This window comes from Cyclopterus lumpus, chromosome 14 (genome assembly GCF_009769545.1).
Source record: "Cyclopterus lumpus isolate fCycLum1 chromosome 14, fCycLum1.pri, whole genome shotgun sequence".
In the NCBI taxonomy this organism is placed as follows: Eukaryota; Metazoa; Chordata; class Actinopteri; order Perciformes; family Cyclopteridae; genus Cyclopterus; species Cyclopterus lumpus.
In genome coordinates, this window is record NC_046979.1 from 16101530 (window position 1) to 16173618 (window position 72089).

The window sequence follows — 72089 nt, forward strand, 5'->3', positions numbered from 1 at the left end:
TTCATCAGCAGGTGTCAGTGTTGCTGGAGAGATGGAGTCCTGCAGGAGGAAGGCCGGTTCCTCCAGTCAACAGACAGGTGGAGCTGTGGCTCAGGCACCAGCAGAGCCCTTCTTCCTCCACCACAGTAACAATGAGAGCCCGTTGTTCCAATGCAGATGAAGTCATGCATGTTCACCAGTCCCCTGCAATCCCTGCCAACTCTAAATGTGCTGATATGTTGCTGACCTCTTCACCTTGAGCTCAATGGAGAGTTTTGTATTGCCGTTTGTTTTCCGTGGGTTTTCTTATCGTTTCTTTCCATCTAGTTCATCGCACGTTTTTGTTATTTGGAAACTGAACGTGTTCGCTCCTGCCAATAAACACAGATGTTTAGGACTAGGCTGAGTTGGAGTGGTTAGGGGTTTGTTTGAGGAGCAGTGTCAGTGTGATTGTGTCTTTTTTATTTTCAAAACTCTCAACAGTCCAAGTACAAAATGTTTCTGTGTTTATGGCCAGAGATTTCCAGGGAACAATATATCGTTTGTTGAGAAAGATTCAAAACGCTGAACGGTCCCTGTCGGAGGACTAACGTGTTATAGTCCCACAACCCTCTAAACATATTTAATGGATCTTACTAACAATGTGGTGAGAATAAATGTTCCATTCTGTCATCCACACATGTTTCATTAACAGTAGCAGTCAGGTTCTTCCTAAATAATGCCGTGATAATACTGTTTTCCAAGTTCTTACGTTCATTTATTGCAGTTAATTGTTCCAAGTGAAACATCTGGAATTATAGAAAGCTGAAAACAAAGCTCTACTAACACCACTGTTGGTTGAAATCAAGTCCAAACTCATCTGAGATATTAAGATATTTAAGAAAACTTTATTTGTGACTTATTAACAAAACACATTACCAGATTGATGAAATCATAATAATCACTATTGTCACCTTTACAATGATAAGCAGGTGTACAAAAAAGGTTATTAACAGATCTGCACTGTCACAGTCGACTGGTGTGTGCGCCACTCGCCGCCACATCGACTGAGGAACATTCACTATACACAAGCAGAGAATACATCAACTTCATTTTTTTATACCTTTTTATCTATTTAGATTTTTTTTTTTTTTTCTTCTTCTTCACGGGATAGATATGGAGGGTGAGTAAATGATTTGATTTCACAATAGTGTTTGTTTGATCATCATTTCATGGATTAACACAATTTTATGGATTTTTTTCCATATCTATGAAAATAATAAGGGTAAAACAAAACAAAAAAAAGAAGCATTTCATCGCATAACACAATAGCATTATGTATATCTAGAAGATTACATTTTTTTAACGGGATAAAAAATGTAATTCTTTTTCGGTTTTTCCACAAATCACTGTTTCGCAATAGCGTATATGTATGCGTGTCTGTATGAGTGTGGAACTTTCAATGTGTGCGTATTGTCTTGGATAGCGTGTATCAGATGTATATGTAATCCGATACGCATTTCTCAGTGGAAAAACATATCCGTGTATATATAATATCTATATAGTATCTGTTTCCTTTGCTCATAACATGCAAACAGCCACTTGAAGTACACCTGAAGGACGGGGCAGGGGGAAAGACACGTGTGCGTGGGATGGATGGAGCCCGATAGCAGCACCGACATAACCCTACTGGGGCTGGTGAGACGATGTTCTGACACAAAGAAGGAACACCGAGGTGACAGTTCATGACACTTTGCATCATGATGATGCCGTTCCAATATCTACTGCTCGAGATGCTCTTTCTCTACCCCGCTTCGCCTGGGCTTCACAACGCCAAAGACAGCTGATCATTCCACACAGCTCACACTTGGGTCACTGCAACATTTCTCCAGGATTATTTCTACAGTTTCTGTGCAGCAATTAAGCCAAAAATAGTCTAAGTTTAAAGGTATTGCAAGCTGTGATTATTGACTTGTGTTGATCCCCTTAATTAATCCCTAAGTGGACCCCCTCCTCCAATCAAAGCCAACCCCAAGTCAACCTGCTTTCTCTGCTGCTTAACGGGCCTGCACTTATTTTGTAATAATGGTTTTAGCCGACCCAAGTTGATCAGTCGCCACTAATGGCTGACACGGGAATAGCTGCAATGCCTGCGCTCAGGCAAAAGACTAATGACCCGCCCGGCTCTGCTGTTCTTCCTCTTCTTGCGTTGGTAGCTGCACAATACACCACAACGACTCCTCTTTGGCCTCTCCGTCTCGTCTCATTTTCTCCACTCCAGCACAAACTCAGATTTTTGCTAACTTGTCAGAGGTCCTTACGACGCGACACGCGAGAGACGGGCCGAGCTGTCGACAATGAGCAATCGGAGGAGACACTCTGGCTGAAGCGCCTCAGCTCAGCTGAAGTTGAGCCCGAACAAAAGATGCGTGCGGTGTGTGTGTATGTGTGTGCGGTGTATGCGTGTTTGTGTCTGTGTGTCTTCTCTGTGTAAATATTCAAAGACAGGAAATGTCACCGCGTTACGACGGCACAGTTCATTGCAGGAGAGTGACTTGAAAGATGTTGTCCGACCGTGTTGATCTGAAGAAACAGGGAGTAGTGGGAGGAAAAACAGGCAGCGGGCAAGCACATCCTACAAGCACTGAAGCAGTCGAGGCAGTGGTGGAAGAACAACTACTTAACATTCAAAGACAGAAGCAGAGGGATCGGGCTTGATACAGAAATGAAGCAACAAGCAACGTTCCTGTGTCCCAGCCATATAATACACTCCCATATTCAGGACAGCACTGGCCTACAGTTTCCAAAAAGTATTTGTTCAGTTTATCTTTGTGTGTTTTATGTTCTATTCGTCTGTGTGTATGTGTGTGTGTGTGTGTGTGTGTGTGTGTGTGTGTGTGTGTGAATAAGAGGCAGAGAGAGAGTCAGTGTTTGTGTACAATAATGCGTGTGTCAGACTGGGTGTGCTGATACACACTGGGATTAAGACCCCGTTGACCTGTGTTGACCTCTCCAAGGGAAGAGGCAAGGTCAGGGGCCGGTTGCATCAGCTGCACGTAGGTTCCCCGGTTATATCCCAGGCCGCCACTAACCCCCGATTCACGCATTGCTAAAACACAAGCGGTAGCACCACACAAATCTGTTACAACGCAACCTTAAGTAACAACTAAATACTTAAGCAAGCAATAAAGCAGGTGCAAATGATACAAAGTCACACAGTTGCACTCACTAACAGTAAAGCAGGATTTCTTTTTTTTCTTTTTTTTTTTTGTAAACACAGCGTGTTGTTCTTCTTGAGTAATTCCATGCCATTTTGCAACTTAAAGGACTATATCGCTTATTTGGGATGTTTCTGCCCATTTTCTACAAATCACACATCACCATTTTCCAATTTTGTCTCCTTTCAAGCGGAATTCGGTTCAATTACACACAACATACAACGTACAAAATCAACATTTTGAGATTTGGTTGACCTACATAATTCATCACGCCTGTGTTAAACTCAAACACAGTTACGCAATTGTGATATTGCAGTGCAGTTTTCAAGGAAACCTACACTTCAGCTTTAATACCATGTGATAAAAGTGTAACTTTAACAACAATAAGACTGATGGATTTCTTAATGTGAAAACGTCTCGGCAAATTTATTTTTTGAGCTCTCAAGACACGAGGATCTGCTTTGGAAAATATCAGCAGTGACCTAAAGTATCCTTTGTATATTTGTAGAGAATGAACTTAAACATGCATAAACTAGAATTGTCCTTTAATAGTCAAATATGGATTCTATTTACCAATTAAAATTCTTAAGCCAATCTGATCAACTACAAATCCATGTGGGAGACAATGCTTTCACTAACTGGCTAATGTTATCACTAGTTACAGCCGTAGAACTCCCCCCTTGCCACTTATGGTACAGTAACATTTAGTCATTTGCTAATTGCAAATGAACTAGCAGTTATGAAGCCACTTCTTTTTACACTAACCTGGGAACAAACTTGCGCATAGTTGGTGCAACCCAGTCCAGGTCCTCCGCCTCAGCGATGTGCTATGGTACAGTGAAACAGAGCTCTTTATTTGAGTGTGGTCCTTTCTCAGCCACCCCTTTCTCTTAAAAGGTGCTAATGTCATGGTACATATACTGTAGGCTGTTACCTTTTTCATAAATGTTTTTTTTTTTACAAAAGACCACATTTTTCTGAATTTCTACAAGGCCTCCATAATACTGAAGACAAAAGCCTCTGTTTCATTTTATTGAGTTTGGCTTCCACTTAAAGCCAAAAAGGACGGGTGGGCTGCATAAAGACAGAGATGCCAACGCAGGCAGCCTCAGCTGACAATGGTCAGATACAAATAGTACACCTTCTCAGGTGTTTTTGTTTTTCATTATACAAACTGGGGGGAAGGGGGGTCATCAAATTGCAGAAAGGCAAATTGTGTCCAATAAAACCCTCTCTGTTTTAATTTGGTCCAACGTTTAGATGAAGTCTGTCAACTAGGAGCATTTGTTTACCTTTTATAGGCTGGGAAGTTATGGGCCAAATGAGCCAAGAAAGAGAAACATTTGTATTGCAAGTTTGCATGGTGCGGGGGAGCCGGGCCTCGTCTAATGAGGGTTGGGCCACTGTACAATGTCAATGGAAGTATGGTGCAAGGAGGCTCCCTCGGTTCTACAATATGCAATATGCATTTGGCTTTTTGTTTTTTCTGGCTCTGTAATTGAGATGGTAGTTTGTTGGTAGCTCTGTTTTCAAGACACCCATTCTCCTCTAATCATCCCCACCGTCATCCTTTCCTTTATCCTTCTTGTCCTTCTTGTCCTTCTTCTTCTTCTTCTTCTTCTTGGCCTCCTCCTTCTTGCCGAAGCTTATGAAGTCACCCTTGTCGTCCACAGGGCCGGCGTCATGGCGAATAGAAATGATGGCTGGGGATCCGGGGATGATGAAGGCTTCGGGGGGGATCTCTCCGGGCTTCATGGGCTGAGGAGGGCAGTAGCCCTGTCCCGAGGCGCCGTATCTGAAGTGCCAGCTGTTGCTGTCGACTCCAGCGCCCACCGGGGGTGAAAGTTCCCCTCCATCTCCATCTACACAGGTATGACGGAGAGAAATCATGTCAAATACATTCATTCGTTAACGGAACAGTTCGATGTCGAGGGAAGTAGGCAGATTCACTTTCTTGGGGAATTGATCAATGCTTTTTGTACAAATTAAACAAATTATATATAACATGTTAGTTGTCCCGCTAGTTTTTTAAGCTAATCAGATGCTGGCTCCAGATCCATATTTATCATCCACATACAAGGGTGGTATTGATCTTCTCATCAAACTTTCCACAAGAAAGCAAATAAGACTATTTCCTAAAATAATGAACAATCCCTATAAGTATCGATTTCATATTTAACCCAATTTATATTTTGATTGATGGCAGGTGGTAGAAGCAGGACAGTCCTTTCTGACATGGATTGGGATTTTCCAAAGGGTTATCTCCCCAACCCCCCCCCCCCCCCCCCCTCCCCCCCCCCCTTTGCTATTTCCTTACTCGTCATGAATCCTTTGCATAAACAGAACAAGAAGCTTTAGTGGCCAAGTAAATGTGTACACATCCTAATTGTTTCGACAGTGTTTTCTCCTGCCAATAAACACAGATGTTTATGTGTGAAGTGTTTTGGGGATTGATTGAGCAGCATTGTCAGTGTGAGAATGTTTCAGTTTATTGCCAGAGATAGTAACACATTTAGAAATGGAATATCATCTGATAGGAAAGCTTCAAAAAAGGTTTAGAAGTCCCCGTAGTTTTATGTCCTGGGATAAACTCCCACTGCATTCAGAAATACGTGACGGTATTTGACCTCTGTACTTCGTTGCTGGGACAACAAATCTGAACAATACATTTTACTCCAAGAAACATTTGCCTTTTTTTTCAATAACTGTCATGCACGTCATGCTTTGTTCCCTATCCAGACTTTATTATTTGCTCTTTGAGATGTTCATAAAATCTGACATGGAAGGAATAATCAAAATCATGCAAAAGCGTGCAGAGCAATGGAGCGATAGCCACAGGGAGAGGATATTTTCTGGACGGCAACTCAGCCGAGACCGCAGAAGGGAACACTGAAGGGGATGTCTAACTTGGCAGTGTGATTTGTATTTGTATGTGTATGATGGCAGCAGTTTAATCTTTCGCTCATAGGAGGCCAGAGACAGGGATTCAACCTCTAGTGCTCGAGCATGGATGTGCCAGGAAAAAGATAGAGAGAGCAAGTCGGACAAAATATACTGTAAAAGAAATGTCTATTTATAGAAAAATGATTATGTAAAGTACAAATAAGACTTAGCTATTGAGGTCAAAAGGTCAAAGATGCCAGGAAGGGAAGGAAAGAGGATGAGATAAGGGGAGAGAGAGAGAGAGCGAGAGAGAGAGAGGCAGTAAGAAATATGGTGGGCGGGTCTTGCAGACATGGTGCTCTCAGGCCCACACCAGTTCCCTCTGCACTGACCTACTTTCCGTCTGGATTTCATTTAGCTCAAACACAGGCCATTGCAAAGAAATTCTGTTTGATTTTTCTTTGTGGGCTATTTATGACTTTGCTGGAGCGCCAAAATGGTTTCAAACCACCGTCCCATTGGGAAGTACGCTATTTTAAAAATGCACGCTGTCCATGCACACAGTGTACCACTGGGTCCCGGCAAATGAGCTCATCGAGCATGAGAATAAATTACGAGTGGAGACTATAATAAGAGCAGATGTAATGGACACTATTAGCTCGGCTGTTGAACGAAGAGAAAGGGCACCGGACACCTTTTTACAGAGCGCTACTATGTGTTATTCATCTGTGACTCACTTGACAATTGATAATATATTAATTCTGTAAATCATTCAGGTTTGGAATAGAGCAGCCGAGGTCAGATATTGTGTCTCTTCGTCACAAAGCAGCAGCGTACCATTGTGACAGCAACACAGACACACATGAATTATTTGTTTATTATACTTGCAAAAATAGAAGTATTCATTTTTAAATGACATTAAATAATTAGCACGTGAAGGATCTGGATAGTGTGGAGGACATTTTTCACGGGGACTTTTACTTGCGTGTTGTCTTCAATAACAAGACCATCTATAGACAGACAGTTCTGCTCTTTGTAAGCATCACACACTCAATACACTGCTCTTCCTCCCACAGGCTGCATTGCACTCTGTGTCATGATTGAATCTTAATAAACACTCCAAAGACAAATCTTCTTTTCACAATGTTCTTTCTTTCAGCACATTAGGACTCACTCTGTACTATTAAATAGTTTTGCCACCACAATAACACATAAACTATTTCAACTCACGATCGCTGAGGAAAATCCAGATTTAGTTTAGCTTTGTTTTTGTTTTGTTTTGACAATTTTGTCTTATGTTACACCGTTTTTAAACACAAACAAGCCAATTGCTGCTAATTGGCGGACGCAATTTAGATTATTTAATGATTAATCAGTGTCAGATCAGTTTATCTTACCATTAGTTAGTGCTGTAATGCAGTAATGCTGGTCTGTTTCTGAGGATTATGACATTTGATGGTCTGTCGCTCTGTATTTAATCTGGTTATTAAACCCAGGAAGAGGATCTAGCATTTTAAATAATTCCAATTAAATTGCTCTCAATGGTTAGGCAAGGAAGGTGGCTTCTAGTGCGGAGGAGGACAAACATGCTTGAAATAATCTGAAGAGACAGACGGTGAGTTAAAGGAAATGTGTGAAACACTGTGAGGCAGAATGTGGATGATCTTATTGAGCCAGTAATGCAGTGCAAAGCATTGCTGTACACAACGCACCATTTCCTGTTGCCTGATGCTACTATTTACAGGAAGTTGAGTTTGAGAATATTTAATTTAAACAGTCTTGTGGTGATGGATGACCTAACAAGTCATGGACAAAGGTTGTTTTTTTTCTTACATATTTTACATTTCATTAATACAGTTTATTGGGCTGCACGGTGGTGTAGTGGCTAGCACTGTCGCCTCACAGCAAGAGGGCCGCGGGTTCGATTCCTGGTCGGAGCGGTCCTTCTGTGTGGAGTTTGCATGTTCTCCCCGTGGCAGCGTGGGTTCTCTCCGGGCTCTCCGGCTTCCTCCCACAGTCCAAAGACATGCTGCAGGTTAATTGATCTCTAAATTGCCCATAGGTGTGAATGTGAGAGTGAATGGTTGTATGTCCCTACATGTGCCCTTGATGGACTGGCGGCCTGTCCAGGGTGTCCCCTGCCTTCGCCCTATGTCAGCTGGGATAGGCTCCAGCGCCCCCGCGACCCTAATGAGGATAAGCGGTATTGAAAATGGATGGATGGATGGATAATACAGTTTATTGTATGTAATCCTATATTTTAAAACCATAACATGATGTTTAGATGAATCATTTCATACCATTGAAAGTAGCAACCATTGAATAGCGTAGAGATCTGAGTCCGGTGGCAGCCAAAATGTTCCTTTATAATAAAAAGGTTTTTTTGCCTTTGGGAGCATTAATATTTTCAGCAAATTCCATGCCACTATGTATCCGTTAGATTTTGAAGTCTGTGTGCCGAGGTCAGCGAGTGCACACGATGGAAGGAGCTCATCCTTTGGGAAGTATGAATGTGCTCAGTAAATTTCAACTGACAAAGCCAGATGGAGGTGCCAGAGAGAAAAGGTGAGGAGTTCACTGACACATTATGATTAATCCTCTGCGGTAAATTAAAGTCAATTTAAGATTCAATAGAAAATGGTCCTGTTATTTTTGTGTGTGGTTATTGGGTGATCTAACGGTGTTGGCCAGACCCTTACAGGTTACGGCCTACTTATTGCATTGGACAATTCATCAGGGTAGAATGTATTTTTTAAAAGTCAGATATAATTAAACCTACTAGACTGGGAGTACACTATAATTGCACAGCATTACAGTGCTTATGTACACCTGATGGGGCTGAAGCGTTGCATGTCCCCGCACATGACCATCTGAGATAAAATGTCAAGTGGCAGTGTCGCGTCTAATCAAGTGAATATTGTCCCTGCGTCTTGGGACATCCCAGAGCTCTCTGCACTGGCTGTGACAAATCCGAAACCCCGACATTGTTAATTAGAATTTAATCTGATATATTCCTGTGTGTGTGCAGGTCGCGTTGCAGCTCGGAGGAGTCGGTGCAACTACGAAGAGCTTCGCTTCCCCTGTGCTGCCGTTCCTCTAACATGGAGGAATATTTGTAACTTTGCCATTGCTTCATATTAGCCTATATTTCACAGCAAACGGATGATGGTGTAACTGCTGGTAAGCAGGTCAGGACAGCTCCTTATGAGGAGGTTGCCATGACACCTGGTGGAGATATGTGAGCGTTTGAAGCCTCATTTCATCGAAACTGATGTCCTACATTTAAAATAGACTGTGTTACTTCCTGTCTAGTTCCATCTACAATGAATCCCTAAAGCGGTTTGTGGCCCGTGCACAACATCTGACGGTCGTGTAATTATATGCGGTGCATTTTGTGTCTTCTGCACAAGACACCAAAACCAAAACCACTGTTTCCTCCATTATTTCCTCTAAATTACTGCGTGCCCTCTTTTTCTTCCTAATACCTGCCCTTGCAGAGTCCCCCCCCCTCCCCCCCGTCTCTAAATCTTCCATTCAGAGATATGACCGGTTGCCATGGAAACTGCCCTCGCCCACTCCATGCTGATGGAGGGTGCGGCTGCTGCAGCAATCTCTCAGTTAGACAGTGTTGCCAGGCAACAGGTCACATGGCGTTCCCTAGCAACAACAGTACTGCAGGAACCTGCCAATCCTCTTAACCTTTCTCATTCTCCATCCCCCCACACACCTCGCTTTTTTTCGCCATCCCCCTGTACGTCTCCTCTCCTCTTCTTCTCCAAAATTGCTTTTAATGTTAGCAAATCTCTCTTTTTTCATGGCACTCTCTTAGTACTGATAATAGCCTCTCGACCCCTCTGGCATGAGACAAATGTCTCCTCATCTGCGCCACGGGTCACTTAGTAAACACCGGTTTGAGGGTGCCGCATTTAGATGCATCACAGCATATCAGACAACTTCATCATGATGACAATAATTGCAGGAATGAGAAATAGGCACGATAGGCTTGATGCATACTAAAGAGGATCAACCTGCAGCACATGAAGCCAACAAATTTCCATTTTGGAACAATGCACCCCTGTAATGTCTGCAGTATGCTGTGCATTCTGCTTAAAGATAATATATGTGAGCCTTTACTTAACCAGAGAGACAGCTTCTCATCTGCTTTAAAAGACACGCACATTTCTCTGCAGCAAACTGGTACAGAGATACTGGGAACCGGTACAGCACTCTTTTCCACAGAGAGATACACTCACAGACAGCAAGACATATAATGTAACTGACTTGCAGCGTGATTGGCAGTGACGCTACCCTTCACCCTCTAGTCACTACCTATGTTCTAATTCCTGCAGCTAGACAGGAAATCAATAACTGGAAGCTTGGCTGAAGGAAGGAAGGAAGGAAGGAAGGAAGGAAGGAAGGAAGGAAGGAAGGAAGGAAGGAAGGAAGGAAGGAAGGAGGGAGGGTACAGCTCACAATGTTCCAGAGACTTTCGAAATCAGAGTTTCAAAAGTTTCCCAATCAGCCGACAAAAGCTGTTAGTCATGAGCTCCGAGCCAGTGTTTCTGTGAAGCACAGTTAATTTCTGAGGTCAGTTCTATTTACACTTGTGTTGCGCTACATGCCACACATTTTCAATGTTGCCACCCACTCAGAACAACTCATTTCTTATTAAAAAACAGTTTTCTTTTTCAGTCTGCAGCTCTCCATGCTACCAGCTGCTTTCCTGGGAGGATACGGTTGTTTATCTGTGGCTCTGCACAAGGGCCCCAGGCTTTTGGCACCTCGGCTATAAGCTCTGCATGAACATCACACTGGAATTCAAGATCATGTCGATATTCAAAGCACAATTCTGTCAAAGCCCCAGTTTTACCATATCTGAACCAAAATAAAAGCAAGAATTAATTCAACTTCATGAATTCAAGGTATTCAATATAATCTAATTCAATAAACACATTTGAATGTGTAATGGGTAGTTGTAATGGGCATTTAGTTGCGCAGATTTAATTTTTGCGCCTATTTACTTTGTTGCAAAGATGTTGAGATGAATGATCCCACTCTCAAGTCTGTGTGGTGAATGTTAAACTAGAGCCAGGATACGGTGAGCTTAGCTTAGCATAAAGACCAAAAGTAGGAACAACCAGATATAGCCGGGCTGTCAAAAGTTTAAAATAATAAAATCCATTGCCTACAAGCACCTTTAAAGCGATTTGAGATCGAGTAGTTAAAGGTGCTTGCAGGCAGATGCTCTTTTTATTAATTCTAATTATCTCTGGACAGAACACGGCTAGCTGTTTCCCCTGTTCCCAGGCTTTATGCCAAGCTATGCTAACTGTCTCCTGTCTGTTGCTTCATATTGGGCGTATGGACATGAGCGCTGAATCCATCTTCTCATCCAACCATCCCCAAGAAAACTAGCGAGCGCATTCCCAAATTGTCCAACTATTCCGTGGTTATCATAACCAGAATGACTGAGAGACCAATCCATAAAAATTATGTTCTGTCCTAAAAGCTCTGAGTTTGAAATTACCCAAATTGTCACGGCCTTGGGTTTTGTTTAGTTTGTTTTCGGCTTCATTTTTCATTTCCCTGCCTCTTGTTTCCTCTGTTCACTTCACTTCCTGATTGTCTGCCACGCCCCTAATTGAATGCACCTGTGTCTAATCACCTGCACCTCTCCAGTGTGTTTAAACCTTGTTTGTCTCCCGTCTCAGTGTATGTTTGTCTGCTTGGCTTCCCTCTATGCATCCCTTGTACCGTTCCTTCTGAATTGCCTTATCCTGTTTTCTTTGGATTTTTTGTGACTCCTTTTTGGACTTCCCAGCTCCGGTAGTGTTGTTTGTTTTGGACATTAAACTCACCCTCGATCATCCCTCTGTTCCCTCGTGTCTCTCTGCTTTTGGGTCCATCCCCGTTGCCCTTTTTTGCCCCCCTATTCCCGTCGTGACACAAATTACTGTGGTTATAATTAGTATTGTCGGGCAGTAGTACAGAGCACACATCATCTAAAAAACATTCATAGTCAACTTATTCACTTTTGCCAAATATGCTTACAAGGTAGTTCTTAATATGCCCTGGGGAAGTGATAGGTTATGCCCATCCATCTAATATAATAATTATATATTTTCTTCAGTATATACAAGTAGCTTTCACATCCTACTGTTTTAATGAACCCCAGGGTTGATTGTCATCACCTGCCAGCGGTTAGCTTCATCGAATGGGAGTAACACGAGTCACAAGTGCAGCGACAAGGACAAAAACACTTGTTTTTGTCACCCACAACCAGGGTAACAGAGGTTCAAATCCCAGGTGACTACTTGAACATGCCTTAAGACAAATAGCCTGGAGTTGAAGCCTGCATGTTGCATAAAGACATTTCACATCTTCTCCTTATTAATACATTTTAAAGCAAGATCAATGAGACCTTGCTCACCGGCCTTCCGATCGAATGTAGATGTCAAATGGTCAAAGTCAGTTACCTTTTACTTATAAATGCTCTCTTGTCTCCATTGCCCACCCCCCCCCCCAACAAAGCTGACGGTGCTCAGTGCTTTTTCACTCTGTCCTGACTGCTCGACTTCTACTCACCTGCGGCGCTGGACACAGTGGGCCAGTTCTGGACCAGCATCCCCTGGGCTCCTTGCATCACAGAGGACTCCTCCATGTGGACCGAACTAAGAGGCAGAACACATTCAGCAGACTCAGTGAGACACGTCCCATCTAATATTAATTCAGCCTTTGAACCAAACATTGACTCATTATTTAGGGACATTACATCTAGCGGTTATCAGTAGTCTAGATATGTTCAAAACCTCAACGGAAAAGGGAATCGAACAGAAGAAAATGCATAAAATGTAAAAAAAATGTTTTAAAAGTACATGCATTTGACTGCAGAGAGGAAGACATTTCAAAAAGTCAACCTCCAGTAAGTTTAGCATCTTCAGTGTGTTTCAGTAATTTAGTAGCTCCTGAGTAACATTGCACTTTCTCTTGTTAAGAGTTTTGTGTCACTGCTTATTATATCATCCCAATTTCCCTTAATTCAAGCGGACTTTGTTGTGCTGTTACGAGTGCTGTTCTGTTCGGCCTCCTGCAGAGCTGCTTCACAGTGGAAGCTTTCTACTAGCAGATTACTGTTTACATATACAATTGGGATACATAACATATATCATGTATTTAAGTATTTCCAGTTGATCTTGTTCCATTTGAATATTTGAATATTTTTGTGTATAAAAAGTAGGACACTCCTACCACACCAAAATTAAAAAATATATAAAAAATGCACACCACATGGACAACATCTCAGGATGGCAACAAAGTGAAGTTTCAGATGTTTTTTTGATTTTATGTTTTTGTGAAAACCCAATGGGTGTACTTTTTGTTGCTCTACTGTTTAATTCGACTTAGCAGGGGGTGCTGCAGCACACTAAGAGATGGCAGCATAGAAACTATTGCTTCTACTTTAACTGTTAAGGTTAACTGACTACGTCTACATGCAAACTGATATTCCACTGTTATTCAGAATATGACAATATGCTGAATAACTTGTAAGCTTTGGAGTCTGTTCTCATGCATAGTCGTGAAAAGAATAGCTTGAAGAACACAGCTTTGCCTCATGGAGATGTTTTAGTTTAATCAGACTAATGCAAAGGGGAATATTCAATATGCAATATTCATTCTCAGTAGCTATGTCAACATTATTGTTAGGAATATTGGACCTCATTTAAGAAAATGTCCGTATTATTCTCTTAACCATCTTTTGCTTTTCTTTTTCTTTAGTGGGCTTGTATGATTGTGCCACATCTGATCCAGCAAATGCTCCTAACTTTAGATGATCTGTGTAAATGAGCACGCATTCATGATAGTTGTAAAATAGCAAAATCAACGCCCCAATAACTCCATATAAGGCTATGCGTCCTGCCCGATAGGACCTAGCTTCATATTTAAAAGACAGATGTAAGAAGGGTATACATCTTCTCATCTGGCTCCCGGCAAGAGAAGGAATTAGCCTATTTTCCTCAATCACTGACTATTCCTTGAAAATAATAATGCTGTAATAATCACACAAAGCCTGCATGAGTGCAGTTTTCCAGCCTGCGAAATATTCCCCCCCCCCCCCCCCCCCCCCCCCCCCCCATACATTTATAATGAAGTTGGAGCTTATACTGTATAGGAGGACTTACCCTGACTGGGGCCTCTGCAATGCAGCACAGCCAGCATCTACCTCAGACTGCAAAACACTGATGTGTTATGTTGAAGAGGGATTTGGCATGAATATCAAATGGCCATGTACACTCTGAGGCGTGTGGGTTTCAATCTTTTCCATAAGCAAAGGTGTCGGTCTAACGACACAGATACTGGAGTTTTCTACACTGATTGAGTGCACTAGGAATGTGGGTCAGTAAAGTTGCTGCTAGACGCTGTGTGCAGTGTGATAGATTACAGCTTGCGCATGTTGGGGTTAGGCGTCGATATGAGCATCTCGGTGTTACGGGCACTGCCTGTTTGGAGATGGCAGCGGCAAATTGCAATGATGATTTATGTTAATCCATGTCATGTTACAGTGACTTGATGACATGATGCACATTATGATACCCTCCACGCCATAGAAATTAACACTAATATCCAATTAAATCAAACGTGCACAGAGCGGAAGAGTGCCCAACTGAGCATTGTTGGCATAAAATTATGAAAATTCAGACATGTGGAGGTAAAACTCATTAGTCCCTGACGTTCCAGCTGTCCCCATGTTAAATGAGCAAAAAACACTTCATTATGTATTTCAATACAACTTTTGTGACAGACGTAGAAGCAAAAAAGCTACCGTTTTATTCCAATTGTCAGATCCTCTAAGTTTCAGTATTCTCTGATGTGCAGGAGGTACCGAATGAGAATGAGATCTGGAAATCATTCTGTAATTAGGATTTGGTCAAGCAATAAGGCGTATGAATCCATATCTGAAAAAAAACCCAGCACGCACGCCACTGAATTAACAAGTAGGACTCGAGTCCAAAATGTCCTCTGCTGTCCGGACTCATTCATAAAAATATAGCGATGTGCGCAGAAAGGCACACATGTGTGGGGCAGTTGCGTATGCAGACACTGATGCATGTGTGCATCTGATAATCTGAGAAAGGTCATAGTCAGCTAATTTGTCCTTCATGCTTCCTGCTTAAAGACTGTAACTGGGGGGAAGCGACGCTCAGAATGTAGATGACCTATATAGTATTACACTGCAGAGGAGGAGTGCTAGGCATCCACTGATGGGAGCTGTGGATTGCCTCTCCCAAAGGAAGAGGATGGAGGTTAAGGTTCAAACTGATGCTGAGGGGCGACTAATCGTCCATTTCTGGTCATGGCACACACTGATCTGCAGCATTCGGTTATTTGTTATCATTTTTTATAGGGCCAGTAATGATATCATTTTGAGGATGCCGGTATCTGTAAGACATCTGATGCGTCATTGCTCAGAGATCTGATGTGAGGTCCTGGGACAGGGATGTCGTATGTGTACAGATTTTAAAGCCCTCTGAGGCAAATGTGTAATTTGTGATTTTGGGCTACACAAAATAAACTGAATTTAATTTAATTAGATCCCATAGATCGCAGCTGTGGTAAAGAGCCTTATGAAGGGGCACTGTAGTGGTAGCAGAGACTGGGTGTAGACAGTGTGAGTCGGATGAAAAGGTGTTTTTTCGAGATGATCACAAGTTGCAAAAGAGTTAAGGAGGGAAAGTGCTTACCTCTGCATCCCTGCCCTCAAAGATGCAGAATATCGCCAGTCAGCATTCGGGGCTTTCGGCTGAACGAGCAAGAGGTAGAGGTAGAGAGAGAGAGGAGACAGAGGAGAGAGAAAGAGAGAGGGAGGAGGGAAGAGAGACAGCGAAGGAGTTTAGTTTGATCATATACAGGGCTGGGCCATGGCCTCATCAATTAATCATACTCATTCCAGATCCGGACGTGATAGGAACACTGCAGTTGTGTCCCCCAATGCAAGAGCACACGCACACACACATACATATTGATATCCACACTGACACAGAAGGGCTTTAAAAAGAGCAGTGACTGAGAGCCATATTGACAAGTTTTAGGCAGTCTCTCACTCCATAGCTCTATGAAGGCGAGAGCTGGGGGAGTTATGCCCTTTCCCTGAGTGCCGGGGTGTTTGAACAGACCGATGTGTACATGTTTGTGTGGAACTGGGAGTATCTGTCTGCTCCTGATGAACCGAGCTGAGTGCTTGCAACTCCCAGCAGACCTCCGGTAAATTATTGCCTTTGAAAACCAATAAGCCAGAGCCATCATCGCCAGGGCAACCGCATCCTATTGGTCCGGTCTGTACTAGCCCAGAGTGATGGGCGGTTGTATACAAATGTGGTATCGCAAATGTGTAGGATTTAGTGCAATGTGTTGAACAAAATTGTCAATATTATTTTACGAATGGTCACTATGTTCTTGTACAAGCTGATTTCATCTTATTCCATCTTCCTTTCTTTAGAGATTTACTTAATCCTGATGAATATTTTGTGGCCTATGTGAATGACGATGGCCTAATTTTGCCTTGAAATTCAAAGAACAATATAAGTCTGGTAAGGGGGCAACACAGGGTTAATGAGCTAATCTTTCATGGCCATATTATGCCTGATTATGCCTACTCCTTACCTTCCTCATTACTAGGTACTGCGCACATTGACTGGATACAATGATTATGAATATTAAATGATGATAAAGTCTTTCAGCCTTGGACCTGAAGAACACTCCATAAGAAAAGCTTTGTTTAAGACATAAAACTGCTCAGGCAGTAGCAGGTGTCCTACTTAAAGATGGAACATTATGTATCCCAGTTCCATTCAGAGAGAAGTGTCTTCTGCTGGGAGGCCAAGCCTCTTTGAGTAAATCTAATTTGCAGGGCTGAGGAACACCGGCTGGTTAATATGATTTACACCGCTACACTTGTCTTGGTAAGAGATTTCCGTATCACTAATGTTCTGGTGGATGTCACTGTGATCATGTAGATGCTGCACCCGGAGATGAACTCATAACCTTTTAACATTTAAATGAGATTAAAATGACATTAATTCAATATTTGAACCACTAATCTCTCTAACCTCAGCGGCATAAAGCAGAACATTTCTATTCAAAATCAAAGGCAAACCTGTGTTACTTAAATATGCAACTAATAGACTTGAACACGTCAACATTTATGGGCTACACGATTGGTGAATGCTGGGAATGCAGGACTTCTTGACTGGGACCGTGTCAATTAAAACAGCAAACAGTCATATTTTTTTAAATGGTACCTCTCTTTAAATAGTATTTTAGTTGTGACTGTATCGCTGTATGTGTAGGTATGGCCTCGCAGGTAGAGAGGCATTCACCGTTTCACTCATAAATAGAGAAAATTGCACCACTGAAGTAATGCAGCCTTTAAGCTCAAGAAATAAAAATAGCAGAAGGTAAATGCATCTCCTCCATAGTCAGAGACGACAACAACAACAACAACTAGTCCTGCAGGGCCTTTGATCGCGTCAATTAACCCCAACAAATCCAGTGTACACACAAACACACACACACACAGTCAAACCCACTTGCACAGAGGATGAGCCAGTAGCGAAGACTATACGTGACCTGTTCTTAGAGTAGATGTGATGACAGCCTCGAACTATAACACAAATCTCTGAATCATCAGAAATAGCACAGGACCCTGAAAAGCATCAGGCCTGACACTAATGCGGTGCGAGTGCTGGTGCGGGCTGAGCGACAGCACAGGACGAGTGGGGACTGAACAAAGAGAAGGAGGCTTGCAAAGATTCGATTCATTGCAGGAGGCGATGAAACTGGGCACGCAGGAATATCGTCACCCTGCAGAAACACAACAACACTGACAAGAACTACGACATGCATGCTATTCCGTCACCGTAATGAAAAGTCATGTTACGTTTGTACTTGTCTTACATCGTTTGGAGCTAAATAAAATGTGATTTTAAGCCTCTAATTTGTAAACATGAGTATTCATCACCTTCCACACAGAAGTAAGCGTAAAAAAAGAAGAAGAATGACACACCTCTGGGCAGAGTTGCATCGAGGCATCGGGCATGCTCAGTCTGCGTACAAATCCACTTCCACTCGTGAAGAAGCGGTCAGCGCCGCTGCCCCAGGTGCCACTGATGGGACGCCCCGTGTTGTAGAACATGAACGTGTCACTGCCAGAGGTGGCTGTCAGGCAGGTCTTGTAGCAGTACGTCTTTGTTAGGGAGCCATTCCCACGCACTTCGATGTAGTGAGGCTCCACTTTAAGGTCCCTCCGGAGCATCACATTGTTATTAGGCTGGGCCCCAGGTGCGCCGCCGCCGCCTCCGCCTCCACCGCCGGCACTCACGCTGCTGCTCCCGCCGTCTGGAGGGGGCTTCTGCGACACGCAGCACGGGGAGCAGGACCCAGGTTGGGTGCAGTAGGCATGGCAACGGACGATGGCCAGCACCACCACGGTGACCAGGAAAACGAAGGTGGTGGCGCTCAAAGCCACGATCAGGTAGAGGGTCACGTTGGAGAAGAGCAGCGTGCTGTGAGGTCGGATGATCCTCTTGGGGTCAGGAGCTACTTTGGGTGGCACCTCCATGACAGCAACGTTGATGGTGGCGGTGGAGGAGAGACTTGGCTGCCCATGGTCCTTCACTAAAACGGTGAGAGCAAAAGAGGTGGAGTTGTCCTCCAGGATCCTCCGAGTGGTCCTGATCTCGCCGGTGTGCTCGTGCACCTTGAACAAGTCCAGGTCAGTGGCCGTCTCCAGCATGTACACCAGCCAGGCATTCGGACCAGCGTCTGCATCGTAAGCCACAACTTTGGTCACCATGGCGCCGGGCTCGGCGTTCTTCTGTACCGTTTCCAAGGAGCGCGTGCCGTTGCCAGGAGGGTTGACTATCAGTGGTGCGTGGTCATTCTGATCCATTATGTAGATGTAGACAGTGGCAACGCGGCTGAGTGGAGGAATGCCCCCATCTTGGGCTTTGACCTGGAAGTGAAACTCTCTCAGTGACTCATAGTCGAAGGCTCGCAGGGCATAAGCCTCCCCGGTGTCGGCCTTCACGGACACATATGAGGTGACAGGGATGCCATGGTTGTTGTCGTTGAGCACTGTGTAGGTGATGCGCGCATTCTCTTTGATATCTGCATCTTGAGCTTTCACAGTACACAAAGAGGCGCCATGGGCATTGTTCTCAGTCACATAAACGGTATACGAAGTCTGTTCAAACCGCGGCGGGTTGTCATTAACATCAGCCACGTCCACCTGTATGGTCTTCTGGGAGGAAAGGGGAGGGTTTCCTCTGTCGGTGGCACTCAGAGTGACGTTGTAGGCATTGGTGGTCTCGCGGTCCAGGAAGGCTGAGGTAACCAGAGTGTAGTAGTTTCTGAATGACTTGATCTTGAAAGGAAGGCCTGCTGGGATCTCCAAGCTCACCTGCTTGTTCGCGCCCGAGTCTCGATCAGTGACGCTAATGAGAGCCACTACTGTGTCTGCGCGGGCATCCTCCCTCACGGGGCTGGACAGGGATGAGAGCACTATCTGAGGGACGTTGTCGTTCACGTCCACCACCTCCACCACTACCTTGCAGTGTGCCGCCACGGCCCCGGGGCCCTTGTCCATCGCCTGAATGTACATCTCATAGGAAGTGGTCTCCTCATAATCGACGTTGCTCCTCACTCTTATTTCTCCTGTGTTGGTGTCCATGCTGAACATCTGCCTCACTCTCTCGGGAGTGTAGCTGCTGAACGAGTAATACACCTCTCCATTTGTGCCCTCATCCAGATCAGTCGCGTTCAGTTTTATCACCAGGGTGTCTTTGGGAGAATTTTCCAACAGCTTCACCTTGTACACTGAGCTGTCGAACACGGGGACATTGTCATTAGAGTCCAGCACCCGGATATTGATTTTGGCCGTGCCCGTTTTCTCCGGTGAGCCACCATCCACAGCACTTAGAATTAATTGGTGGTAAGGCGTCTGTTCACGATCAACGGGCTTTTTGAGCACAAGCTCGATGTGCTTAGTGTTTAGGGAGGGTTTGTTAGATACCAGCGCGAAATGGTCGTTTGTGCTGAGCTGATACATACGAACCGAATTGGACCCGATGTCTGGGTCCTGAGCATTTTCAATTGGGTAACGAGACCCCGGTAAAGCCGATTCCGTGATTTCCACTTGGTACTCTTCACTGGGGAACTGCGGCGCATTGTCATTGGCGTCCACAATCTCCACCTCGACATGGTGCACCTCGCTGGGGTTTTCGACCATCAACTCCAGATTGATGAGGCAGGTGTTGGATAAATCGCACATTGCCTCTCTGTCGATCCTCTCATTGACAAGTAGCTTCCCATTTTTGGGGTTGACAATCACGTAGCGTTTGCCGCTGTTCGAGGTTACCTTAATTTTTCGAGTGGCGAGCTTTCGAATATCCAGCCCCAAGTCATGCGCCAGATCGCCGACCAGTGCCCCGTTTTCTAGTTCTTCCGAAATCGAATATCGCAATTGTCCAAAAGAAAGGCCACAAAATAAGGAAATTATCACAAAATAAAAAGGCACAGTATTCCCTATCCACTTGCATATCCCCGACACAGCCATTGCAAGCTCACAGGATCCGCAGACGGATTAAACGCAGCCTTGCGCCTTTTTAGCTTGCAGTATCTTGCGTCCCAGCACCTCATTAAGGTGGGCTAATTGGTCTCCCGGTAAATGACACGCACGCGGCTCTTCCATAGTGTTACCCGGCTGAGGTGAATCCTCTCCAGCGCACCCATATTCCCTTTGTCCGCGATGCACTTTTTTTTGTCTCCAATGCGCGCTGCTGACTGGTGTGTTTCCCTGCGGCTGGAGCTGTGAGATCCATCAAGACTGTTGAAACGTGCCCAAATAAAACCGGAAAAGATATGTTTCTTTTCAAAATAAGAGCATTTAAACTGGCACTCTTTTCTTTTTTTTCTTCATTTTTCATTTAATTTAATTGTTTTTCTCTCAATCGGCTTTATTAGAGTGAAGATGAGGAAAATCGAGTCCTGGAAGCCCATAACTGGAAAGCCCTTTCGTTGTTTTTAGTTAGGTGGTGTAATAAAGGTATGGGGGGGGGGGCAGCTTGTTTCATCATATCCCATCTCATAGTTTCTTGAAATATTTTTCCATAATGCATTACGACCAAACACTTATACTTTTACTGCATCTAGTTGAGTTTGTGTTGCCATACAGACCATGTGCCACAACTCCATGTGTCTGAAAGATCAGCATAAGTATGCCTGTTCATTTATGTGGGATTTATTCTGAAATCTGAAAACGGAAATTATGTAAGTGAATGTCGCTGACTTGACCCTCGAGGAGCGGCATAGCACCCGAGCGCGCTCTCAGACTCCAGCTCTCCCCCTCTCCACGGTGGCGCAGCCCCCTTCTTCCTTCCACACCCATTTCTCTCCCCTCATGCCTCCATTGCGATGTTGGTGTCGGATCTGGGAGCTGATAGACGACCAGCACATCGAAGCACCTCCAGAATGAAGAATGGCAGCCACACATAACAGTCATATGAATGTATAGGCTGGGTCTTCACCGACACCAGTCATTCATTATATATGAATCGCTGTTCAGCATATGGCTGAATTAAAAAATCTCTGGGGGAAAAAGGAACATTATAACCCGAAAATGTCGCTAAACTATTTAATTTACCGGTGTTAAATTAGTCTGGAATCACTGTTGATCATATAGGCGAAGTCAGTGCTAACCTACAGAATATTCAACAGCACCACCGTCCCCCAAAATGGTAGATATGCAGCGCAGCATCGTGGTCGCACACATGGACTCATGCGTGGGGACTGGCTTATGTTTGTCTTCCTTTGTCTGTCCTGGAGTCGCGAGTGACGGTTAATTTAGCCGGTAGCGATTCTGCAGCCCAGCCTCATACCGCATGGCGAGCATTTGGGCAAGGCGCAGAAGAAAGCCAGCATTGCACTGACAATCACAACCTTCCCTCCACAAGGATCACTGTCAGCAGACCTCAGACTGTCAGATCACATAATCCTATTTGATGCCCGTGGTGGTCCCCATAAAGCAGAGGTCTCATTTCCTATATGGAATATATCCCGAAGAGAAACATAGGGTTATACATATAGTAATCAGCATGATATACAACTATATATATATATATATATATATATACAATTAATCAGCATGATGTAGGACTGCAGGCTGCTAGTTCAGGAACCCCCAGCCTAATTACAAGAGTTATCTGTTTAACACTTCATTTATATTTTCACTCTTCAAGAAATGCAACAAATCCCCGTTTTTTTTCTTCTTCTCAATAATTCCGTTAACTGCATTTCTAGGAATTTACTTTCCAACACATGTTGGTGGTCAAACCTCAAAAGGTCACATGACTAAATACGGGTATACACAAGCAAGTGTCCACATTGATGTTGTTCCAGAGTTAGCATGTTCTCCCAGGTGAACTTAAGATTTTAAATTGCCTTTGGGTGCAAATGTCAGCGTGTAATTGACAATTGCAATTATACTGAGTGCGCAACTGTTCCTTTAGTTTTTTCCTTCCAGTGTAAGAGGCATCTTAGTGTTGTTGAAGTTGTTGCATATGAACATTGGTGTTGCTTAAACATAAATGGGAATCGTTTAGATAGAGCACAAATGCAAAAATCTGCACTGTTGTTCTCCAGGGTGCCATTTTATAAATGTCATGTTTACCCTGTGGAGAGATTGTAGAAACCACTCAATACAAAATAGTTCTGAGGCAATACACAGTATATACACATATATATATATATATATATATATATATATATATATATATATATATATATATATATATATATATATATATATATATATGTATATACTGTGTATTGCCCATCCATCCATCCATTTTCAATACCGCTTATCCTCATTAGGGTCGCGGGGGCGCTGGAGCCTATCCCAGCTGACATAGGGCGAAGGCAGGGGACACCCTGGACAGGCCGCCAGTCCATCAAGGGCAAATATATGTCGTATATATATATATATATATATATATATATATATATACTGCTAAAGTGTTAATGAGAGTTAAGTTCTCAAAGATGGTGTCATCCACAAGGGTCCAAGTGCACACAAACCAGGAATGAGCTGCATCCACCTAAGAACGACTTCAGCACCATGGACAGTTCCTCCGGCTCCGGCTGGCTGAGCTGGCAGAATGAAGGCATGACGTAGCCACATCAAACCACTTTGCATCTGGATGAACCTAAGCACAGTGGTATGATCACTGGCTAAATATACATTTGACCTGGTTTGGATCTTTGAATGTAAAAAAGTAATCCAATTAAACTCATGCTCTAATTAACATGGATCTAGTGAATCTGTAGCATTGGCCTACTCTACAATGAATTAAGATCATTTGTTATTTAATAATACATTTTAATAATACATTTTATTTGTGTAGCGCCTTAAAAGGTACTCAAGGCACTTTACATGGTAAAGATAAACAATAGAAGCAACAGCAAAACAACAAAGATGACGAGAAACAAAATAAAACTAGTATGGCTAAATGCAGATTTATAAATGGGTTTTAATTGCTGTTTTGAAAGTGGCGAGTGGCGGAGAATGTCTGATGTCTTATTTACTTATGTCAAAGCCAGTGGTTATGGCCATTTTCGTCACAGTCCCTTTTTACTTATTAAAATGTAATTTATATCGCTGTTAGATGCTCTCATGTTAATGCAGTTATGCATGCACACAACAAGCATGTGACTGGAGCTCCCACAAAGAGGTGTAAAGGAAATCCATACGCTTACACTGTCTATGACACCTAGAATGCAGTATAATTATAATGGTGAATGGTATAATGAACTTATACTTGTATATCACTTTTCTAGTCTTCCAGTCACTCAAAGCGCTTTTACACTACATGTCTTTCAAATATTAACAGCCATTCATACACTCAGGGCAAGGTGCGACCTGCCCATCAGAACTTACTAACATTCACAGTATTCACTGTATGAATGTGTATGAGTGTTAGTTAGTTCTGAGCCGGGGATCAATCAGCCGATTCTGTGATTGAAGGACGACCCCGGTCCTCCACTGAGCCACAGTAGCTGTTTTATTTTCATTGTATAGTTGTAGTTAAAATCACTCATACATATTCATAATGCTTCATAACAACAATCATAACATATTAAAAAAACATTTTATAAGTCAATTGTCCTAATATTTCATAATTGCTCATCACTCACTGACTTTGTCATTCATTGCTAGAAATATTTGTTTTAAACATCATTCATTCTATGGAAGAACAACACACACCATTGGAAAACATTGTCACATATATTTTCAAATATGACATAAAGCAAACAGTACTGAACAATACATCAAGATGTGTCAATGCATTGGAATGGCCAGCTCTACTTCAGTCTTTACCATTAAATACACCCGGGTTGCTTCATAAGAGTTTTTGGAAAATATCTGTTTGTGCATTATATTTATCTCCAAAGCAGGGAATGTGATGGAAACAGTGAAGGAGTAAGTGAGTCATACAAAATGAGACTAAACAGGGATTGCTAGGTCAGTAACCACGGCTCTCTTGTGTAAAATTGTGGGATAGAGCCTTGAGATAACAATGATCGGGCAGTGACTTAATTAGCTGCTATCGCTTCATATAAAAAAAAGAGAAGGAAACTGGAAGGATACCACTGAATATGGGACTCGTATCCTTTTAGCTCGGTGGCGAGGAACAGCAACCGTAAACTGTGTCTTCGTATGAGCAACAACACTGCAAAAGATTAAGGATCATTACCATTTCACTGTGAGGGGGGAGCTATAGTATTTTGGCTGAAGTGAAGGGAGTCTGGGAAATCCGTCCAAAACAGACGAGCAAAGTCGGTCACAACAGCTGGCAGGGGAAGGCTGTCCTGATCGCCTTGGGCAGAAAATCACTGGGTGAATGAATCTAGTGGAGGGCCACAAATGCTGCTTTAAAAAGTCAGCTGGACCACCATTAGATACCAAAACAATTGGTTTTATTCAATATGTTCACCAAAAACACATCTATTAATCCATGCAAATAAATTTAAAAAAGCAAAGAAGATATCTATAATATCTATGAACAGGATTTGCATTGACACAATAGGCATTCCCATTCAAATATGCAGTGCTGATTGTTCACCTGCCTCGTTATAGAAACCATTTTGGATTTGTTGCATAAGATGAAATTGGGTTTCCATAGCAACAACAATTTGACAAATGTTTCTGTGCCAACTGTGATCAACATTCTAAATTTGATGTACTGTCTCCACACAAAAGGATGCCAATTTCAATACCAACATAATGAGAGGTGCACGTCAGGCATGCCAAAGAAGAAAACACTGACACTCCTTTTCCATTTACATTTTTAATTAAAATATGCAGTTCGATAGAGAGTTAGACGTTGTGATTTCCAGGACAGCTGTGGTGTCTTTGAGCAAGTCTGTGTCGGCCTGTCTGCCGGTCCATCTGTCCATCTCACGTGATGGCGATTGTCTAAAAGCTTCAAGCTCACAAACATGGCTCTATGGATATTATAATGATCCAACTTTTTGGACAGAGATTTTGACAAAATATAGAGTATCTGTTGTGCTGGATTCCAGCTTTCATGCAGTCATCTGAAACAACAAACACAGAATGGCCAACGCAAACTAGTGCAGCAGTGACCCTTTGGCAAGGGCAGCCACACATAAAATAAACCTGCCACAGGCATCACTCAAGATGGAGCCTAAATCTCCCTGCACTTAACTCCATCAGTAGGCTACTCCATCAGCCTGGCCACCGGATCGGCATAGACCGCTTCCCCAGTGACTGTGAAGCCTGTTTCTTATTCATGTATACACTTCCATATAAATATTACAATAATGTAAGACATAAATTCTCTCTAATCTACAGCAGCGTTTGCCTCATCAAAACAAGATCCAACTGGTGGAAGATGAAGGCGACAAGACAAATTTCGTCTGTGGAGATCTCGTGTACAAATTCACACTTTACAGGGATAGATTTGTGTTCCTGTCTTGTCCGCCGTGCGTTTCTAAATCACAACGACAACCTGTTCATATCAATTTCTGCGGCGATGCGATAACTGCTTTTATCTTTTCACGCAACCCCAGTCACAGTAATAATAAAAATCACACGTCAGATGTCCCTCTGACTTCTGCTCAGGTAGCGTAGCACTGGACGCTTGCTTAAGACCCCTTCCTCTTCATCCTTCCAGCTGTGGGGGGAACCGAGGCTCTAGGTGTTAAGACTCATGACCCCATTGGTCATGGGCCCCAGCCAGGGTATCTTCTCTGCTGATCTGACTCACTCATATATGGGTCAAGCATCCCCAGCCTGTCTCGCACTGACTGGTATCGTTGCACTTGTACTGCAACATAGTTTTAACAAACACAACAACACAGCAAAGGGGACGATTAATGGATTTAGTGGGCTTTTATCCAAAACGGATAGAGACAGCTAGAAGAAGAGTGTTCCTCTGCGTTATATTCTGTAACTGCGGTGAGTGTAAAATGACTTTCTCATTTGCAGACAGTTGCACTGATGAACTTGTCCGGTTGGCAAAGTGGCTCTGACACGGCCTAATTATGTCAGAACTTTACAATCTATTCCTAAAAATCTATATAACATTTGCAATATAACACAGCTGGTTTGCACTTTACTATGATAGTCCCCCAAGGCCTAAAAGCATAGACAGAGGGCACTGGAGAACACACACTGCTGCATGCCAACATTGAACTGACTGTTGCCATCTACAGCTTTAAGGAAGAACCTGGCCTCCAAATACTGATATTTAGGACTAAACCAACATTACATTGTTGAATTAATATATAAAGAGTCTAGTTTTAAGTTAAATGTTGTCAAGTGTGTAAATGCAAATACATAAATTGAAGCCGATTTAACTAAATTGAATTTTATATTGAGAAAGGACTGAACATATCCACATTATCTGGTTTAAAATATGTTTAAGCAGCTTTCACCCATCTCTGAAAAACATTTTTAATATTCTAATCCCGTACTCAATAGCGAAACACACTTACTGGATCAATACGCTGCTCTCTGCAAGTCCAGCTGCAAATGAAAGCAGCTCTTATTGAGATAGGCTGCCGTAGACTGCGTTACATTGATTTGTGATGAGATGGAAACCCTCAAAAGCTACATTAGCTGCCGTTGTCGCCCAACAAAACAATACGTGGTGGTCAGTAAACTCCAAATCTAGTCCCCCTCTAAAAAACATATCCAGACAATATTTGAAGGGCTCGACCAATCAGAGATGCGGTGGGTTATTCTCAGCTGCCCTGCATAGTATTCTTACCGAGGATAGAGTATCGAGAAATAGCTGAAATAATCTGTGAGAAAATATATATATATATATATAAAACAAGTAAACAGTAAAACATTTTTGAATTTTTTTTTACCCCAGTGTCCTGGTTTATCGCAGTAAGGTTGCACACCACTTCCCACGGAGAGCATCAGTACTGAAAGTGCAGCCCACTGGGGAAGTGAATTGATGGCGAGTATTCCAGCGATACTCAGCACTCTCGAATGTAGCCACAGGTGCATTGCTTTATTTCCTCCGACCTACTTCCAATTCTTTAAAAGCACAAGTAACCATCAGACCTCAAGGCCTTTAATATGTTGCGAAGTGCTGGTGAGACGAGGGGCATCCATTGGTTATTTTATTGCATTTCTAGCAATAAATGGTAATAATGCCCAAATCTATTTCAAACAAACAGAGATATTACTAAAGTAGGCGGACTTGATTATAATGGGATTTGCCTCAAATCATACAAATTCATGTGGCCCTCACTCAGCAGTCTCTGTGTGGTCAGAGCGAACTCAGTTTGGCTCTAGGCTTTCACTAATCCTGACAAAGCTATTATTTGTCTGCTTCTGCGATTTGAACTGCAGGCACATCGCCTTTATTTAGTTTTCAATTTCCAAGAATTAGTACAGAGCGTTACACAGAGAAACTGGGTCAAAATGTGTGTGTGCGAGGGGAATTTGAGAACGAAAGGGAGAAAGAGAGCGAGTCTGTCACATTCCAGAAGTCACTTTTGATAACTCGTATTTCATATTTCATCAAAGACATAACAGAAGGAGAGATTAAAAAGCTTTATTCAAACTAGCATAATCAGGCAGAACATTTAAGCCAAATAAGCAACATCAAAAGTTTGACAATTAACTAGACTTGAAAATAAAGCAAGACCATTCTCTCCCATACTGTCTTTGATCCACTAAGTGGGATGGAACTGGATTGGGTTTGATGCAATTCCCGAAGCATACTGTACAATCTGACTGGCAAATTAGCGGAGGAAAAAAGAAAATCAGCGGTATACACAAATGAGAAATAACGCACTTTTACTATACCAAGCACAAGGACCTCCTGTGCCTTTTGATCACAGTGAATACAGATAGATATCAAAAAAGTCTACTGTATAAAAAACACAAAGTATAAAGCAGTTCAATTTACAGTAAATGCATTTACCGGTTCTCAGTAGATCATGAAACCAAAAGGCGGAGCCCCTATCCAGCAACGGCCGAGCAATTCAAGGTATTTCATCATTGGGGGGGGGGGATACTGTCATTTTTGTAATTTGTATGACGTGCCTTTTTATTTCATTCATCAACAGTCACGTATATCTTTTACAATGCAGAAGGCACGCAAGGAGCTCATCATATGTGCAATTCATTCATTTTTATAAACACTGTTGGATTCAAACCGGTTCAGGCGTTGATTGCACACATAACATGTACTCCACAGCAAGAGATCCCTCATTAAGTGACATCTTCAGTCTGACAGACAGCTGTGTTTATGTCTGGGAAGCCTAGTGCACCACCAGCACCAGGCAACAGAGAGAGAGAGAGAGAGAGAGAGACAGAGAGAGAGAGAGAAAGAGAGAAAGACAGGTTAGATTTCACTGACTCAGAAATGTGTAGCTGGATACATCCGAGAAATATTCTCTCTCCGCCGCATAAGCAAGTGAGTGCTGCGATCACATTTAGATCTGGTGAATATTTCAAAGCGCTGTCATCTGCTCAATACTTGTGCGTTCGTGTTTTTCTTACTTGCAGAGTCAGCTCTCAAACACTTTGACTATATTTAGCACTTTGCTCCCCTTCTACCAATCCCATCTCCCTCCCTCAGCCAATCAGGCTCAATCACTTAGCACCCCAATACGTGGCCCTACCGAGCTCCTCGTTTCTGAGCAGGGAGAGCAACAGCGCTACCTTTGAGGTCAGGAAAAGTACTCTGGTTTCAATTTGTAACTTATGTACGCTATCAAAACAACACCATATGCACTAAACTACCAATATGCAACACAAAATGGCCTTGAAGAAGCTCACGAAAGCAGCATTAAAAGTTAAATACATAAAATATCTATAAAAACATGAATATTCATAAAACAATACCTTGCCTTGACCTTATACCCCCCTTGTACCATGGCAAATATCAATACATTTCAATATTTTTTATCTTTTCAATAAACAGTATTTATCATTATAAACTTCTTCTTTTTTTCTTTTTTTTATTGAATATGACTTGCAGTTTATATTTGGATTGCCAGGTTCATCGGTGGGAATTAGATTGTGGCTATAATACCTTAAAAGTGTTAAAAGACAAATCTTGTTACAGAAAAAGTGGATTTGACATTTGACCCTGTTTTTAAAAATACTGTTTGAATGTTTGACATGCCGCCCACCCCCAGTGTGAGATGTCATAGAGCCTATGAATGAAAATCTGATGAGGACACACCTCGCACATTCAACCTCACACACTGTAATTCGTGACTCCCCAATACAGAATGATGACGGTGTGTCTAATCAGACATAACAGCACAGATGTCTATAAGGAATGAACTGTACACCTGATGTTAGTGAGGCTGTCAGAAGCCCTTTTGCTTCTCGGACCTCATTATAATTTCAATAGAACTACACTATCTACAATCAAATAAAATGAGCAACAATATGTCTCCTATGTTTGTTTTTTGCCCTTTTTTTTCTTCTTCTTCTTTTCTTTCATTCTTTTTTTGTCATTTTCACACATTCATCATTGTTCAGTAGAACAAACATTGTTTAAAAAAAAAGAAAGAAAAAAGTCAGATTATTTGATCGTCAAGTTAAGAGTTGACAGTGTGACCCTTGCTGAACAGCAAGACTCATAATACGGGTAGAAATGATTATTCAGAAAAAGATCAACACCGAGTGAAAAGCCTGAATCGGTGACGTAACCAGCTACTGTTCAGCATTGATCAGCTTTATGGAAGAATCATATTCGCCCCCGATTCATACGTGTATTTGTGAATAGGCGTGTTTTGAGCTTAGAAAAGGTTGCATGATTGCGACTTACGTATATGTGGAGCGACCGATGGTTTCTAGAACTACAGCACACAGAGTAAACCCTGGAGAGAAGGCAAACATGTCCACTGTGGAGTTTCAAAGCGTTAAGGAGGGAATGATTTACTACATGAGGCAACGTCTCAAAGGCAATGTCCAAATATCCTGCCATCAATTATTTTTTATCCTATGTCCAAATATTTTTGAATGTTGTGGAATCATGCAGATCCATGCTTAAGAGAGAAAAGAAGGTAGGAAGCTGAGGTGGTTCGTGGTCGATGTTTTCTATTCGCTAGAGAGAAAGAACAAGTTGGAGCGGAGGGGACTGGGGGAGGGCAGATGTTTGACATCTTCTTTGTGAGTCACAGGGAGGAATTCCAGGCAGAGACTCTCATGAAGAGATGATTATATCATGGCAGTTCTCTTCGGGGCGCCTGCTGAGAGACAGAAGATAGAATTAGCCCACACAGAAAGTCAACCTGGATAGAAACTTAGAGAAAGTCCTCACTCATGCAACAGTGGATCGTGACTGGTTACTGCCACCATCATTGAATTCAATTTAGAGTTAAATAAACAACTTTTTTTCCTATGGTTTTTCGTGCAAATCAGTGTTGTTGAGGTTTCAAATTGACATACACAGCTAAAATAAAAATATGACAAACGCATTAACTATAATAGGGAAGCACAGGGTGTAATTAAAGCATGCACACGCAGGCATCACAATGTGCTATTTGGTATTTGGTGGGCCAATATTACAACTGTAGAACGGAAATAGGCTCCAAATTATTATTATTATTATTATTATTATTATTATTATTATTATTATTATCATAGGCCATATATTTGAGCTCATGTGCAAGGATGCGGAGATGGTTGACACGGTCGGTGCTCTCAGGTATGTTACATGCTGAGAACCTATTTGGGACAAATGATTCTCTGATCCCTTTTTCTTTCTATTTGTGTCATCCCTTTACCCCGAATCTCCGCCAAGCCAGCCAGATGTGCACAACACAGGTCTGACCAGCAGCCAATTTCATTCTAATCTCAGCTCTCAGCTCTCAGTAAGCTATTTGCTTCTTTTTTTTCGCACTTGAGAGACGGGCCAATTTAAATTGTACTGCCCCACAATGCCTGTTGTTTTTGTGAGGGACAGACAGCGTTTGACCTGGGACAAATGGAAATATTTGATTCTGCTCTATTTAATCAGCACACTGTGTGGACCAAAGGATTGCACCAAATATTTGCACCAGGAACTGTGACAGTTTATCAAACCAGATCGTCGAGCCAAACCAAGAATGGATACCAAGTAGAGGAGGATAGAAAACTCCTACACAATCAGAGTGGCTCTACAGAATGTAGTTAGCAACCAGCATACCTCCAGTTGTAGAATGGACTTCCTGTCATTTTGAGTACTTAAGAACAGAAGAAAGAGACAAGTTCAGTGGTACATGTGAGACTCAGACACTCACACTTACAATACACATTATCTCTCTCTCTCTCTCTCTCTCTCTCTCTCTATCTCTCTACACACATGCGCCTCAGCATTTATGCATATTCATGATGTTTAATCTTTCAGTGGATCACTTGTTTCAGTTTAGTTGGCAGGTCCAGCTGCACGAAAGCAAACAACATCTGGATCGGTTTCAGTGCTTCTTCATTTATTGCTACTGTGTGCGTGCGTGCTGCTGGAGGCCTCATAGACCCCGGAGACCCCAGAGGCCCCAGAGACCCCGGAGGCCCCGGAGACCCCAGAGACCCCAGAGACTTATCCCAGCATGGTGCATCTCGGTGCAGCGGTATCTGGGCGTCTTTGAAGAACTCCCCCTCTTACTCAGCCAATAGTTATGTTCTGATTGTGTGTTGTGCATTTGCGATAAATGACCTACATACTAAATAAGACATTGAACAGTGGCACATTTTTCAGTTGTTTGTTTGGCCTAATTATGCAATGGATGTGCAGATAGTTGGCGCCAGAAATTCAATGATAATAATCTATATTCTTTTAACTCACAGATTTGTTTTCACTGCTGTTGCTTTTGGAAATAGCTGCATTATAGTTCATTATATATAAATGTATATGTATGCGTCTTATCTTACAGTGCAGTGTAGAATGTCTAAGAATAATGTTGGACCTAATACAGTAGTTTTACAGCATCAGCCGTCACCAGCTGCAACATTAAAGTGATGAACATGCATCAATAGTCATAACCCAATTACATATTCTCATTCTGAAATGGGCCATTATGCATGAGTACTTTTACTTTTTAGTAATGTTGGATGCTAATACTTTTGTACTTTTATTTAAGTAAACATTTAAATGCAGGCATTTAATTTTAACAGAATATGTCTTCACTGTGGTTTCACTACTTTTACTTAAAACTACTTAAATACTATTATACTGTATATGAAATTATATATCTAATCTTATTATTGATGCATCAATGTGCAGAACATTTTAATCTTGAAACGAAGCGAGGTGGAGCTAGTTTACCAACTTTATATTATAGAGTGTAGATGAAAAGCTTTATGTCTCTATGTTTAAAATATGTATTAACGTCTGTATGAAATAAAATAACCAGAAACATAAAAGACTGATACCTTACACTGTATGTATATAACTACAAAATGGTGGTACTGTGGAATCATAAAGACACTTCTTTGAACCTGCAAACATTATTATCAGTATTACCAACTTGCATCCACATAACAAACTATCTGTCGACCTTCCAGGGGAGAAAAAAAAGAACCATGACATGTAATTGTATTTTACTACAGAAGGTCCCTGAACACACCAATTAGATGTCTCATTAACACTCTTCCTGCTTTCCTCTGTGTCGTCTGCGGGCACCCAGCTACTAATTAATTTATACATACCTCCAGTGTGGATGCTCTGGAGTCCGTGGTCTCGCTTGGCCCTATGCTCCTGGGTATACTGGACACAAAATACCCAGCTCCTTTGGGAATAATCGGCTGTCTCATGACCACTTTGCCTTTCCTGGTCTCAGCGAGGAACAAGCTGTACCAGTAGGCATCGCTGGAGATCAGGGTGGAGTCTGCGATGGTGGAGCTTCTCTGGCTGATCATGCTGTTCCTGCTGATCACACTGTTTCTGTTGGGGGGAGGGATCTTGAAGGCCTTTGGCTTTGGTTTTTGACACTTCAGCACAATAATAACCAAGATGGTTATCAGTAGCAGAAAAGACACGGCTCCTAAACCGATTACTAAGTACAGGTTTAGGTCTGTGAAGACGTCATACTCTAGCGGCAGCTCTGTGGTCTCCGAAAAGGACAAGACGTGTTCCACCGTCGATATCTTGATGGTGACGGTGGCGGAGAGAGCGGGCTGGCCGTTGTCTTTGGCGACGACCACCAGCCGCTGCTGTCTTGGGTCTCTGTAACTGAACATCCTTGTTGTCCGGATCTCCCCGTTGTACTGATCCAGGCTGAATAGGGACGCGTCGCTGACCTGCAGGAGCTGATATGTGACCCTGGCGTTCTGCTCAGAGTCTGCGTCGAGGGCGATCACTTTGGTGATCAAGTGCCCCTTGTCCGTCGACCTCGGTATCACCTCCTCGACCACGGAGCCCTGCGCCCGCCACGGTGACACGATGAGAGGGGTGTTGTCGTTCTGGTCCAGGATGATGATGTGCACTGTCACATTGCTGCTCAGCGGGGGAACACCAGAGTCTCGAGCCTCGATGTGGAAGAGGAAATCCCTCTCCCTCTCATAGTCAAAGGTCTTCAGGGCATACAGATCACCATTCTCAGGGTTGATGGAGAACAGCATTGACATCGACGTGTTAACAATCTCCTTCTCCATTATGAAATAGACTAAGTACTGGTTCTCATTGAGATCGGGGTCAAATGCACTCAGTGATGTCAATAACGCCCCTGGTAGATTGTTCTCCACAACATGGATGGTGTAGAAGGACTGGGAGAATGCGGGCGCGTTGTCGTTGACATCCAGAATCTCCAAAGTGATGGTTTCGTTCTCGGCTAAGGGCGGCGAGCCTTTGTCTGTCACCCTCAGCGTGATGTCGTATTTACCGATTACCTCTCGGTCCAGGGGCTTTGAAACCAGGAGCTCAAAGTAACCCTCCGAGGATTTGTTCAAGAGGAACGGTAGCGATTCTTGTCGGTTCAAGGTGAGCTCCACTTCCCCGTTGGCTCCAGAGTCCCTGTCGCTGACGCTCACCACCGCTATCAGTGTCCCCACGGAGACGTCCTCCGTCAGAGAACTTTTCACAGACTGTATGGTCACCTCGGGGTAGTTATCATTCAGGTCGGTGATGAACACCATGACTTTACATTGTCCTGCCTTGGGGTTCTCCCCTCTGTCCTGAGCCTGTATGTGCATCTCGAAGCTCTGGGCCTCCTCATAGTCGATCACCCCCATCACCTTGATCTCACCTGTGTTGGGGTCGAGCGAGAAGAGCTCCTGCGTCTTCTCCGAGGTGTACAGCGTGTAGGAATAGACGAGCTGAGAGTTGGTGCCTTCATCCAAGTCGGTTGCGTTTAAGGTCATCACCACCGTCCCTGCAGCCGAGTTCTCCGACACGTTGACTGCGAATAGCGGCTGACTGAACAGGGGGGCGTTGTCGTTGATATCCAGGACGTTGATAACGATGCTGGCTGTGCCGGAGCGGGGGGGCACCCCTCCATCCACAGCGGTTAAAATCAAATTATGAACCGTGTGCTCCTCGCGGTCCAAATGACCGTTCAGCACCAGGTCGACATATTTGGAGCCGTCGCTGCCGGTCTGTATGTCGATGTTGAAGTAATCGCTTTCGCTGAGATAGTAGGTCTTGATCGAGTTCGCCCCCACGTCCGCATCCACGGCGTTTGTCAAGGAGAAGCGCTCTCCGGGAGGGGTTGCCTCCGATATGTCCAAGTGCATCGTCCGTCTGCGGAACACGGGCGCGTTGTCGTTGATGTCCATGATTTCCAACTCGATGTTAAAAATGCGAATGGGGTTTTCCAGTATGACATCCATCTTCAGAAAGCACGAGGTCGCCTTGGTCATGCATATGCTCTCGCGGTCGATCTTCTCGCGGATCACCAGCTCCCCTGTTTCTTTGTTGATGTCAAGGTAATTTTTGCTGTTGATGACATCGAGCTTGGCGCTGCGCTGCACCAAACTGCGAACCTCCAGAGCCAAATCCGTGGCCAGGTTGGCAACAAAGGAGCCCTCTTCCATCTCCTCCGGAATCGAGTACCGGGTGATGGAAAGAGCACATCCCCACAGTGCGGCGAATGAGAAAAGCGCCGCGATCAAACGTGTCCGTACGGGTGCAGTGGCACGCGCCATCGTCGCGGTGCGTTTTTCCTTTTTAATTGTAGGGGAAGAAGACACGGATGCGTCCTCGCGATCAGCTTGTCTGGGTGCAGGGGAGCGCCGGTGTCATTCTCGCCTCCGCCAGTTGTAGCTGTAGCTGCAGCAGGCCATGCACATGCACGGTACAGTACCGCTGGAGGAGCTGGGCTCTCACGGCAATGCTCTGCAGGGGCGGAGGCGGCATCTGTGTGGGCTGCTGGGGCGGCCTCACTGAGACGCCGGGGTGGGCGCATAGGCTACGGGAGGGGGGAAGCCGGAGTGCAGCGTTCATATTAGTTAAGGACATTATATACTATACAAATTCTAGCTGTGGCGCAGTTTGAGATTATAATGTTTTTTGGGGGGAGGAAAAATATCCCTTGATTACAAAATAATAATCCCATAAATTTCTTTGGACAGGTTTAAAGTATCTTGTTTAATAGACTCACACTATGATGGATATACAGATATAGATGTTGTTCAACGGAGAAATGGATTCTATTCATGTGTTGTAATTAAATAAAAAAAATATTTACTTATTTATTCGTATTGAAAAGAGCTTCCTTGAACATTGTGCAGACGTTTTGTGAAGATATGTATGAATAATATTCTCGGAAAGAACAAACCAGGATATGCCCAGAGTCTACAAAGCCTTGAGTCAATATATTACCAACGGTGGATCACGGGGAAACGTTAAAGGAATATTTTGGGTTTTTCAGTGGGTTTGTCATTCATATCTGTCTCTGTCCCTATAGGGTGCTTACTGATAGTATTATAATGCAATATACTGTCAAAGGCTATATTGCATTATATCCCATTTGGTATTTAGAATATGATAATAATAATAATATAATATATCAAAATAATATTACGTGTAAAGTTGTGTTTGTGTCTCTCCTCTGTCTTGTCGACTGCTCCTTACTCAATCTAACCTCATCAAACAAACAGATAATAGTAATACTCATTTTAAAACAAAGTCTTTTGTTTTCGCAGCAAATGGGAACATAGTTCACATGTCCTCAGTGACCTACTGCACAGGAAAGCTTTCATTGGACACACTGACCATTCTGCATGGGTCGTGCCATAGCCCGAATAACTTTCACTTCCCATTATTATTTGTACTTGCTGCTATATTTGTAAAAAGTCTGGGTTCCCAAACTAATGGGACTGACATGATGGGCAGTAAGATGAGGATGGTCCTCAGCATTCTTGTCCTTTAGCTCCCTCCGGTGACAATATAGAGAATTACAGGAGGATCTCCACATGAGCCAATGCTCTCTGCACATGCTGTTATATTATCTGTTACTTTAATGCATTTAAAGAGTTATTCATAGTATCCACTTTGCCTCTGTATGTCTGTATTACAAAGGAAATATATGTGTTGCACAGTTAATTAAATATGTATTAGGATCTTGGACCCTGAAATTGTGTCCCTGATAAAATACTACAAAGCCGACGATGAAATAACTAAATATTAACTTAAAGTTGGTTCATAGAAGTTACCAGATACAGTAGCTTTGTCAGGTAAATGTCAAAAGTAAAGGTTTGTCTTGTTAAATAAAGACCCAGTGATTCTCTTCCCATAGTTAACATAGTATGACAGCAAGGCAAAAGGGGCTTATCTAATATAGACATGTCATATCCACGGCCATTTTTAAATCAACATGTTGTTGCAGTGATTAAAGTGACAAGATATTGAGGAGGAAGGGACATGCAGAAATAACAGAAAGATGTAAGAACCAGAGACAAGGCAGTAACACTGTTGCCCTCATCATATCCCTGATCCCTCCCAGCGAGATCTTACAGGATCTTAATGCTCACATGTAACATGATGAGGGATCAGCAATGAGCAACATGCTGTTATACACAGGTTTTTGTATTGCCACTGTTATCTTTGGAGCATAAATGATCATACTTTTGTTTTGATACAACCATACACAAACAAATCATTGTATTTCTAGTTTGTTTTGGGTATATAATGCTTAATAATAATAATAATAATAATAATAATAATAATAATAATAATAATAGGGAAGCACTGACTGCACTTTGAGGTTGTGTGATTTTTCTAAATATATTGATTGCTTTGTAGTTGTCTGTTTATTTTATCATGCTGTTTTATTGTCTGTCAATCTGCATGTCATGCAGTGCTTTTCTCTGTCAAAGTCATATATTTCCAGGGGGCCATTCTCACCCAGTTGCTAATTGAACGAGGGCCATAGGAGTCATGTTGGGTGTTATATGCTGTTTATAGAAGCAGTGGCACCTGCCCGACACCCAACAGCGTGCGGAGCAGGGGTATGGGGATAATGTGGCCTTTTAATACAGTTTTAACATATATGAATGCATTAATATGCCATCATAATGCACACTTAGTTATCAGATGATTACTCATATACAAGAGTATCATATTTAAGACTGTTATTGAAATAAAATGGTGAAGCCTACCATGCACAAACATACTGGAGGCCTCCCTGTTTTCTCTAAAACACGTATCTGTGAGGGAAAGGAACCCTCTAGTGGAGAAGAAGGGGGGACTCTTCTGCTCAGCCTTAGTGGTGGAAGCTATGGATTGTTGGGAGAGAAGAGAGGGAGATGGAGAGAAATAAAGCAACCCAGACTGGGCTCTGAACAGATTTTACATGCATGGCACCGAAGCGAGACATATGCAATGTCCCTCTGCTTATTGCACATGGGACATATTATGGCTGCTAAGCCTGGCTGATTTTGGTACTGGTGGTGATACAGTCAAAGAGAAATCTTGGCTTGAGTATCTGTAATTATTGGCAGGATGTCGTTGTGGGCCTATCTGGATTTGTATTTTAAATTCCTAGTAGTGTCTAATTGACGGGGACGTATCAAAGGGGCTTATCCTTCTGACTCGATTGTTCAGAGAGTTCGAAATGCGTCTGAAACCGACCCCTCGGCCCTCTGCTTTTTGAACTTAACGCAGTTCACTGAGGCAGTCAGGCCCGAGCCCAAGATTAACCCAGTGGTCTGCAATGACTCAGTTAGGGGTGGCAGATCATGAAGGATTACCTCCAGAGTTGTCGTTAAACCCCCTGGTTTTTATTGACCAGGATGTCAAGAGAAAAGGTTAAATGACACAGGGCCTTAAGTAAACAGCTCCCTCTTCCATAGGCATCATATCCATGTCGTAGAGGGAGGATCCTCCTGACTGAGCCTGGGCTCTTGCCTTCAACTTTGAGATTTAGAAGAGCTGGCTGAAATTATTATACGCCTGATTATATCTCTGCAGGGAACTGGGGGGGACGGGGGAATTGTGCAGTGGTCTTGATAGTAGACATCCCAAAGAAATATGAGTCCATGGATCACTCTGCTTAACCCCTCTGGAGATAAATCTCAATGTCAGCATCTGGGATCACAGACGCAATCTGTATAAAACCACTGTAATTGTGATTTACACTTGTTACACTGAAATAAAATCCTCATTGTCAGCTTTTAAAGACTTTGACTTCCCATTCGCAAGTGTACTTTTATATCCTCATTGTGACGTATATACGTATTTATTCACGGTGAAGCAAAATGCTAGGTCTCTCTCGGAGTGATGTCGTATTTCAGAGCCGGATAAACACATTGGCATATTAAATGACAGGAATGAAAAATGTCTTTCAATAAACAACCGCTGCAGAGTTCAGGGACATATTTATTGATATTGATGTATACTGTACATAAACTATATATACAGAGTGATTCACAGTCAGTGACGAATACAAATCTAGAATTCATATACTGAACTATATCAGCAGGTGCTTGCGATCAAACAATCTGAGTGGTACAAGGTATGTGTGTGTGTGTGGGGGGGGGGGGGGGGGGGGGTGTATGTGTGTGATTTGCAGTATCAACGCACCTGTGTTGTTGCCCTCCTGAGTGTGAACTGTTCAATGTGGTGTGTCATGACGGTCCACTGCACAGTGAGTAGAATCACAGCGGCGATGCAGTTGCTTGTTAAACAATGGACACGTTGCACGGTTTCACTTCATCACTTCAATGGCATTGAGTCTCTTAATGCACCCAGACATGATCGGACGAAAGACGTTGGTTGAACTGTGGCACAGCTTCATTATCAGACGAAGATTTACAGCATTTATGACAAAAGAATGCCCACAAAGATTGTTATAAGTTATAGATATATTCAAAACACATCTGTGATGTGTTAGCTTTAGGAAGAAACCTTTACTTGAAGTGTAAAGTGTCTGTTTCAGTTAGTCAGAAAGGTGTGTCTATATATAAAATGTTATTGCTACATGGACGAGCCAGGTGTAATAGACTTTAAACTGCTGAAATTGTGTTCCTTTTATTTTAAAGTTAGACAATCACTGTGAGAACCAGCAGCCTCCCAACAGACCAAATCCCTTTTATCTGAGCTCACTGTGCTGGAAAAGAGAAACCTTCTCCGCCACTGCTCCAGTTTCACTTGATGCCACCGTGACTCAAAATACACTTTATTTATACTTTATTTCAGTATTTACACAAATAAAAAATATACTTGTGGTAAGGAGTCGTATTGAATTCCACTGAAAAAAAAGAAAAAAGGGGATACCTGGTCGGTCTCCGACGAGAAGCAAATTTATAGTTATACACAGAAACAGTATAGCTGGTGTATCATTTGAAGATGTCGTTACTGACGATGAGACTATCATCGTTGTCAAAAGATTGTTCATAGTTTGAGATGAATCTCTTTTTCTTTCCAAAAGTAGAGAACGTGTTGTACACATCCAGATCTCCTCTGGGTGCCAGCTTCAGAGTGCTGTAGTCAGACGTGGTGCCAGGTATGTAGACGTTGTGCTGGTAGTCTGGTTGTTCAGAGTGAGGCTGAGTGTACTTGGGGGTCCACGAGTAGTGAGGGACTGCTCCCTCTTGAAGAGATATCTGGCAGTCTGTAAAAAATGTGCATAAATTACAGTTTGTATCGGAAGATTATTTCTGCAAGGAGCTCTTATTTACATACAGTATACTTGATCCGAATACGGAGGTTTTAATGGCGTCTTTAAAGGCATCCTCTTGAAGAGGAAAACACATCTTGCAGGGACTTAAGTAATCCTCATGTTGATGCATTAAAATCCCCCCCACACAGTTTTGGGGGCTGGTATTATCTGCTTTTGACCATTTTATATTTCAGACTAAATCCTCATGGCACAGATGCGGGGAGAAGCCCCCCCCCCCCCCCACCCCCCCCCCCCCCCCCCCCCCCCCCGGCCACCAGCCTCTTTTAATGCAAACCATAATGAGCCATAAATTGCACAGTTGCCACCTACCATTCATGTGGTTCCCCCAGGTCCAGTACTGTGGTGCCACAGAGCAGGAAAACCCATGGTCGTCGGACTTTTGTTGGCGAGTGAGAGTGCCCTCCATGTTTGCTGAACTGTACCTGAGGAGATAAGGAGACAGCTTAAGTATACATGTAGGCGTGTGCATGCGTGCGTGTGTGTGTGTGCGTGTGTGTGTGTGTATCGTAACTGCAGTGACTAATGTACTCACCTCTTGTATGCTGAGTTGCGTTGGTTCTTGGTCCAGGTCCAGTCCTTGTTTGAATACTTAAGCTGCACAGAAACAGACAAAAAAGAACTTAGCGGCCACCTCAAGGAGAGCCATTGCACTGCATTCATGTCTCGATGCACTCAAGTGTATTAAGGAAGGCCAGAGGCATCTCTTCCTGCATGAGAGATACGGTTTAGTCCAACTGGGACTGCTATTGCTTTCTGTCTGTCGTTCATGTTGAAAGCCAACAGTTTGCTGTTAATTATGTTTTTACCAGACACACTGGACTACATTGTCTTATACATTACTGTAACAAATGACATAAAAGGCTCTCTCGTGCAGCTTTATGACTAAGAAGATGTCACGTCTCCTCAAAAGTGCTACATTATATTGTAACTATAATATGCTTATGTGACTGATGGGAGGTTTAGTATATGCGGATGCTGTTTGTTGACCAGAGAGCAAATACAGCCACAGAGATTCAAGTCTGGGATTTTTAAAAAAGGAGACAGAAAAGTGCATCTCTTTTATGCCTGCAACACCTTTCATGTCATTGTCACACACCTTGACACTCTGTGGTAATTTGCCCAGACAGCATACAGTGCCACAACATGTGGGTTAGTGGAGGCTTTATTTAAAGGATTACTTGCATACGACTGGAAAATAGTCTGTATTTATTTGTTGCTGTTTTTATTCTTTAGATATGGGGTTACAGTGTGTGTATATATATATATATATATATATATATATATATATATATATATATATATATATATATATATATACAGTATGATTATTCAAACATACATAAATGCATTGTGACATTTGCCCTTCAGTCAACCTTTCTGTCATTTGTAATTGAAGTGAGCCATCAGGACCAGAGACAGAGAGAGAGAGAGAGAGAGAGAGACAACTATGCTGACTTGTAATGTTTCTACGTGCATATTTCAATATGCATTACCTCGTTTGGGGTCGCCGCTCTGTTGTTGCCCAGTTCATTGCGGTCCAGTGTGCTCCAGCCAGAAGTGAGGTAATCGGTGCTCTTGGCGTTGTTCTGCTGAACTGACATCACCGGACTGCAAGGCTTCAGAAACATGAAGTCACTTTTGGACGATTCCGGTGTCAGACACATTTTGTAGCAGTAGACCTGCGGCAGAGCGCCGTTGCCGTTTGTCTCCGCGCAGCCGGGCGCGCCTGCGGACATCCGGACGTTCAAGTTGGACTTCTTGAACACCTCTGTGGTGGTGGAGGTCTCCGAGCGAGAGCAGCAGCAGCAGCAGCAGCTCCCGCAGCTTCCGCCGACCGAGGGGAAGTCAGACTCTCCGCCGGACGCTCTGCCCTTCAGTCTGCGCACAGCAACCAGGACAATGATAGCCACGAGAAATGTGAAGGAGATGGCGCCCAGAGACACGATTAAGTACAGGGTGAAGTTGGAGCTGTGATGTGGGCTTAGTGACAGGTCTCCCAAATCGGGCTTGGAATCTGGCAGGCTGTCAACCACTGACAGGATGATGGAAACAGTGGCCGAGAGGGGCGGCTGACCATTGTCCTTCACAAGAATGACCAATCTGTGCCTCGTGGCGTCTTTCTCCGCAAACGGGCGCATCGTCCTGATTTCTCCCGTGTACAGAGCGATGCTGAACAAGCTCGGGTCCGTTGCTTGCAGCAGCTGATAAAACAGACGCGAGTTTTGACCCTCGTCCGCGTCCGCCGCGCTGATCTTGGCGACGAGGTAACCGGCGTCCACGGACCGGGGCACCGTTCCGCTGGGCGCGCTGCCGTTTCGCGCAACAGGGGACACGATCACGGGCGCGTTGTCGTTTTGGTCCAAAATAAAGATGTTCACGGAGACGTTGCTGCTCAGAGGTGGGAACCCGGCGTCTTGAGCTCGGACGGTGACCTGGAAGTGTTTAAGTTGTTCGTGGTCAAAGGATCGCAGCGCGTAAATGTTTCCGTTGTCTGAGTTTATGGACACGTACGTGGACACGTGCATCCCCTGTATGTCACCCTCCACTATAGAATAGGAGAGGTATGCATTTTGACCATAATCTGGGTCCAGTGCGGTCACCGAGCAAATGGATGCCCCCGGTGCATTGTTCTCGGTCAGATACACCGTATAGGAGGGCTGCTTGAAGCGGGGCGCGTTATCGTTCACATCAGACACTTGGACCAAAATGGTCTTCCTCGTGAATAAAGGTGGGGAGCCCATGTCTCGGGCGGTGAGGGTTATGTTGTAGTCTGCGACTGCCTCTCTGTCCAGAAAATCTGAAGTTACTAAAGTGTAGTAGTTCTTAAAGGATGAGTGGAGCTGGAATGGGACGTGGTGTGGGATCTCGCAGTCCACGTTCCCGTTTTCACCCGAGTCCTTGTCCATCACGCTGATGACGGCTATCACCGTGCCCGGGGGCGCGTCCTCCTGCACAGGTGTAGACACCGACGTGAGGATCACCTCCGGGAGGTTGTCATTTGTATCCAACACGTTCACCAGCACTTTGCAGTGCACTGCCACAGCGGAGGGCCCTTTATCTTTCGCCTGCACATAAATCTCATGCATCCTGGCCTTTTCGTAATCTATCACTCCTTTGACTTTGATTTCCCCCGTGCGCGAGTCCACGCTGAAAAGCTGGCGCACTTTGATGGGCGCGTGGCCGCTGAATGAATAGGTGATGTCCGCATTAGGACCCTCGTCTAAATCGGACGCGTTGAGTTTTATGACAACTGTGCCTTTGGGTGCGTTTTCCGCCAGCCTGACTCTGTAAAACGACTGGTCAAACACGGGCGCGTTGTCATTTGCATCCAAAACCGTGATATCGATTTGCGCAGTGCCGGATCTCTCCGGTGCGCCTCCATCCACCGCCGTTAGGACCATTTGGTGCGCACTTTGCTGCTCTCGGTCCAGTGAGTTCTGTAGGACTAGTTCTGCAAATTTACTGCCATCGCTGCGCGTCTGTATATCCAAAAGGAAGTGCTCGTTCACACTCAGCAAGTAGGTGCGCAGCGAGTTGGGGCCGACGTCTAAGTCCTGTGCGCTCTCAAGTGGGAAGCGGGACCCTGGCGCGGCGGACTCCGATATGTCCAGATTGAACTCGGTCCACGGGAAACTGGGAGAGTTGTCGTTCACGTCCAGAATTTCCATCTCTACCCTGTACAGCTCCAGAGGGCTTTCGATGACCACTTGCAGGTGAAAAGAGCAGGACAAACTCTGCTCGCACAGTTCCTCACGGTCAATTCTCTCGTTGACGAAGAGAACTCCATTTTCTAAATTTACCTCCACATATTGCTTCTTGGCACCCGAGACTATCCGGAATCTGCGCGCAGAGAGTTTGTCCAAATCCAAGCCCAGGTCCTCTGCAATGTTGCCAACAAACGCTCCATGCTCCAGTTCCTCCGGGATGGAGTAGCGGATCTGTCCCCGGACTGCATCCAAAAAGCAAGTGAACAACGCAAAACGGCAAACTCCGTGCCATTTCCCAAACAGTCTGTCCATCTGGAGGCTGGTCAGTGGCGCAACTCACACCACGGGCTCGGTGTCCGGTGTCCTCGCGAGGTGATTAAGGCAGAACTGTGCAAAATATACGGTCTGGAAATAACTTGACATTGGTGGGACTGGACCAGCGAGTGTCTGCTTGAGAGAAAAAAGAGGAGAGAGAAAGGGATGTGCAAGGGCTACTAGCCTCTCTCAGATTAGTGCGCGCTCTGTGCGTGCGTGTGCGTGCGTGTGTTTATTATTGGCCCTACTGTTCCAATAGGAAGGGAAACGACATCTGCTCAGATAATCTTTCCTGCCTACTAGCCCGATCAAAATCACGTCCCAGTCTCCAGGCTTTGACTGCAGGTCAAACGTACTTGATTCAATTTCTTTTAAGAGTGTTTCCTCATTTCGATCTGACGGAGTTCAGCACAATTGGACACAAACAAACCTCGTACTGCAACATATTCACTCACAAAAGTTACAGTTGTGGACTTTTTATTATTATTATTTCTTAAAAGCTTGGCTTTTTTTCTTGAAATATTGCTATTTCAGTGCAGGACGGGACACACTTTGACAGATTAGAAACTTTTCAACAAACTAATTTTCATAAAAAGAACTATAAAAATACATCAGCGTGAGACTCCTTTATTTCTTTTCTCTTTATATTATTAGAGTAAAGGAGCATTTCGGGTTTAACTTTCATCAAACCAGATTAAGACATTATCCAAATGCAAAAAAAAGGATTCACGTATAAAAGAATACAGAATTCTGCATTACAGCGTTCTTATTTTAAAAAAGAAAAGAAAAAGGAAAGCCCATCCATCTATAATAGAAACAGTTAGCATAAACGTAGTCTAAAATTATAATGAAGTCTCCAAGGTGACTCTATATGGGTTTGAAGTGTGCAAATTGTCAAATTGTCCTCAGGAGGCAGCTCAAATCCCCAGACATTATCACGGTAGCCTGGCAAGGATTGCTCATGTTTAAAACAGATTTCCAGCATATTAATACTCAAATAGAGCAGTTGTATCTGTTTACTATCCACCTCCATGCGTCCGCCCGTTTCCCCTGGTTAATGGCTGAAAACACAATCTGTCTGCAGGAATAAAACTGCAGCAGATGGTGAGGTTTTCCATGGGCTCATGCTCTTTTTAATTAATGGAATGGAGATTAGAGGGCATTTTCCCTGGATCATTAGTGAACAGAGGAATTAAGACATTTTGTGAGGAATAATCCCAAGGCTATCCATGCCATGCACATGTGGTTTTCTCTCAGTGGTCATACTGACCTGCTTTTCACAGCCTAAGTGCATGGCATCACTTACGCACTGCAGAAACTAAGTAGCTGGGATAAGGGGACACCGCCACATTTAGGGATCAAAAACACAAAAGAGATTATCTCTCCGTCACTCCCCCTCTCTCTTGCACACACACACACACACACGGACACTCTCTCCCACCCTCCCTCTCTCTCTCTCACTCAAGGGCACAAGTAGAATATCAATCCCTTTGTCTTTAACTACTTTCCACTTTAAAAACTGCAGGATTAGAACAGGTTAGCCTATATTCTGCAGCTTTTAACACTTAAGCGGTTTTAGTTGGAAACAGTGTCGTGCATTTCGTTCTAATGGCAGAGTGTCTTTAATCTTAACATGCTCTGAGTGCAACTAATTATTTTTGAGTTTTATTTAACCTCCTGCAAAAACATTGCAGATGCTCTGCACCACCTGGTATGAGAGCCAAGAGCAGACGATGACTTCTCACATGATTGACTGCCGAGGTAATGAGGGAAGTTCTAGCACCCACTCTCCCGCTTGTCTTGGCACATAGTACACGCATACAACACGTTACACATACAACATCTTAATGACAGAAAGTACAACATGGGAATTGTTACACGTTGTAAGAATGTGCACAGTCTGGCAAAGAGGGAAAAGTTGTGAATGAGATCCCGGGAAGCGTGTATACATTCACATGTGGGAGAAATTGATGCTTTGAGTGTATCAAATCCACTCAATAGAACAAATAACACTCGCAGAAAAATAAGGATTTGGGCTCCAATTTGGGTATTCCATCTGTAAACATAGATTTTCATTAATAAATTAAACAATTCAATAGTCTGCAAAAAAATCCATTTGGATATTACATCATGTGCATGATTGATTGTGTTTATTATTAAAGTCTTTGTTGCGCCACAAAAAAAAAAAGAAAACGGTGATGTGTTTTCCCCCAGAGTGCAGAGAAATCACTGAGTGAAAGGAATTAGAGGAGATGAGAGGATCTAAAGTCCTATGTCCTCATTTGATTTTTTACATAAATTGTTACAAAGACAGTCATTTGAGTCATCATCATATATCAATTGTGTGCACACAGGTGTTATAACCAACTTTAAACTCAGATGGCGTCCCAGTTTAATGTGAACTCCCCCCCCCCCCCCCCCCCCCTCTCCATGCCCACTATAAATGTAGCAGCACATGGGCTTTCATGAGGTCTTCACATGATTTATTAAACTTGGCTCAGTGTGTTTGTTGACACAGGAAGAGGATGTCTGAGGAAGGGGAGGGGGGCTAGTTGGAGTTGTCACATAAGAACCTCCTGACACTGGTAGTGGGCTCAGAAGGCCGTTTGGAAACCACTCATCAGGGCAACACAGCCGCAGGAAAGTGAAAGGCAGAGCCGGCGAAAATAACCGGCTCCTCTTTTTCTCTCTTTTTTTTTTCTCCTACAAATTGACGTGTGCGTGAGGCAACCTCCATCTCACCAAACAGTGACAAAGCTCTATCTTCGAATTTAAGATTTTCCCCATTCTAAGTGATGGTCATAGCTGATTGGTCTATACTTCATAAACGTCACCCTGAATGCATATTTCTAACCGCACGTATAGACGGTACACTTTGATAATGTCTTCTCACTCCAATTCTGACCCACATTAGTTTCTGCTCGGAAGAAATGCATCCACGTACTCGTCAACAGAAGACAATGAGGACACTTTAGCATGATTTTTTTTGGGGAAAAGTGGCTCTTAAAATGCAGACTCAAAGATTACAGAGCAATTCAGGTCAGCGCCGGATATGGAGGGACTAAACAATTACCCCACCAACAGAGCAGATGTCTCCGCGCTACAACGCACCAACGCCAGGCGTCAAGAGCGAGACATGCTCAGTCTGCACAGCATGGTCTCGGGAGGACAGACTGTGAGACAGCCAATTTGAGGAGCTTCTCCTCTGTTGCTGTATGATCATTACTTCTTCCAGCAGAGGAGAGGCTGACCGCACACAGGAGTGTGTTCACCCATCATTGAGGCTTTGGTATTTATCAACGGCACGACGGATGTCTTTCGTTCATCCTCACCGTTTGACTATTTCCAACGACGTTGTTATTTTCATCATTGCAAAAATACGACATGGAAAGTTGTACCATATAGAGTCTGAGATTAAACAGAGAGTCTATAGATATGCTACACTCTATATATAAGTTATATACAATAACTTTTTTTGTATATTCTGCCAGAAACAGAGGCTGAACACAGGCCCTGCATGTGCACACTACTGGGATGTGACAGTTGAGCCTTTAAATCAGATTTGACGACGTACAATCTCCATGCAACTGTCCTCAGGCCACTGATTGAAGCTTTAATTTAATCTTTAAAGCTTGCAAAGACTGAAGGATACTTTGTTTTTCTTTAGGGATTCAGCTTACACTATAAGGGGTTAATATCTTAATGTTTTGATTGCTTGATTAGTCTGTCAGTGTTATAAAATAATAGTGTAACACTATCTCAGAGCTTAACATGTTGTCTTCTTTCTGGTTTGCTCAACAGTCTAAAGCCCAAGGACGGCTATTCAATTTACAATCATACAAAAATAGCACATCTTCCCTTTTAAAACGTCTGAAAGCAACATTGTTTTCAACTTTTTGCTTGACAAACGAGTTAATCGCTTTTTAAAAATCGTTGGCAATTAATTTTCTTTCAGTCAACTGTTGTAGCACTCGAATCTCTAAAGTATTCAAATCCTCCACATAAATGCCCAGCACACCCATGGCAAGCCCACACAGGAGATTTTAATTATTTGGGCTGATTAGACAATTTATCAGCACTGCGCTTGTTTCAGACGTTATACTTGATTCACCTCTCCCTCATTCTATTGTGGCACCTGGACAAATTACACCCACTCTCAGTACACCCACTCCTGACCTCAAGTAATTCCTCCCACGCCTCAACCTGAGCAGAGTTATTGAAAAGGCCTGTGCTGCTGAGCAAAACCTTTACACAAAAGTAGAATAAACCTTTTTTTTCAGACATTTTGACATGATGTTAAGTAAATAATGCAATTAACGACCATACCGGTCAGGTTCCTGGCTGGTATTTAGCATGCCAGCTCACTGTCACACGGCCAGGGCTTAGAGAGCCATCGTTAAAGTTATTAGTAACACTTGTGCTTTTCCCCACACAATGACAATTAAGGTCTTTACTATACCAGTTCCTCAGTGTACATATAAGTCCTGCATTCACAAGTGTTGCAGTATCCAAAATGTAAGTTTAAAAAAAAGTACTCATTATGCAGAAACTATGGGTAGGTGATATGATCAAATATCACATCATATTCCTATTGTACTTATGTGCGAGTGGCATTTTACATTTGTAGTTTGTCAAAGTAAATCACTTCATGTACTCTAGCCTTGCTGCCTTACAGATGCATGCAGTGAACACGTGTTGGCTAAATAGAAAGTGAGAGGTAAAGTAAAGCTCAAGTACAGCTGTTTGGGTGATGTTCCACCTCTGGTATACACTTCAAATCACATGCCATCCTTCACGTGGGAGACCCACGCGCTCTCTACTCAATGCCAATGAGTGACAGTGATTGAAACCACGCCTCCCGCGTGCGGGTTCAGGTTTTAATTGACGCCACAGCGCACGCGGAACTTAACCGGCTAACGTCACCTAGATACACATGGCGTTAGTTCACTTTTGACACGAGTTCACCTGCTTGGCGGAGGCGAGGTGGAGAAGCAGCGGCGGCAGCAGCGCCCGGAGAACTGCGGACGGAGGCGAAAGTAACCGAGGTCAAAGTTCAACGAAGCCAGCGGAGTTAACTGTCTCAGCCGCTGCTAGCATAAACCACGTCGGGCTACACGTTCCCACGGGGCCGCGTCGTCGTTACCGCACTGCAACGTGCGTTATGTTTTATTTAGTTTATGCATTTCTTAAACCAGCTCTTTTAAAGAACGTGCAGCATAAATATAGTGCCCTCGCAGTTTTCATTTATACACCGCTCGAGCAGCAGTAGACTTCTATTACTCAAACGTGCTCTGACTTTTCGGTTTTTTTTCTTCTTCGTTTTTTCTGCATTGGCGCGTGTGAATGTTTCTTTTCCAATACTTTCCCCACATTTTTATTGAACCCACGCGAGCCATGCTTCACGCGCGGAAGGCTCATTTTGTGCTGCTGAACCTCGAGAGAAACCTCACCCCCCCCAGGCGCACTAAAGACGGGAAGGATATTACGATATTACCCTGAGACTGCACACAGCCCCACCTTCAGTTATCGTAATGGTGAGTACAGTGTGGTATGTGTGTGTGTATATATATATATATATATATATATATATATATATATATATATATATATATATATTTGTATGCTCAACGGTACACTAGAAGAACAAGAAGTTGCTCTTCTCTCTATTGATCCTCTGCTGTGCTGTTGAGCCCTTAACATCGTCGCTGTCCATGGTGTTGAAACATGACTGTAATAAGACAGCCGGTGGTGTGTCGGCCATCCACAGTGTGTTTGTGCTCTATTAGGTTGTTTATTCTGGTTTTGGCCACAATGCCCTTGATAGAAAAAGCAGTCTGGTAATTCCTTCTTGTTCAACAGCCCCTAAGCTTGCCTATAAATCTTTTTGAAACCTATTATGTGTGACCCTCTTTGGAATTAAATTAATTTGCCAGTTAATTAGGTACACCACGCTAAAGCCATTGCAGTCTAATACAATAGCGATGAAAACACCTCCTCTACTATACAGCTCTGAGACGTATTTATTCTACCCTATTGATATAAAGGGGTTGGGGAAAGAAGTATCAGAAAACGCATCACAGTGTAACACACTACGACTCAACAGCACCACGAACAGATTGAACAGCAACATTATAACTTCATGATAACTTTGATGAAGGTCAGATTTATTGCTGGGTCAGTGTTTGAGACTTAGCGTTAGGTATTTAGGTAGGTTCAGTTATGTGGTTTGACTGAGTGAATCTGAGGCCTGCCTATCACATTTGTCCTGGCTGAGAACAGTGCAAAGGGCGCCTCTTAGTGTACATCTTGAACATTTGTTTTTAACTTTGCCCAGTGCATTTGAAATATGTATACTCTCTTCATGTTTTAGTAACCTTTAGTTTTCTTTTGTACAATGTGTCTGTATTTTAGCATACACATGCAACCATTCATATGGGTTCTGCTTCGGTTCATTAGTCTCTGTACCTTCCCGGTTCTTCTAACATGCAGATTTGTCTCCGCATTGACATTTCACCAGCATTTCAATATCTCATTCACATTTTAATACAGTCGTCTACTTTTTATGTTGTCGGCTCCTTCGATCTTTCTTTTCAATCTCTATCAAGCCTAACCTATCATTATGGCAGCCCTCTGCAGAGTGCACTCCTCTTATGTCAGACAATCAATAACTGGTAATTATTAAACGAGCGGCATACCCAAGTAAAGTCTTTTTTTCTTTAGTTTTGATTCTGCTGATTGTTATCGTTCTCTCAGCGACATAGTTTTCCTTTCATGTCTCTGAAGTGAGACTTTGAGTGTGACTTCAACTTCTTCATGTTAGTGCTTCAAAGTAAACAAACAATGAACTTGTTAGTTAACACAGCTTATGGCGAGCTTGGACTGCTAACAGACACAAAGGCATCTACTCAAATGTATGACACAAATCACTTTTTCTGCACTGTGCGAGGACTCTAATAATTGTCATGAATTGCATTTAATTGGTCAAATAGTTACTTTGAAGCAGTTATTAATAGATTATAACAAAACAGATTTTTATTTAGGCGTCACACAGTTAATTTCTCATTTGATAACTAAAGCATTAAGTTATAATTGTTACGCCTTTAATGTAATGGCAACACTGGGTTACGGCAGTCTTATCAAGTCTTAACCATATTTTAAAAAACAAACAAACAAAGAAATCCCTCTACTGTCTTTCGTGTTGTTCTTTTTATGAGCAGCAAGGACTTGGATAGCCAATCTAAAATAATAAACCAAAAACAATATGTTTTTTGCCCTCAGGTTCATCAGTGAATCAGTTAGCACTTGTGATCCAGGAAGAGGGAAAACAGCTTTGGGCTTCGAAGAAAATTGCATTCTGAAAAATACCCTGGCTGTGATAAAAATGCTTTATTCATAAATCTCAGAACACCAAGCTGATAAACCCTATCTTTAAACATTACACGAAGAACAGGTCATGTTCAAGTTTGCAAACAAGCTTTGCTGTAAAAATAAAAATACAAATCTGTAAATATACTGAATAAACAGACACACTGTAATGTACAACATAGCAGCGAATAAAAACAAAAACACAACACATGGTGCTATATCAGTTGATTTAAAAAAAAAGAAGAAAAGCAATGGGCTGGAAAGATGACCAATATAGGCCTTTACTATACTTCTCTTCTCTTTTTCTCAAATTTAAAATCAGCGTTGAAGAGAGCATTGTGTACCTTACTAATTGTCATACTTTGTATCTAAGGTATCATGAGGCCGGAGTTGTATTAGCACTCTATTCGTGGTGGCGCCGTGACCAATGTAAGCTGCATCCACCGCATATATAATCTAAATCTGTGGGGAAACTGGCTATGTTGAGGATTCTCTGATCTGACACCTGGCTGCTACAAAAATAAACATACTCTCCTCTACACACATCAAACAGGCTTTTTATAAATAACCCTGCAAGCAGCTTCTCAGGATTGGGCCAGTGTAAACATTTTAAAAGCTGGTCCAACTTTAAGGTCAGCCCACCTTAAGTGACTGGACCGAAGTTGTCACAATCTCCGTAACGTCCCTTCACTTTAATCAGCAGGTGGCAAGCAGGACACGGGAACTTGGCTTGGGTCATTTATTCACCGGCAAATAGCCTTAACTGTACAAACACCGTTACCTTCACACCTAGACAGCTCCTGTTTACTTTATTCTCACGTCACACTATGCTCTAACGTTCTGGGCCCTGCACTTGGTGGTGGAAAACCGCCTTGTCTTGTCACCCAAAAAAACACAACAACGTGCGCCATGCAAATAATAGATATAAACCGGTTGCATAGCATTAAGAACTCATTTGGGATCTCTGAAATCGTACATGTATGGGTTAGTGGTTAGTTACAGGTAGCACATACTGTATGTATACTTCACTATATTATTTATCATTATAACCTTTAATTGCATATGAAATATGGTATAATTCTTTCTAACTATAGCATAACGCCAGCACTTTTGTTCATATTTTTATGCTTGGTCCTCATCTGCTGAAGGCTGTTTTACACAAATGGATCATAAATCAAAATCTGATTAGTCTATTGGTGTTTGTATGACAGATAATATTCAATCAATACCAATTATTATCCTTTGATTGGACCAACAACTAAAATGATGTTCACATATTGTGGGACAAGGTCAGACCTATTTCTTGAGGTTGAGCACAAACATGCGCCAAAGCCATGGCCTATCGCGCAATGTAGAATAAAATGAAAAGTAATTGGTGTATCTGCCCCACACTTCACTGGGTTCCTCTTTTCTTACCTGGCTCTGTTGAACTGGCTTTGTAGTACACTCATCTGGTGTGTGTGGAGACTTCCCTTACTCTAGTCAGAGTTCCCCGTACCTACCACCTTGAGAACTGCATGATTACAATAAAGTCCGGTGTCAGCGACCGGCCATAACTGAATGCACGTAACTGCCACACAGTGAATTTCATAACAGTGTTGTAAAACAAACAGTAATTAATCATGAATCAGTCACGTCTGGTTGACTGACACCTGATATGGTCCAGCAAATTAAACCAGTGCAAGCTTACATATTGCATACATGTTGGCTAGACTGTCATGTTTTATATTATGATGATTGCATTTTGTTATGGGCCTCTCTAACACATGATGAATAGCGTACATTAATGATGTTTACAGTAAATTCACCATCACTTGAACAGGGATAATCTATTTTAGTTTGTTGTCTTTTCTGTCAAATGTAGTTTTACTTTTGCTTAGCAATTTTTTTTCCTAGTACAGTAGATGAGTGTTATAATATATCACTGCATGTGCATTGTATTCTGTACTGTAAGGGTAATTTAATAGTTTATGGTTTTATAATGGCGACTGCTCTTTTTACTCAGAAGATCCTCCACCGTTGGATGTCAACTTGATTTATTGTCTTATTTCATATTTGGGAAATCTCTAATCATTTGTATTTATAAAGCCAAGTCAGTGTGACAGGTTGATCATTTCTGTGATCATTTGTGAAATGGTCTGGGACCCATTTGTTCTCCAATGCGAGGTCACACACTCTTTGAGTGGTTCTCTCCTAAAGCTAAACTTGGTGAGTGGTAGTGCACAGACAGCATGCCAAATACAAAAAAGTCCCTCATATGGCTGAATGATATGGGAAAATATTAATAATAATTTCTACCAATATTGTAATTGTGATTTCAGTATGCGATTTATAAAAACAAGTTCCTTATCTTCTGTATTATTCACCGTACACAAACAATACATCTTCTATAGTATGACCAACACACCATTTGAAACAGCTCTTTCATGTATGTCAGGCCTACACGTTGTGATGAAATGAGATGAATTGATGCAGTGGCATCTAGCTGTAACACTCACCCCTCCCTATTCCAAGCGTGTAGGAGAACCTAATGTGGCCTACGGGCAATGTAAAAATGCAGAACGCCCTTTCTAGAGCCAGTTTTTGGTTTGTCCGTTCTGGGCTATTGTAGAAGCATGGTGATGCAATACAGCAGACTCTGAGGAGGACCCACTCACTGTTATGAATATTCTATTTCATTTCTCCCAATAAATCCCCCTATATCCTACCCACTGGTCCTGTAACATCTAATAAACACAATTCAATACATTTGACTCAAATGTATTGAATTGTGTTTATTGGATGTTGCAAATTGTACTCAAATGATTTGAGTACAATTTGAAAAAATGAACAGGCCTGGTGTGAACAATAATACATAAGGAACAGATATTATTCTCACTAATTCCCAGTATGTTGCAGTAACAAATCACACAAACCTATTTAGCAGAAAAATCAAAAAGAACACATCTCAACACGTGACTATGGGTCTGCGACTCTAAACGTCTTAACTTATAAACAAAAGCGTGGCCTCTTGTTGCAACTATGTTGAGGCAAGGCACCTTCAGCACAATACCTGACTCTGTCAAACATCTTCATGTCCAAATCAAAACTAAATGGGTCCAGACAACCCACACGCCGTTCCTCTTTGACACCTCTTGCTTTTCTGTGTTCCTTTTCACATGGGAGCACGGCAAGCATCAACGCCTGCGAGCGGCATTTAATAAATTCTTCAAAGAGTTTCCGCCTCTCTGCCTGGTTAGCTTGTGTAGCATTTATCGCAGCTTTTGCAATTTGAAAATTGCATTCTACCGTTGCGATATCTGTTTGAATTTGATTAATAACTCATCCCTATCCCCCAGAAATCACTGTAACATATACAATATATCCTGTGTTCGTGCTGGTTTGGATTTAAGTTGTGTACCATTATTGTTAATATCGCACTGAAAGAATAAAATGACCACGGTCCATTTCGCTCTGCAAGATTTCCTTGACTAAGGTATGAAACCCAACATTCTCCTGTGGACCATGTTGTAGACCTGTGGTTCGACAGTATAGTGAATAAGTACAAAAACTCTTGTCAACTTCTAAAAAATCTGTGCAGTGAAACATCATTAAATACCGCTCAGTTGACCAGTCAGTTGCAGCCTGAGAGGACCTTGCAGATGAGACCCCCGTGTCTGTCTTTGGCTCATGTGCCAGTCACCATTAATGTGCGTTGCAGCGTGGCTTTTCCCTCTGCCTGACACTCACTCGTACTCCGTCTACCCTCAATTGCTGTCACTTGTGTCCTAAAGGCTGTCATCTCCACTTTGTGCTCCATTGCCACCATGTTGTCTTCTCCACTTCTCTATTTTCCCCGGTTCAGTCAGGCTTGTGGCTGTTTGTCAGTAGAGGCTGATAGCCCAGTTATTTGGTTTAGCTGTCTGCCTCCCTGTTGCTCTGCCACTACATTTTGGCTCCAGTGAGACATTTCATTATCCATCAGTGCCTCAGCAAGACCACATTTCTTACAGTTCAGCGTTTTGCTCAATTTAACGAACTAGTGCCAGCCTATCTTGAAACATCTATACAGTGCATACAGGAATGCATGGCCACACACATTGCTTAGTATCTCGAGCTGCCTGGTGCTTGGAAGAAGAAGCTCCGAAGCCAGAGATATATAGTAATCATTATTTAATCATAACAAACAAGAGTCATCTGTATACATACATGGTCCCGGCCGGACGCGCTCACATGGCTTCGCTTCCACAGTCTCCTGACTTAGCCAACAGTTTCTGTCTGTCGTAACCCCGTAAGAGACCGAATTTGCGTCTTACAATTAGTTTTATTGGCATTCCATTCGCTGAGCTAAGCTCCCATTGGTTAGTGGAGGTATTCATTCAAATACCTGTCAGAGACACAGCATGCTACGCTGACCAGAGAATAAGACATGAGGTTCACACCTGAGGGTTAGTTCCATTCGCCAGTTCAAAGAATGCCTCAAATCGATAAGCTAGCGGGGTCAAAGCTCACACTTCCGGTCAAGGACAGGAAGTTCCACTTCAGAATAAAACCTATTATCCTGCTTTCAGAATAAAAGCAACATCTCAGGTTTCAATCGGCATCCCTTTTAACTAAAGAATGAAACATCATTCATTCTCATGCATCATACAGTTAATCATTACATTTGTCATCAACAAACAATAATAAAACAGTGATCCTCTCTTATGCTTTATAATACATTCCTCAGAATATTCCTCAAATTAATTATCATAACTTTCTTTATGTATTAATTTAAAACATAACCTATCTTATCTACATGTGCAAGTGTATATAAAATCCACTACAACTCAACATTAGCAAGATGTGCTTGTTTGTGAGTTGTAAATGATGGAGGTTCATTTCAGTTTTTGATTTTGATAAAAGCCCCTTAATGTCTTTCATAATTTGAGGTGATATCTGTCAAGAATGCAAGGCAAAATCATACCTGTAGAGGTCAGTATCTGTCTAATCTTTTTCTAATGGAATATGGATATTATGTGAGCCTTCTTCTTTAATAGCTAAAACAGTATATATATATATATATATATATATATATATATATATATATATATATATATACACAATATTTCTTAACCAGAACCATAAATATGGCACGTACAAAAATACCAAACTGTCTTCAGATGAATAACAATTCCTGCTTCTTCGGTTCCTGAATTCCAACATATTGTTATATCAATGCTAGATTGTTGAGTCTACTTGCAATGCATGATTTTAAAAATGATTGGGGTAAAGATATTGCAATTAGCTGGTCCAGTACTGCACTCCACTGCTTTCCCAGCAGGATTTGATACATATCAGTTCAGGGAACAGTAATGTTTCAGCAAATCAAACATTTTTGCCAATGATTCAACAAACATGTTTTGGGTTACTTCTTGGAACAAATAATAATTGTCTCTTTGGCACAAAATAATAATGCTGACTTATGAGAATTGTTATTTGATTAACATACTTGGTGTAATAAGAAACAAATAGAAGAGATTACGAATAGATCACACATCTTGTGATGATTTTGTTAACATATGTTACTAAGGCAATACTTAGAGAGGTGAACAGCTTGAACATTTTCATATATCTTAAAAACTGTTTATTTTTATTTTTTTGAAGCTGCATGCCAATATTCATACGTCAGTTCTTGTTAGTGCTATTTTTCAACAGTTATATAAAGGCAATTATTAGACAAAACTCGCTAAAATGCCTCCTGGAAAAGTGTTTCTCATAATAACATTCCTGATTAGACATTCAAATGTGTCACAGTATTGAAACACTAGATAGTCTATATGTACAAGGTGTAGCATACAACGTGTTTCTCCTTCTCTTTTCTGTGTTTGCAACAATTATAGGAGTTCTGACCAATTATAATTATGCCAACATTGATTAATATCTACATTTGTGATTTCTCAGGTAAAGCCTGTAACATTTATATTAATTACCACGCTACAATTTAATTTGCAAATTAATTGTATCAAACAAAAGTGGTCAAATGTAATGGCTGATGGCCAAATCAGTGTACTTTACATTTTGTAAGCCCAGATAAACAGCCAATTACTCTGAATAATCGGAACATCCCTTGTAGGTACACACAAAACCCATTTCACCGGTGTGTTTAATTGGAAAGGTCGAAGAGCATGATTGCCTCTACTGCAGCACTGCTTGCAACCATAGAGGTTAATAACATAACCATATTGGTTCTGTGTAACGTAGGTGCAATATCAGTCACCCTCTAGTCTCCAGCGTTGTGCACCTACAGGTTGCTGCCACCAAAATCAAAACAAAATCCTCATTCAGCCATCAAACAGCATTCTTACCTCTGGGCCAACCCTGCTATCCCCCAGGGGAGTTATCAGTGCCAATTGTCAGCAGGACATTGGTTTTGAAGTGTTGGTGAATATAACGATGAACTCCTTTAACACTGTTATACAGTCCATAGGTACTGCGGGAACTTCCAGCGAAAGCTGACACAAGGAATCTTTTAAAAAATGAACAATATGGCTTAGTACAAATAACTGCACACGACTCTCACAAACTCTGCTGAGCTAGAATGTCAATTGTTATGACATCACACACACTGAGGAGGCACCTAGTTTAACAACAGTGTCTCATTGTTGGAACTGTGGAGGCTCCATTCAGAGATCCTGTCTACAACCCCTCTCCAATCACTCCTGTATTATAGTTTCACTATAATTAGTTTTTTTTGTAATTTTTTTTAAAATAACAGCAACAGTGACATTGTGACTTACCCTCTGCATTGAACATATCAGCATATTGTTTTCCAGTTCCCAATACCAGGCTGACTACAGAGGACATACCTCCCACCAACATGATTTTACCCACAACTATAAATCCCCTTTAAAACACCAACATCACATTATGCAAGCTTTGGTGATTGAAAGCAAACACAACTAGTTACTAGCAAGCAGAGAAGTCAAAATAGATCTAAAATATTACCTAACATCTGCAGATACATGGTTATGCTACTCCAAGTGTTAGTACAAGATTACAAATGATTGAAGCTTCTGAAAACAGACAATTCCAGGATCACTACTATGTCTTGTAAAAAACACTACCAATTGTAGTAAACAATATCCATGTATAGCTAATAGCGTTTAATAACATCCCGTTAAAAATAGATTCAGATGAACACACTGGAACATAATGGGTGGTGTTATCTGGCAAAGCTTTGGGAGTACATTAGACAAAAAAAGGTTAATGATCTGCAGTCAAAAGTCTACAAGGCCCCCAAAAATGTACGAGACTTTAGGTATAAAAGTACTACATTAGATTGGATCCCTAATCTCACAGACATTCTGAGCAGTCAGTGGAGAAGCGTTTTCTTTCTGCAAAGGTGACATTCCTGTAGAGTAGAATGTGGCAGCACAACTAGTCGGGTAAACAGAAAATATCTTTCAGCATGTAGGTTTGTATGTCAGTTGAGAGATGTAGTTCAGGTTGAAGGGTAGGCGGACAGGTATTGGGAAGAGGCTGCAGAAGCGGCAGGCAGAGTCAGTGGAGATAGACTAATTCCACCTCCCACAAATCCTCCAACAGTTGATTGCCTGGGTGGGCAGTGTCGGAGGCAATCCTCCTTGCCCTCCTCTTTGCTCTGGCAATAGGCGACTGCTCAGTGGAGAGCAACTGGCCAGCAATGACCCTCTCAGTTGGATGACACGATGCAGCTTTTTTTTCCCCCTGGAGGAAGAAGAAATGGAGCTTTGGCAGACTGCAGAGGATATCAGGACAATCTTGATTGTCGATCTTTATCCCTGGACAGGATACGTACTGATATGATTATCCACCTCTTTTGTCACTGAGAAAAACATACGTGACTCTCTTTTTAAAGAAAATGGAAGCTTTTCTATTTGAGCAAGTTGGAGATGATGGTCAGAAGGAAATATTTTAGGCTTTTCCCTGACGATCACGTGGCTACGTGGGGACAAAAGTTGGCCTTGTTTTTGTTGTTTGATGTGCTGACCGTAAATGATGCCCATTAGTGTTGCTTATGGTATTAAAAATATGAGCTTTGTCCTGCCCATGGTTTTGAATCCTATTCAGATAGGATTTTAGGTGAGGCTGTTTGTGAGATTGTATACGCTGCTTAGTGATTTGTAATCTTGCATTACATGGCAGAATAGACTGGTTAACATCAGTGTTTCCAAACTAGAAAGGTCATGTTTTCACATTAAGGATTTGGGTTCATCCCAGTTACTGAAAAGGCAATATGGCATTTACAAGACATTCTACAGACCATTAATGTGTACATGTACAGACATTGCCTATGCAATCTGTTGTAACATTTAAATTCAGGTATAATAGATGTGCATTTTAGTCAAATATGATTGGTTCAGACATTGAACAACATTTAAAAAATCGGTAAAGGGATTAAAATCTGTGATTGGTTTCTAAACACATTATACATAGATATAGACACGTGTGAAAAGACTGTAAACTATATAGTACTGAATTTTAGAGTTTGAGTGTTAAAAAAAGAAATTCTACCATTTTGGTGTTAAAGACTTTTTTGGGCAGACCTGAAATCCTGGCTTGATGATGCACTGGCGCCACCCTAAGCATAAGCCCTCCCCTCACACCATGTACACACTGGAAGACATTGGTGTTCCTTCAGGGATCTGTGAGCTAATGCTGGGTGGACCTCGGACCCTGTCGGGGGTTCGGTGGGTGTGCTCCCCCGGAAGAAAATTGTGCACATTTTTAAGGTTAAATGTATCTGGTGTAGGGCTGCAACTAACGATTATTTTAATAATCGATTAATCTGTCGATTATTTGTTCGATTAATCGATGAATCGGATAAAAAAATTAATTAAAAAAGCAGCATTAATTTCCAACCCTTTATTCAACAGAACTGTGCAATAAAATGCACAGGTAACGGGTACCGTAAATTCAGGACTATAGAGCGCACCTATCTATAGGCCGCACCTGCTAATTTTTAAAAGAAAAAAAAATTGTACATAAATAAGACGCACTTGTCTATAAAACGCAGGAAAAGGGTGCGTGGCTTATCTCCGTGGCTTGTCTCGTTCCGCCGTTCACCACGGAATAAATGAGCATTAGTTCTGCTTTATACTTGTTGTGGACATCCCATAAACATCGGAACATCTAACGCCCTGGTGTTTGGGTTCATAACATCACCCGTAGGCTCACACAGCTCGGGGAGTTTCACCGACTCCGTCTCGATAACTTCCGCTTCCAGCGCTACCGGAGCAGCAGCAGCATGCAGGCGGGCAGTAAGGGGGGGGAGGAGGGTGTGTGGCTTGTCTCCGTAAAAACAGCCGTTCACCACGGGGGAAATAAATTAGTTCTCGCACAACGTTACGGGTCTCTCCGATGGTCTTTGCTCTACCGGCTTTTTTTTTTCTTCTCCCCTCCGCGCTCAACTCAACTTTTATTATACTCAAACATCTCCGCGTCTTATTAGGTGGCGTAATAATCGCGCAACACAACGAATCGATAATGCAATTCGTTGCCAACTATTTTAATAATGGATTCATTGTTGCAACCCTAATCTGGTGCCCTTACAGGGCAACATTAAGGGGCTATAACTATGAAGAACTGTGTGCACTTTTGTTCAAGCAGTGTTGGAATTTATCTCCGTAAATTAGGGGTGCTTAGGTGCTTTAGATTAGTTGAGTCCAATTATGAGGTACTTGTACTTTACTTGAGTGCTGAAATTGTATTCAACTTTTTGTTTACTGCATCTCAGAAGGAAATATTGTACTTTTAACTTCACAAGATGTATTTTCACAACATGAGTTGCTACTTTACAGATTCCAAGAATACAGAACATAAATGAACGAATAAACAATGATGCACTATTAAGTAGTACATAAGCAAATGATTAAATATATAAAGTAGTTCAAATGATCTGTTAATTCCCATTGCAGCTGTTGAATGGTTGATAAATATTTTTTTGCGTCACAAGCCCCTGCAAAAAGACTTGCATCAAAACTTTCATATTATCAATTTGGTCCAATACCATTTGGAAAGTCAATAAGCGCTGGACGTTTTAATTATTTGATCCACGTTAAAGTTCTCATAGGGCATTGAGCCAACTCAGCCAGCACAAGTCTCTGGTGCGTATGCTCTGCCCATTGGATCAGGCTTGTTAACATTCTGCAAAAGTAGCGAGTGGCAGCATGTCGTAATACTGATTTCAGAGCCTTCGGCGGACACACACACACACACACGCACGCACGCACGCACACTGTGTTTCAGAGCAGACCATACTGCTTATTTTTTCTCAATTTGAAACGTATAGGCTACTTGCGTTTTTTTTTGTTTTTATTCAAATTTGTCTGTGTGGTTGATAACAATTTTGTCTGTACTGTGACAAACTCGGTACAGACATTTATTTGTGTCTTACCCAGACTTAAAATATCAGAAGTTTGCTCTAAAAAACCATGTTTCACTTTTTCAGTATAATGGCAAAAAGGGAACTACTGTGATTTGACAGTAGCTCAAAATCCAGGGCCTTCGATTTTTCATGAACTGACATAGAGGATTATCTACTGGCTCTTGATGAGATTATAATTCAAGTTCTCCATAACTGTCCTCATTCAGAATTACTCACTCGTATTTCCATTCGTTTTTAGCATTTAGAGACTTTAATACTAAATATCCGAGACAGATGAGTACAACTTGTACATCAAGTACATTTAAATGTCACACTTTGAGAGGCTGAAGCAATCTCTGGTTCTTTTTCATGCACACACACGCACAGACACACACACACACACAGACACACACAATCTGGTCGAGGAGCAACCTGTATCAACAAGTAAAAAACTAAATAGGAGTTCGCAACATGAACCATGCTGATAATAGGTTCACCTTCTCTGTTGACCTAATGGGGAAATCAAAAGCAGGGGCTGAATCAGACTGCTGAATCAATATACAGCACTTATACTGATTGGCGCTCCTACTTCAGTGTTAAAGCTGGTAAGGTGGCTGGCTCACTTTTTATTTACCGGCTATCTGTTTTCTCTTTTTTTTCAAACAACGAGAGATCCATAAGAAATGCATCTACGCACTCTCAAACGTTGACGGCGACAATTTTATAAAGGTTGTTAAACATGCATTGTCATGTGGTTTCTGGGATAACTACAATTAATTAGCACTGATGCAGCTGTCAGGTATGATACAGCACATACACTACTGTCCCTCAGCTGTACATTGAAAATGACCCTTAGCCTGGAACATGTTATCAAGTACAAGTGTCCATCTGTGGAATGCTGAGCATTGGACAGCTCATCAATAGTGATGCTATAAATAACTCGGTTCTAACACAGCAGCCCAGGGACTTTGTTGGATAAGAACACATTAATCTCCTCAACAAGTCAATCCATTGGGCAGCAAAGAAGACACAATTGCAATTAACAGACAAGGTACTCAATCAGCTGCCATCTCAGCAGTCATTCCGCAGTTATCATACAAAACAAAGTGCACTTAATGAGTTAATGCCCAAGTATAGACTCATTAGAACTAATTACATGATGCTACTTGTAAGATGCATTAAAAGTAAGATTTTTGTTCAGTAATGACTGAGGGAATGATTAGGTACTTGAGCTATTAGTTTCAGTCTGAACACATCTGAACCTGTACTCTGACAACTATTATGGTGGATTGGATAGATTACTGTAGCCACAATGACGTTTTGTGGCTGCTAGCCAGCCACATATCCATATTAGTCCAGGGTTTGCGTCTTTGCCTCGCCCGGCCAACAGCTTCCTGAGTCCCAGAGCTTTTAGCTTGATGTCCTCAAACAACAGGCTACACTCAATCTTTGGCAAGTGGAAGCTTCCCTTTTAACAGCTAATTCATGCACAATGTGACACGAGGTGCTGCTCAATAAAAGTAGCATTTATAATGGATGCAGGTCAGTTTGTTCAATAATGTTATTTATGTCTCTTACAGTAATTTAAGGCTAATTAAGCTTGGTCATTTAACTCACTCCCGATACTCCGGACTCATTGAACCAAATACAAAACACACCATCGCACACAACTAAGCAGCACTCATGATTTAGTGCCGTGGAACAAAACAAACAAAAAAACAGTACATACTTCTTTCTTTAAATCAGCATCAGTAAATGTGCTGATAAACCAAGATGGCCTTTTTTGGACCCACTTTTAAATTACTGGCATTTGTAATGGTCATATGAATTAATTTGAATTTGAGGTTGGATTACTTTAGATTGTGGAAGAGCATCTTATGAGTATCAAGGGAAGAATTCAAGTGCATGGGTAATAATTGTGCACATTAAGGCAGACCATGTGGCATTGGGCCATGTTAAATCACAAACCCTTTCCCTGAACATTTAGGCAGCAACTGGGGAAAACATGTGAAACAACTTTATAACTCAATACTCATCCTTTTCAAAACTGTGCAGTATAAACTGCACAAGCTGTTGTGTTCAGGCTTGCTCATTGGAACATTTTGACTGTATTTTAGAGGTCCAAATTTATTCGGGCAACTGATGTAAAAATATGCATTGAGAAGCCCAGCTACCTGATGACATGTCTCCGTAACACAACCTACGTGCATCCATGCTACCTCTCCAATGCCAACTTATCTGATGACACCAACAAGTAACGCAGTTCTCACCATTGTTTTGCCTGGGTGTAAGAGCTGAATTATCATGTGATGCAATTCTCAGCAATGAGTTTTACACTATTGAAAAAATAAATAATTACAGCGATCCGAAAATTATCTCAGCTATACACTACTTTGTAGTACAAAACCAGATTTATATTTTTTATTATAAAAGCAAATCGAAGCCATTTGCCATTTTTTTAAAGACTGCGCAGTACATGCAGGGTAACGCAGGCAGATTTTCCATCTGCTCGACTTAAATGCGGGAAACATGTTTTTTTGGGATTATTACACTGAAAGCAATCTCAACTCTTATTGCTAAGGTGTATTGTCACAATGTTATTACAAACCAAAATGTGGAACCATTTGTACATTAGTGGACAAAAACGTTTTCTACTGTTATTGTGGAAAAAGCTCACTGGCATGACAGTTCTGAGGCTAAATCAAAATAGATTGAGATTTTTGTTCATCCCATTCCTTGCCGAGCTATTTTTGCATTTTCCCATTTCAGTGTGTTTTGTTGGCGTCTGTGTTTATGTGCAGTGATGTATGCCTTGATACACTAATGGGTTACATGTAGGTCTAGGTTCTGAGGTGTCAAAGGAAATATAAACCATCACCCTCCAGCCACTGTCTCCATGTAATGCACTACATATGTTTGTTATGCATGACCATACATTATGTACTGTATGCCACACTCTGTTGGAAAGATTGAGGATAGTTATTGTGTTAAATAATCTAACTGGAAATGATAAAGGCTGGGTGCCAGGGAAAGGAGTGGGGTTGTTTTTTCTTAAATTCGGCACAGCTAAATGTGCCAGACTGACATGGGGAAATTGCTCCAAAGACGGCATTTATAGTGACAGAAGGGTGATAATTTATGTTTTTCTTTTGAACTGGACTTCTAATGTCATCTATATAAAGGTGAATCACCTTATCTCCACTGTGCTTGAGCATTCAGAAACAGTCCAATGTAGAATGTAAAAGCCCATTATAATGTGAAGGGTACATGATGTCAGATGTGTTACTCGGAGGGAAAAAGTTGGGACAATTATGCAAGGACAATATTGTTGACAATCAGTAATTACAACATAGACTATTAAACTCTATGGGTTTGCCAGAGAGGCAATTTGGCCCCATGAAACACTGAAATTCTTGTCAAGTTGTAAATTTAAAAAGCACTTTATTAAACCATTTTTCCATTGTCTTAAATGCAGATGTTTAATGTGTTATATTTTACTTGGACAAAATAGGCATGATGACAAAGGGGGGAAATGGGTTCTCCAGCCAAATCATTATAGATTAGAACGATAAGATTAACCACCCTCATACAGACCTGCCTTGTGATATAGCTGTATGCAAGTTGACAGTATATGAATGCATTTCCCATAAGAGCAAACTGGGTCATAGATTCATTCATAATCAAAGTACACCTTTTTAAAAAGAATTTCAGAGGACACAAATGGCAAAGGATGATCAGAGGAATGAACGAGCAGAGCCGTGTTTACTGTAGAGTGTGGTCTAACGGCTAATGAAATTCCATTAGGCTGAAATGTGAAACAGGATTTGATTTGAGGTTACCATATATTGCTTTAGCGTTGCAAATTTAATACACGGTGCAGGTTATGGGCTAAAGCTTGTTGAGATAATTAGCTGATATTGTCTTCCTGTCAATATGTATACCCTGATGTTTAAAATACCTATATCTTCTTTATTAAATAAAGGTCACTGGAATTAATCATACTGGTATTAGTTAATGGAAAATAGCCAATCAAGTGATGAAAGGAAAGCCATTCATTGTACTTGAAAGCAGGATGGATGCAGTGATTGGATTGATTAATTTACTTCTTAAACTGTCAAAGCAGAGGCTCTGTGATGGGGAGAACCATTTCAAATATTCAAAGGGGCGAATGTTCTTGTGAAACACCTATTAATCATGGAGATTTTGGCCGAGCAGATGAATTGTGGTGTCGGTTTTCTATGCACGCTGCCACAGAATCATTAGCTACAACAGTCGCTCAAGCCAGAACAGACATGGAGGCTAATCAGCAGCTGTAATGGACACACTTCATAATTGTCAGTCTTTTTGCGGTATGGTAAAGAGACCTAAGCTGGGGAGGCTGAGAGCACACTCTGACATGCAGGCAGCTTTGATTGCATGAGTCGAGAAGTGATGTGCCTATATACTCATTATTTTATTTCAGGACTTGTGGTTAAAGAGTACAAAGGATTTTCAACATTTAATACCTCCAGTATTTTCAAAGTACAAATGTCGTCCTATTCTTATAGTTGCCGAAGTTCCCTATAATTAAGGCAACTTTATAGGCACTGTTCCCAAGCGAGTGTATGTACGAGTACCTGTGTTAGATGTTTCATCTTTATTAGCCAGAGCATGGTAAGCCTAGCTCTTCATGCACTAATCCCCAGCTAAAGAAACAGCTTTCAAGGAATTAACATCAAAAGTAAAGCTTTGCGTGCCGGCGGGGGAGCTTTCAACAGAGCCTGCCTCAACTATCTCCTAAGTATTTTCAGAGCCTCAGGGATGAAGTGGAAGTTAAGTTTAACTTGCTCTGTGTTCTTCTGCAAGTCTTTGACCTTGTTCTCAGGTCTCTTAATAATCCTTGATATGTTTGAATCTGTACAGCATTTGGGGCATTTCCATGGGGCACTGCCAGAGGGTGAGGATTTTCGCAAAGGGGCCCATCGCCCTTTCTTCCCTCTAACCATAATTCCTGTGATCAGCAGGTTGGGGTACACGCAGCTGAGGTTTTGGCTCAGCACATGACAGACATGTATTGCGTACAGTACCACCCAACCCGGGAATTTCCATATATGTTCATGCAGTATGTATTCATTATCATCAGCTCAGTATGTCATTTCATTGAGTGAAAGTTTACATACTGAAATCCTAGTTATTTCACTGTTAACTGAAAACATGCATTTTACCAAGTAAATGATTTTGACTACACTATGAATATTTTCCTCTTGATGTTGTACAGATGAATATTGATTATGTAATTTTGAGGCAATGGATTTCAACCATTTAAATAGCAATTTGTTGACATCTTGCTTCATCCATGCATCCCCTCAGACTTGCCGATGAATTGAACCAACAAGTGTCTGGAGCTTCGATAATGTTTATTTTTAGAAAGCAACACATCACTGCCTCCTAAAGACCCTTTCAATAGATGGTTCTTTGGCCAGTGATGATTGCTTTCACAATTCCTTCTCTTGCTTATGTTCCCATAACTCATTTACTCTTTCATAGACTGTGACAGCTTGGATTGAGCTAAAGGACAGTGATGACGGATTCATTGTGTCTTTCCAGAGTACAGTTGGAGAAAACGACGTTGGCAGCTTGGCTGTTTTGCTGAAACCAAAAACAAACCTTATATCTCTTATCTTGTGAGGTCCACAATGAATTCTCCATGGTACAATACATCGCTTGTCTACCTGATGTTAACATCCCATCAGGAAATCATCAGGCAATCTTCTTTCTCCTCTAAATCTATTTATATGGCTTTCTTGAAAAAAGTACGGTGGGATTTATTTTGTCACATGTCACACAAGCTGTGGGACTCTGAAACAGGCTGAACTTTAGGTCACATCACAATGTCTCCATTATGACAAAAGAGACATTGCATTATGAGTATCTTTGATACAATTTGAAAGTCCCAGACTATAACATGGTGTGCCAGAGCAAGAGCAGGAAACATTCTCACAGGGGCAATATGGTGTGCAATTTTACAACTGACATATCTCCTACAAATGGAATAACACATTACTATAATGGGCTGTGTGGGGAAACGTAATGCCACCCAGTTAATGTCTTCATTCCTATAGTATTTTACCATCCCTAAATATCTCCACATGAGAGCTACATTATGTGTGTGTGTTTTTTTTATTTAAAAGAAGAGCCATACTCAAATATTCTAAAGTACAACCAAAAATAAAATTACAAGAAAAAATGTAACCAAACTCCTGCATTCTGGCGAAAAAGCTGCCCTGTGGGTTTCTATCGTATAGGTCTCTAGCTGGAGGAATGTTTAATGTCTGCCACTCCCACACCCCTGGCTTATTTTGGAATTACTTCAATAACCTCAGCTTTTGATCAGTTTGGATCCTTGTGACCTGCATCTTTTTAAGTTTCATGCTATTGGATAGTTAAACATTTTGAGAGCAAACTGGATATTCATATTTTGTGCATGAGCCTTTGAGTGTGTGTCTTGTGTGACCAATATACAGCAAACGTAATCACAATCAAAACTCTGGCATGCTGAAAATGTGTGTTTCAAATTTGCAAAGTTGTATTTTTTGTGCTTTCTTTAGTCATGCGACCAAAATGGGCGAATTAGTCACCTGTGTAAAGCTCATATAAAACTGTCGTTTTTGACACTTCAGCGGGTGATGGTGGGGTCAAATCGGTCCTTCTTATCAGTCAAATTTAGGTTTAACTATGTAATGTAAAAAAACATGTATGGGTTGGATTTTGGGAACTCGTTTATGTTTTTTTACTTTTCAGTGATTTGGCCCTGCAGTCAACTTGATCAAAGACTTCTATTTTAGAACCACTTACACTTCATTGTATAACGGATAGATCATCTTTTGCCTGGATATCAAAGAGGGCTGTTCCAAATACAATTTTTTGGGGGCTTTAAAGCTTCAGTGAGTAATGTTTAACAGGCTTTGAATATTACTGAGATTGCGTCACCAAAAGGTTTGCTGTAGGCCGACTGTAAGAACTTCTCTCGCACACAATAATTAACCGTTGACTGACAATGAGAATTTGCACCTATTAATGCTATCAGTTTAACAGTTTCAAAAAGAAAAAGCTGAGCAAAAGTCAGAGGAGCGGCGAGTCACTTTAAGGAGCCTGAGCCGGAGGGTTAGGGTTATTAGGGCTATTACGCTAATGATAACTTCATGCTCACTGTCACACATGCGCTCGTAATCACCTCAAATACATTACAGGGATAACTTATCAAAACAAATTTGCTCATATGTAGGCCTATAATCAAATGAATGAATAGAACGTATGAATAGCCAACGTATAAAAGACCGGGCTCTGTCTCCTCCGCTGCGTTTCAGTGCCCGGGACAGCGCAGAGACGACCTTCTATACACAACAAAAGCGATATCTGTCTGAAACTAACTCATGATAATTAGTGTTGCATAATGAATAATGTGAGAATATTACTCTTTATTTTGTGGACTATTTGGAATTTATTTTTGGGTTAATGCATAGCCTGTATAAAACCCCACCCATGCATTCGACTACTGATTTGGACATCGGTTACCATGGCAATGGTCAAAGCGTCAACATATTCGGGTCAGACTTAATATCACAAAATCATCTTGTATATCAAAGCCTTTGAAGTGGTGGCCAAATTTGAATATTAGAAATAAAACGATGTGTATACCCACACTACTCCGCTCCTCTGCGACCTTCACTGGTTACCGGTGGCCGCCCGCATCCGCTTCAAAACATTGGTACTTGCGTACCGTGCTGCGAACAGATCGGGTCCGGTCTACATCCAGGACATGGTCAAACCGTACACCCCAGCCCGTTCACTTCGCTCGGCTTGTAGCTCCGTCACTTCGAGCTAAATACTCTACAAAGTCACGACTGTTTGCTGTGCTGGCTCCTCATTGGTGGAACGAGCTCCCCATTGACATCAGGACAGCAGAAAGTCTCTACATCTTCCGTCGCAAACTAAAAACACATATTTTTCGACTATACCTTGAATAGGGAAGGTAGCGCCGTAGTAGCACTTTAGTAGCACTTAAATGTCTCTTACTGATGGCACTTTGTAGTTTAATTTTATTGAAGAAATTGTACTTTCTTGATTCTTGTTGTTCTGAGTTTGTACTCTTAGTTGAATGCACTTATTGTAATTCACTTTGGATAAAAGCGTCAACTAAATGACATGTAATGTAATGTAATGAAATGAAATGTATCGTTGCAGCAGTAGATTTGTGGTCCAAGAAATGAAAAGCAGAAGAACTGAGCTGAGCTAATATCTAGCTTGACTTTGTTGAGGCGCTGATGGAAATCAATAAGATGTTGTTTGAGCTGAGAAAATGAAGCAGACATTGATGAATTGATACACTGTCCATGCCACTTAAGCTTGCTCATACGTGATTTACTGTGGACAATTGCTCCAATTTGTCCCAGGGTGTGGGATTGATGTGGAGGCGACAGGGCTTGACGTTTCTGCTTGTGACTGTGTAGTTTTTTTGTGCAAAGCCTCGCTTTCCATGGTCGATTTAACTTTAAAAAACAAACAGAAAAAACAACGAGACATGGGCTGTGTTAATAAGTAAGCTCGTAAACAGCATCTATCAGATTTAATAAGAACATCTTTGTCTTTCACTGCTGGTTCGGTGATTGTCCTAGTATCAGTAATTGGGACACTAACAATAGTTCTCCCTCATTGATTGTTTGGGTCTTACAAAGCAGATACACATTATATTCCTAATAACCATTTATTAAGCAGAGCAGAGGCACATATGTTTTTGAGTTTGGCTTTTAGTTGTAGTGCATTACAGGAGAGAAGGATATGGAATGGCATGTCATTGAGTTGTCTGGGTTTTATCAATATATTGTTTCTTACTCCAGATAACAGAAGCACCACCACCGTTGTCAAATGTCTTCATTTTGAAACCACTGTTTGGCTGCCCACTCCCCTGGGGACAGATTGGAGGCAGCCTTTTCTCTTCCTTTCTGGAACAGTTTGTCAATATCACACGGTATTATTGTCTTAGTGAAAGTGTTAAGTCAGACATGGCTGATCATAGGAAAGGAGCTGGATTTAGGGCTCAAAACACTACTTTGCCATGTCTTTTTATCTTAAGTAAAAGATCTTGTCACTTAAGAGGGTTATTAATCACCTTTGTTTGAATTGTTTCAAGGTAAATTGGCACAAAGCATATGTGCTTTTACAATAAAGAGATAATGTCCCAGAACAGAGGTGTACCTGTCTTATCACTTTCATCATAGTCTCTTTTGTCTTTTCCAATAAGTATGTGTGATTTTTCCCTCTGTGCATTGCATTGTGACAAACCCCAGTGGATGCAGATGGAAGTTTATCCTCACATTTGCTGCTCAGAGTGCTCTTGGGAATGCTCAACAAGACCGCACATACACAGGGCATGGATTTTGTTAGAAAATCACTGTCAGTAAGAGGGACACAAAACGGGAAGAGGAATCATTATAAATCCAATCACCACCTTGACCCCTCCCTTTATACTTTCCCTTTTACACTATACTGTGTGGATGTTTCCACTTTCAACTTTGTGTTTATTCTCTTACTGTTTTTCAATTTTAGCATCATTGACTTTGTCTTTGAAAACTGCAGTTATCAGTG

At 42.0% G+C, this 72089-nt stretch overlaps 3 protein-coding genes across 6 annotated transcripts; all 3 read right to left on the reverse strand.

The window, feature by feature from the left end:
- Positions 1 to 4724: 4724 nt before the first annotated feature.
- LOC117742715 (protocadherin alpha-C2-like) lies at positions 4725 to 20670 on the reverse strand. 2 transcript variants are annotated; one of them, XM_034550306.1, is made up of 4 exons: positions 18140 to 20670; positions 15800 to 15868; positions 12645 to 12730; positions 4725 to 5038 (listed from the first exon to the last, which is right to left on the reverse strand). In XM_034550306.1, exons 1-4 carry the CDS (start codon positions 20668 to 20670, stop codon positions 4725 to 4727), a joined length of 3000 nt encoding a protein of 999 aa, XP_034406197.1. The 2 variants fall into 2 exon arrangements, with proteins under 2 accessions (XP_034406197.1, XP_034406195.1); XM_034550304.1 differs by having other exon boundaries at positions 15800 to 15858; positions 18121 to 20670.
- An 8904-nt stretch (positions 20671 to 29574) lies between these two features.
- LOC117743063 (protocadherin alpha-C2-like) lies at positions 29575 to 35953 on the reverse strand. 3 transcript variants are annotated; one of them, XM_034550802.1, is made up of 3 exons: positions 33304 to 35930; positions 31805 to 31841; positions 29575 to 30866 (listed from the first exon to the last, which is right to left on the reverse strand). In XM_034550802.1, the coding sequence occupies exons 1-2, from the start codon at positions 35734 to 35736 to the stop codon at positions 31830 to 31832; spliced, it is 2445 nt and encodes an 814-aa protein (XP_034406693.1). In that variant the 5' UTR covers positions 35737 to 35930; the 3' UTR covers positions 29575 to 30866; positions 31805 to 31829. The 3 variants fall into 3 exon arrangements, with proteins under 3 accessions (XP_034406693.1, XP_034406692.1, XP_034406695.1); XM_034550804.1 differs by having other exon boundaries at positions 30125 to 30863; positions 33304 to 35942; XM_034550801.1 differs by lacking the exon at positions 31805 to 31841 and having other exon boundaries at positions 33304 to 35953.
- Positions 35954 to 40368: 4415 nt separating this feature from the next.
- LOC117742881 (protocadherin-10-like) lies at positions 40369 to 44731 on the reverse strand. Its single transcript, XM_034550529.1, has 4 exons — positions 42206 to 44731; positions 41245 to 41306; positions 41022 to 41134; positions 40369 to 40643 (listed from the first exon to the last, which is right to left on the reverse strand). Exons 1-4 carry the CDS (start codon positions 44729 to 44731, stop codon positions 40369 to 40371), a joined length of 2976 nt encoding a protein of 991 aa, XP_034406420.1.
- Positions 44732 to 72089: the final 27358 nt, after the last annotated feature.

Coding starts and splice junctions, on each gene's coding strand:
- LOC117742715 (XM_034550304.1), bottom strand. CDS start 20,670: ATGGCTGTGTCGGGGATATGCAAGTGGATAGGGAATACTGTGCCTTTT. Junction 15,859..18,120: donor CGATGCAACTCTGCCCAGAG/GTGTGTCATTCT, acceptor TTGCTCGTTCAG/CCGAAAGCCCCGAATGCTGA. Junction 5,039..12,644: donor CACTGTGTCCAGCGCCGCAG/GTGAGTAGAAGT, acceptor ATACCTGTGTAG/ATGGAGATGGAGGGGAACTT.
- LOC117743063 (XM_034550801.1), bottom strand. CDS start 35,736: ATGGCGCGTGCCACTGCACCCGTACGGACACGTTTGATCGCGGCGCTT. Junction 30,867..33,303: donor CCAGAGCATCCACACTGGAG/GTATGTATAAAT, acceptor TCTGTCTCTCAG/CAGGCGCCCCGAAGAGAACT.
- LOC117742881 (XM_034550529.1), bottom strand. CDS start 44,731: ATGGACAGACTGTTTGGGAAATGGCACGGAGTTTGCCGTTTTGCGTTG. Junction 41,307..42,205: donor GAGCGGCGACCCCAAACGAG/GTAATGCATATT, acceptor GTTTCTGTGCAG/CTTAAGTATTCAAACAAGGA. Junction 40,644..41,021: donor CTGGGGGAACCACATGAATG/GTAGGTGGCAAC, acceptor CATTTTTTACAG/ACTGCCAGATATCTCTTCAA.